Source organism: Scyliorhinus torazame, chromosome 14 (assembly GCF_047496885.1).
Source record: "Scyliorhinus torazame isolate Kashiwa2021f chromosome 14, sScyTor2.1, whole genome shotgun sequence".
NCBI lineage: Eukaryota > Metazoa > Chordata > Chondrichthyes > Carcharhiniformes > Scyliorhinidae > Scyliorhinus > Scyliorhinus torazame.
In genome coordinates this window covers 208,443,880-208,515,402 of record NC_092720.1, presented here as the reverse complement: position 1 = coordinate 208,515,402, position 71,523 = coordinate 208,443,880, and the positions used below count along the sequence as shown (strand labels likewise).

At 51.5% G+C, this 71,523-nt stretch overlaps 1 protein-coding gene across 1 annotated transcript; it reads right to left on the bottom strand.

Moving 5' to 3' along the window:
- Positions 1 to 30,304: 30,304 nt before the first annotated feature.
- LOC140390424 (zinc-binding protein A33-like) lies at positions 30,305 to 69,939 on the bottom strand. Its single transcript, XM_072475567.1, has 6 exons — positions 69,292 to 69,939; positions 69,106 to 69,201; positions 68,779 to 69,012; positions 67,367 to 67,389; positions 61,592 to 61,707; positions 30,305 to 32,289 (listed from the first exon to the last, which is right to left on the bottom strand). Exons 1-6 carry the CDS (start codon positions 69,766 to 69,768, stop codon positions 31,739 to 31,741), a joined length of 1,497 nt encoding a protein of 498 aa, XP_072331668.1. The 5' UTR covers positions 69,769 to 69,939; the 3' UTR covers positions 30,305 to 31,738.
- Positions 69,940 to 71,523: the final 1,584 nt, after the last annotated feature.

Below are 71,523 nucleotides of genomic sequence, written 5' to 3'. Positions count from 1 at the left end.
CCCTTGTCCACACCCCCAATCCACCTTGCCCTATCCCCAGAACCACATTACCTGACCTGCACATCTGGGCGGCAGGGAGAGCATGCTGAGTGGCAGGGGATGGATTGCTGGATTGCCATTGCATAGAGAATCCTACTTTCCTGACTTTCCACTCCCAACACCAGTTCAGTCGAGGCCAACTGCAGCCACTCGAATGTCGCCTCATAAAATAGATCAGGAACCCAAAATTTGGGGCCCTCCTATGGCTTTGTTTAACCAGCAAATTATCAAGGAAGCCTAATTTAAATCTAAAGAATCATTGTGCAATATTTGGATCAGTAGGTGTAACATACAACAGTTGCCATGCATATGTTCAAGCTCATCCAAGAAAAAACAACCTCAAAGGCAACCTGCACTACCTCCTGTTTTTGCTGTTCTACTTCTCAAATATATTCTGCATCCTGTTTAATATATTCATGTTTCTCCATAGGTGGAGCTGGTGGGACATCACCATGTTTAAAATGAATCAGTTCAGTGATTCTCAAACTGGAATTCGGGAAGTCTTTCCAGGGGATCCAGAAATAATTTCTCCAGAGGGCAGGAGAGAGAGAGAGAGAAGCACAAGAGAGAGAGGAAATGAAGTGACACGAAGAGTTTCCACGGATATGTGAAGAGAAAGAGATTGGGAAAGAGAAACGTAGGCCCATTGTAGACAGAAACAGGGAAATGCATAATAAGGGACAAAGAAATGGCTGAGCAATTAAATACATACTTTGGTTCTGTCTTCACAAATGAGGACACAAATCAGATCCCAGAAATGTTGGAGAATGAAAGGTTTAGTGAGAGGGAAGAACTGAGGGAGATCAACATTAGTAGAGAAATGGTGCTGGGAAAACTAATGGATTGAAGGTGGATAAATCCCCAAGAGAATCTGCATCCCAGAGTGCTTAGGAGGTGGCTGTGGAAATAGTGGATGCATTGGTGGTCATCTTCCGGGATTCTATAGACTCTGGAACTGTCCCTGCAGATTGGAGGGTAGCTCACGTCACTCCGATATTCAAAAAGGGAGGTAGAGAGAAAGCAGGGAATTATAGACCAGTAAGCCTCACATCGGCAGTGGGGAAAATGCTTGAATCCATTATCAAGGACTTTATAGCGGAACATTTAGAAAGCAGTGGCAAGATCAGTCAGAGACAGCATGGATTTATGACGGGAAAATCATGCTTGACAAATCTGTTGGAATTCTTTGAAGAGGTAACCAGTACAGTCGACAAGGGGGAGCCAGTCGATGTGGTATATTTGGACTTTCAGAAGGCGTTTGACAAAGTCCCACATAAGAGATTATTGTGCAAAGTTAAAGCGCATAGGATTGGTTGGCAGAGAGGAAACAAAGAGTAGGGGTTAATGAGTCCTTTTCAAATTGCGCAGCCAGTAACCAGTGGGGTACCACGCGATCACAGCTATTCACAATATATATCAATGATTTGTATGAGGGAACAAAATGTAACAGCTCAAAGTTTGCAGATGAAACCAAATTAAGTGGGAGGCTGAATTGTGACGAGGATGCAGGGATCCTACAGCAAGATCTGGACAGGTTGGGCGAGTGGACAAACCAATGGCAGATGCAGTATAATTTGGATAAGTGTGAAGTTATTCATTTTGGAAGCAAAAACAGGAAGGCAGATTACTACCTGAATGGTTGTAAATTGGGAGAGGCGAGTGTGCAGAGGGACCTGGGTGTCCTCGTGCACCATTCGCTGAATGTGAATGCAGGTGCAGCAGGCGGTAAAGAAGGCTAATGGTATGTTGACTTCATTGCAAGAGGTTTCGAGTATAGAAGCAAGGATGTGTTGCTGCAATTTGACAGTGCCTTGGTGAGGCCACACTTGGAGTATTGTGTGCAGTTTTGGTCTCCTTCTCTGAGGAAGGATGTTCTTGCTCTGGAGGGAGTGCAGCGAAGGTTTACCAGACTGATTCCATGGACGGGGGGATTGTCATATGAGGAGAGGTTTACTAGGTTAGGATTGTTCTCGCTGGAGTTCAGAAGAATGAGGGGGAAATGTCATAGAGACTTATAAAATTCGAACAGGACTTGACAATGTAGATGCAGGGAAGAAGTTACCAATGATAGGTGTGTCCAGAACCAGGGGTTACAGCCTGAGGATTTAGGGTAAACCATTTTGGACAGAGATAAGGAGATACTTCTTCACACAAAGAGTGGTGAGCCTGTGGAATTCATTACCACCAGGAAGTAGTTGATGCTGAATCTTTATATTCAAGAGGCGGCTGGACATAGCACTTGGGGAGAATGGGATCAAAGGCTATGGGGAGAAAGCAGGATTAGGCTATTGAGTTGGATGATCAACCATGATCGTGATGAATCGCGGAGCAGGCTCGAAGGGCCAAAAGGCTTCCTCCTGCTCCTCTCTTCCATGTAACTATGTATAAAATATCTCAACTCTTCCGCTTTGTATGAATTCCCAGGACTTTGTGTTGGTTCTGCATTGAGCAGCTGTCAATGTTTCCACCCCAAACCTCCCAAATCCTCTCCATTCTTCACGGTGATGAACACTCTAGCCATGTTCCTTCCCCGTCCACCTCGCTCTATTCCCATAACCTAACCTGCACATATCTAAACACTAACGGGCAATTGATCATGACCAATCCGCCCAACCTGTACATCTTTGGACTGTGGGAGGAAGCTGGAGCACCGGGAAGAAACCCATGGAGACAAGAGAAGAATGTACAGACTCAACACAGACAGTCACCCATAGCCGGAATTGAACCCATGTCCCTGGTGCCCTGAGGCAACAGTGCTAACTGTAGAAGTCAATATTTTCCTGCTTCTTTGACTCTAAAGACTCAACAACAGTTTGTTGTGGTAAAATAACAAGCATTCATGTCAAGAGGGCTAGAATACAAGAGCAGGGATGTACTTCTGAGGCTGTAAAAGGCTCTGGTCAGATCCCATTTGGAGTATTGTGGCAGTTTTGGGCCCTGTATCTAACAAAGGATGTGCTGGCCTTGGTAAGGGTCCAGAGAATGGTATCTGGAATGAAGAACTTGTCATACGAGGAATGGTTGAGGACTCTGTGTCATTGTGTTTAGAAGGATGAGCAGGGATCCTTTTGAAACTCACAAGATACTGAGAGGCCTGGATAGAGTGGACATGGAGAGGAAGTTTCCACTTGTGGGAAAAACAAGAACTCGAGGGCTCAGACTGAAGGGACGATCCTTTTAACCTGAGAGGAGGAACCGTGCTTAGCATTGCTGCCTATGGCGCTGAGGACCTGGGTTCGAATCCTGGCCCTGGGTCAATGACAGGTGGAGAGAGCAGTTCATAAAACATAAAGGATTCTGGGCTTTACTAATAGGGCTATCGGGGGCAAGTACATGGATGTTATGCTAAACTTATACAAGACACTGGTTAAACTCAGCTGGAATATTGTGTTCAGTTCTGGGCGTCACACTATAGGAAATATGTGAACACATTGGACAGGGTGAGGATGAGGTTTACAAGAATATTTCCAGGGATGAGAAACTTCAGCCATGAGGATAGATCGGGACTGGTCTCCTTGGAGAGAAGGTTAAGCGGAGATTTGATCGAAATTTTCAAAATCAAGAGGGGGCTGGACACAGCAGGTGAGGAGAAACTGTTCCCGTTCGTAGAAGGATCGAGAGCGAGAGGGCACAGATTTAAAGTGAATTGCAAAAGACCTTAAAGTTCTGCGAGAAAAAAAAATGTTTCGAAATGTGGGTAGTACCTGGAATGTTTTGTCTGGAAGTGTGGTGGAGGCAGGTTCAGTTGACATATTCGAGCGAATTAGATGATTACTTGAATATAAAAAATATACCGGGGTACAGAGAAAAGGTAGGGGAATGACCCTCAGGTTAAACCAGCACCAATCAGCTCTCATTTTCAAAGAGGAGAGCAGCCCAGGGTCCTCATGTCCTCTGGGAAATTTCATTCCAGTGGAAAAGATTAGCTGGAGAATGTGACATTCACATCTACAATTGTGCAAGAATAATGTTTACGTATTAAAGCTCTGCATTAGTTTATACATGTTGCATTAATGAGCTGGTTTTGAAATCTATTCGCGTGGACGGACTCAAAGCCCCCGAAGTCGGAGACCTGGCTATCGGACATGGCTAGCTTTCTCTGTTTGGAGCAAGTCAAGTTCGCCTTGAGAGGGTCACTGTTAGGTTCCACCCGGAGGTGGCTACTGTTCATCGACTTCTTTGCAGGAAATTAATCGTCAGCAGACTGGGGGGAGGGGTGGGGGGTGGGGGGAGAGTACTTTAGAATAGAGTGGGGGGGGGTTAATAAGAGTGGGACCTGAATGAGAGGTAAATGGCTTTTTCACTGTGTTTATGGTTTCATGTATATTGTTTATTTTATTCTCGTTACCATACCAAAAATACCTCAATAAAATGTTTATTAAAAAAAAACAATCACTATTGGGCAACAAAATATTGGTGGCACCTATCACTTCCCCTACCTAGAAAGCATAATTTCCTGTGAGGCAAATGTTAAGGTCAACGCCCACACAGGAATTGACAAAGAAACATCAGGGGTGGGATTCTCCACTGCCCAACGGCGAAATTGCAAAATGCGATTGGGCGGAGAATCAGTTCAGACGCCAAACTCGCGGCGGGTGCCAATTTAATGGAAAATCACAATTCTCCATCACCTTGACATGGCGGGGACACAGGATAAAAGAGCGCGAGGAGAGCGGCGGAGACTCAGTGAAAAAGCGTGAGGAGAGCGGCGGCGACTCAGTGAAAGAGCGCGAGGAGAGCGGCGGGGACACAGGATAAAAGAACGCGAGGAGTGCGGCGGGGACACCGGACAAAAGAGCGCGAGGAGAGCGGCGGGGACACAGGATAAAAGAGCATGAGGAGAGCGGCGGAGACACAGGATAAAAGAGCGCGAGGAGAGCAGCGGGGACACAGGATAAAAAAGCGTGAGGAGAGCGACGGGACACAGGATAAAAGAACGCGAGGAGTGCGGCGGGGACACAGCTGCCGGAGAAGCGGCCTTCAGATTTTCGGCGGGAACAGTGGTCAGGGGTCTGTCGGGAAGGTAAGTTTTCCTCTTTGCAAACTTTAAAAACTTACCTTGAAGAGTGACATCACAGCAAAGTAGTGACCTGATTGGCTGGCAAGGAAAGTGCTCCAATTAGCAAGAGACATTTAACTCTTCGTGTGTTGGTAAGTATTGTGATTGGTAAGTTAAAAAAAATCTTTATTCCTTTCACTTATTCATTATTTGATATTGTATTTGTAATCAGTTAAGTTAAAGTGTAAAAATGGCAGGAGATCCCAGACCCGTGTTATGCTCCTCGTGCTCAATGTGGGAGTTCAGGGATGCGGCCGATGCCCCTGACTCCTTCATGTGCGGGAAGTGTGTCCAGCTGCAGCTCCTGTTAGACCGCATGACGGCTATGGAGCTGCGGATGGACTCACTTTGGAGCATCCGTGATGCTGAGGAGGTCATGGATAGCACGTTCAGTGAGTTGGTCACACTGCAGATTAGGATTGGTGAGGGAGACAGGGAATGGGTGACCAAAAGGCAGAGAAAGAGCAGGAAGGCAGTGCAGATGTCCCCTGCGGTCATCTCCTTCCTAAACAGGTATACCGTTTTGGATACTGTTGGGGGAGATGACTCACCAGAGGAAGGCAGTAGTAGCCAGGCTCATGGCACTGTGGCTGGCCCTGCTGCACAGAAGGGAGGGAAAAAGACTGACAGGGCTATAGTTATATAGGCACCAACGATATAGGTAAAAAACGGGATGAGGTCCTGCAATCAGAATTTAGGGAGTTAGGAGATAAGTTAAAAGGTAGGACCTCAAAGGTAGTAATGTCAGGATTGCTACCAGTGCCACGAGACAGAGTAGAAATTCAAGAATTGTCAGAATGAATACGTGATTTGAGAGATGGTGCAGGAGGGAGGGATTCAGATTTTTGGGACATTGGAACCGGTCCTAGAAGCGGTGGGACCATTACAAATTGGATGGTCTACACCTGGGCAGCACTGGAACCAATGTCCGAGGGGGTGCTTTTGCTAACGCTGTTGGAGAGGTTTTAAACTAATGTGGCAGGGGAATGGGAACCAGATTAGGAAGTTAGAGGTCAGTAAAGAGGCAGCAACTAAAGCCAGTAAGGTACTAGACAATAAACTCAATGTGACTAAGGGGAAGAGTAGACAGGGAAGAGATGATGAACGCAAAGGGACAGGTGGTCTGAGGTGCATTTGTTTCAATGTGAGAAGTGTAGCAGGTAAGGCAGATTAATTTAGAGCTTGGATTAGTTCCTGGGAATATGATGTTATTGGTATTACTGAGATTTGGATGAGGGAAGGGCAAGACTGACAACGAAATATCCCAGGGTATAGATGCTTCAGGAGGGATAGAGAGGGCGGTAAAAGGGGTGGAGGAGTTGCATTACTGGTCAGAGGTGATATCACAGCTGTGATTAAGGAGGGCACGATGGAGGATTCGAGCACTGAGGCAATAAGGGTAGAGCTAAGAAATAGGAAGGGTGCAGTAACATTGTTGGGATTTTACTACAGGCCTTCCAAAAGCGAGCGTGAAGGAGAGGTACAAATATGTAGACAGATTATAGAAAAATGTAGGAGCCATAGGGTGGTCGTGATGGGAGATTTTAACTTCCCCAACATTGAATAGGACTCATGTAATGTTGGAGGCGTAAATGGAGCAGAATTTGTAAGGAGCATCCAGGAGAGTTTTTTAGAACAGTATGTAAATAGTCCAACTCGGGAAGGGGCCATACTGGACCTGGTATTGGGGAATGATCCTGGCCAGGTGGTTGAAGTTTCAGTCGGTGATTACTTTGGGAATAGCGATCACAATTCCGTAAGTTAGAATACTCATGGACAAAGACGAGAGTGGTCCTAAAGGAAGAGTGCTAAATTGGGGAAGGCCAAGTATAACAAAATTCGGCTAGAGCTCGGGAATGTGGATTGGGAGAAGCTGTTTAAGGTTAAATCCACATTTGAAATGTGGAAGTCTTTTAAGGAAAGGTTAATTAGAGTGCAGGACAGACATGTCCCTGTGAAAATGAGGGATAGAAATGCCAAGATTAGGGAACCATAGATGACGGGTGGAATTGTGAGACTAGCTAAGATGAAAAAGGAAGCATACGTAAGATCTAGGTGACTTAAAACTGATGAAGCTTTGGAGGAATATCGGGAAAGTAGGACAAATCTGAAACGTGCAATAAAGAGGGGTAAAAGGGGTCATGAAATATCTTTGACTAACAGGGTTAGGAAAAATCCCAAAGCCTTTTATTCGTATATAAGGAGCAAGAGGGTAACTAGAGATGGATTGGCCCACTCAAAGACAAAAGAGGAAATTTATGCGTGGAGTCAGAGGAAATGGGTGAGATTCTTAATGAGTACTTTGCATCGGTATTCACCAAGGAGAAGGACATGATGGATGTTGAGGCTAGGGATGGATGTTTAAATACTCTAGGTCAAGTCGGCATAAGGAAGGGGGAAGTTTTGGGTATTCTAAAAGGCATTAAGGTGGACAAGTCCCCAGGTCCAGATGGGATCTATCCCAGGTTACTGAGTGAAGCGATGGACGAAATAGCTGGGGCCTTAACAGATATCTTTGCAGCGTCCTTGAGCACAGGTGAGGTCCCGTAGGACTGGAGAATTGCTAATGTTGTCCCTTTGTTTAAGAAGGGTAGCAGGGATAATCCAGGGAATTATAGACCTGTGATCTTGACGTTTGTGGTAGGCAAACTATTGGAGAGGATACTGAGGGATAGGATCTATTCACATTTGGAAGAAAATAGACTGATCAGTGATAGGCAGCATGGTTTTGTGCAGGGAAGGTCATGTCTAACAAACCTAATAGAATTCTTTGAGGAAGTGACAACGTTAATTGATGAGGGAAGGGCTGTAGATGTCATAGACATGGACTTCAGTGAGGAGTTTGATAGTTTCCCATGGCAGGTTGATGGAAAAAGTGAAGTCGTATGGGGTTCAGGGTGTACTAGCTGGATGGATAAAGAACTGGCTGGGCAACAGGAGACAGTGAGTGGTGGTGGAAGGGAGTGTCTCAAAATGGGGCAGCACGGTAGCATTGTGGATAGCACAATTGCTTCACAGCTCCAGGGTCCCAGGTTCGATTCCGGCTTGGGTCACTGTCTGTGCGGAGTCTGCACATCCTCCCTGTGTGTGCGTGGGTTTCCTCCGCGTGCTCCGGTTTCCTTCCACAGTCCAAAGATGTGCAGGTTAGGTGGATTGGCCGTGATAAATTGCCCTTAGTGTCCAAAATTGCCCTTAGTGTTGGGTGGGGGTACTGGGTTATGGGGATAGGGGGGAGGTGTTGACCTTGGGTCGGGTGCTCTTTCTAAGAGCTGGTGCAGACTCGATGGGCCGAATGGCCTCCTTCTGCACTGTAAATTCTATGAAAACGGAGAAAGGTAACTAGTGGTGTTCCACAGGGATCTGTGCTCGGACCACTGTTGTTTGTGATATACATAAATGATCTGGACGAAGGTATAGGTGGTCTGATTAGCAAGTTTGCAGATGATACTAAGATTGGTGGAGTTGCAGATAGCGAGAGGGACTGTCAGAGAATACAGCAAAATATAGATAGATTGGAGAGTTGGACAGAGAAATGGCAGATGGAGTTCAATCCAGGCAAATGCGAGGTGATGCATTTTGGAAGATCTAATTCAAGAGCGGACTGTACAGTCAATGGAAGAGTCCTGGGGAAAATTGATGTACAGAGAGATCTGGGAGTTCAGGTCCATTGTACCCTGAAGGTGGCAACGCAGGTCGATAGAGTGGTCAAGAAGGCATACAGCATGCTTGCCTTCATCAGACGGGGTATTGAGTACAAGAGTCGCAGGTCATGTTACAGTTGTATAGGACTTTGGTTAGGCCACATTTGGAATACTGCGTGCAGTTCTGGTCGCCACATTACCAGAAGGATGTGGATGCTTTAGAGAGGGTGCAGAGGAGGTTCACCAGGATGTTGCCTGGTATGGATGGTGCTAGCTATGAAGAAAGGTTGGGTAGATTAGGATTGTTTTCGTCGGAAAGACGGAGGTTGAGGGGGGAACTGATTGAGGTCTACAAAATTATGAGAGGTATGGACAGGGTGGATAGCAACAAGCTTTTTTCAAGAATGGGGGTTTCAATTTCAAGGGGTCACGATTTCAAGGTGAGAGGGGGAAAGTTTAAGTGAGATGTGCGTGGAATGTTTTTTACGCAGAGGGTGGTGGGTGCCTGGAATGCTTTGCCAGCGGAGGTGGTAGAGGCGGGCACGATAGCATCATTTAAGATGTATCTAGACAGATATATGAACGGGCGGGGAACAGAGGGAAGTAGATCCTTGGAAAATAGGTGACAGGTTTAGACAAAGGATCTGGATCGGCGCAGGCTGGGAGGGCTGAAGGGCCTGTTCCTGTGCTGTCATTTTCTTTGTTCTTTGTTCTTTGACAGCGGCGTCAATGCATTCTGGAAGGCACGAACAGTAAACACCATTTGCATATCATTAGCGGGCCTGACCCGGTATTCTCCAGGGCCTCCGCGATTCTCCTCCTCCCGTGGGCTGAGTTCCCGAATGCGCGGTTCACTCGTGCTTTTACAGATCGTGAAACTGACGCCGTGGCTGATGAGGGAGAGAGTGGAAGTAGGACACAGAGAGGATCGACTGTGGGCTGCCGGGCTGGACACTGGCCAGGCTGGCTGGGGAAGCTGGGGTCCTGCCAGGGCTAGGGTAGGGAGAGGTGATGGAGGAACAGGTCAAGCGGCTGGGGTAACCCCCCACAGGATTGGGGCAGTGTCCGGCCCCAGACCGCCATTGCCGCAGCCAACTTGCTGCACACCCCACTGATCGCCCATCTTTGCCCCTGGTTCTGCAGAGTGACACTGGCCGTATGGGTGCCCCCACCCCGAATCCCCACATCTGCGCTACACCACCCCCTCCGCCCGGCCACCACACTCCGGCAGCCCACCCAGGGCAGCCCCTAAGGGGGCCACGGTGTATACCTCTGGCAAGAGCAGTGTCAGCCGACAAGACCCCTGGCATCAGGGATGGGTGGCAGGGCTAGAGGTCCCCACACCCGGTGCCGGACACCGACAAGGCCAGGGATGTGGGGGGAGAGACATGCAGCGGCAGAATCCGCAGTGTCAACCGGGGCCACCGTGCAGCCCGGTGGACCAGGTTGGGCACAGGGGTACGCACCATTCTAAAATGTCGGCCATTCACCGCCTGCAGACAATGGATATTGGAATTCAACCAGCAATGGTGGCCTTCCTGCTGGTCGCCTCAGCCCTGGGGGATGCCCTGCGGCTGTACGAGCGGGAGCTCCTCGAGGAGGAGGAGGATGTTGCAGCAGCGGAGCAGGCATCAGTGGAGCAGTTTAGCACAGGGCTAAATCGCTGGCTTTGAAAGCAGACCCAAGGCAGGCCAGCAGCACGGTTCGATTCCCATATCAGCCTCCCCGAACAGGCGCCGGAATGTGGCGACTAGGGGCTTTTCACAGTAACTTAATTTGAAGCCTACTTGTGACAAGAAGCGATTTTCATTTTTATTTCATTTCAAAGGGGCAGCTGGAAGCTGTCCAGGATGGAGAACCAGATGTGTAACAGGCCGAAGAGGAGGTTCCTAGAAGGTGCCACATGAGGCCTTGTGTGTACCAGCACCACCGGGCATGCTGTCGAAGACTCCGGCTGAGCAGAGAGGCAGTGCTACATATTGCCAGATGATGTCACACCTGGCACCGCAGGGGGTATGGGGGAAGACACCCGCTCCCAAGGTGATGGTGATGGTGAAGGGCGCCCTGAAACTTTACGCCACAAGGTCTTTCCAGGCACCGAGTGGGGACCTGTTTGGAATCCCACAGGCCTCAGTGCACAGGTGCATCCGTGGCGTCAGAGAGGCCTATATACCCACGGCTCAATACATCTATTTCAATGTGGACCGAGCCCACCAGGCTGTCCGGGCAAGGCCACCATCGTCGACATGCCCCGGTCCACAGGGTGATAGACGGGATGCATGTCCCCCTACGAGCACGTGCAGATCACAGGCCACCCTACACAAACCGAAAGGGGCTCCACTCAAACGTGCAGTGATATGTGACCATCAGCTGCACATCATACACGTCTGTGCCCAATAACCGGACAATGTGCACAACAGCTTCATCGACTGTTCCTGAGATGTTTGAGAGGCTCCCCTTCCCCCACCCTCTTCCCTCCTCCCCGCCCTTCTCTCCCTCCCCACCCTCCCTTCCCTCCTCCCCCACCCTCCTCTCCTCACCCCCCCCCACCCTCCCTCCTCTCCCCCCACCCTCCCTTCCCACCTCCCCCCTTCCTCCTCTCCTCACCCCCCCCCCCCCCACCCTCCCTCCCCTCTCCCCTTTCCTCAAATAAGAGGACCAAAACTGTGCACAATACTCCCGGCCTTGTACAGTTGCTACACTATTTCCTGACCTTTATCCTCTGTTCCTTTATCAATAAATGCCAACTTTGCTTTATTGTTACCGGCTGTACCAGGCTAGTGTTCTGCGACTCAGACAGGAGGACGCCCAGATCCCTCTGCATCCGAGCACCCTGAAGTCTGACACCATTTAGATAAAAGTTGCTATTCCATTTTTCCGACCAAAATGGATGACTTCACACTTATCCACATTAAACTCCATCCGCCACATTTTGGCCCACTCTCCTGACCTATCTATACCTATCTGTAAGGTTCTTATCTCTTCATTGCAACTTGGTGTCCCATCTATTGTAGTTTCATCTACAAATTTGTTTTAGGACCTTCTATCATTGAATCCAAGTCATTAATATGGACAGGTACATAGATAAAGATCTTCAATAATCCTTTAATAAAACTGATCATCACAAATTGGTGATTTAAGAACTGTTTTGCAGATGTGAACAGTGATGATATGAAGCGCAGACAAACCCCATCAGTTCACACATCATGTTCAATACAGACAGACTGACAAATCAGCATTCACAGCAGTGTCACATCATTTACATCTTTAAACTGTCTCAAGGCAGCTTCCTGTTTTAATGTAAAATAAAATACAATAAAGAAATACAGATTTCTTTCCCTCCAATTTTATTACAGATTACCCATTGGAACAATGACATTCTGGACAATATTTACAGACCTGTACAAACCCAGCCCAGTTTGTCAGTGTTATTTAATCACACAAGGAAGTTACATTATTGAAACTCGGTGAGAGTTTGAAGTGAGTCAAACTGACAGATTTATCACAATGTCAAGACAGAAACTAACTGGAGATTAATATAAACAGAGAATGATGGAAATACTCAGCAGGCCGGGCAGCTCGATAACGGCACTTACTCACTGCCTGAGCCCAAACTGAAGACAGCGAGTATCACAGCAGCAGCTGGTCTCCCACCTCACCTCCCCTCCCCTCCTACTGAAAGTCAATGTGAGACTCACCGCTGAAAACCATGACAGTGATAAATGTCCATCACCGTGAAGAAGGGAGAGGATTCGGGAGGTTTGGGTGGGAATATTGACAGCTGCTCAATGCACAACTAACACTAACTCCTGGGAATTTATACAGAGTGCAATAGTTAAGACTGTTTCATTTCATTTCCCCTCTTGTGTTTCTCTCTCTCTCGCTCTCTGGAGAAATTATTTTTAAGCCCGCTGGAAAGATGCCCGAACCCAGTTTGAGAATCACTGAACTGATTAATCTCAAACACGGTGATCTATCGCCACCTTCCGCCCGTGGAGCAACATTACAGGTCGGAAGGTGACCGGCTTCCTGCAGTTCGCAGCTCATTCTGCCCAGTAAGTTCCTCTCGGCAATTGAGCTTCTATTTGTTTCTTCTCCCTCCTCCTTCCTCCAGCCCTACAGAGGTCCTTGCTGATCTTCAGTTCCCAGTTCCCATACAGGGTTTATACCCGGAATGTTAACCTGGTTTCTCTCCCCACACCTTTAAACACTCCAGGCTGTTTTGTTCATTTCCAACCCCTGGTTTGTGAGTGTTTCTGATTCTCCTGCCTGTTCCCTATTGGTTTTGCTTCTATGTACTTGTGAATTTTCCTTTGTACTTCCCTGGGTATTATTTAATTTTCCTGCTCTTGGATTTTCTCCTTTGTCATTTCCTTGCCATTGGTGATCAATCTCACCCTAGTTCCTCTTCCCTGCCCCTCTTAACGTTCAATTTCCCACCCGGAGTCTCGGAGACCCTTAGTTTATTTCTGTCTGGGTTTTAATTCTCCATCGCCTCTGCGCTTTGATTATTCTCCATTATCTTGGGGATTTTAATCTATTTTTCAGGAGTCACTGGAAAAGTTACCGCGGGTTTGTTGCTCCTCACCGAGTAAGGAAACAAAAAACAAAATCTCCAAAACATTATTGTCACTCAGCTGGAATCACCCTGAGCTCAGGAACCATCCGCACCCCCTGTGACTCAGACCCACACCCAGCAGCTGACAGCTGGCAGGAGGCAGGGAGATGGTGTCAAATTATGGGATGGATCTGTTAGTGACCTTTAATCCCGCAGATTGTCAGCGGGGCCCAGTTTTTCCCGTCAATATTCCGTCCCGGGCTGAAGAAGGGAAAGATTCTCTCAGTGAAAGTGTGGGTGAAAGTGTGGAGATGGGACATGTTGTCCGCATTGTAAAATGACACCTGTCCCCCCTCATAGTCCAGGAAAACCCCGATCTTCCCGGGATTCACACTCGGGGTGAGGCGGGTCTCAGAGGGGGAGGTGGCGGCAAAATAACCAAATCCGGGCCCGAGCCTCAAAACCCAGAATCCAGACTCAGGGGCGAAATTCTCCATTATCGGCGGAAAGTCCGCCGATCGGCGCAAAAAACGGCGCAAATCCCACTTGCGTCACGTCATAAAAATGGGCCGATAGTCTGCGGCCCGAAATGGGCTAGCAGCGACGTAACGGGATCCGCGCTTGCGCAGTGGTTCACGCCGTGCAGCGTCATACGCGCTGCACGGCGTGACGGCTCATAAGGCCGCGCAGCTCCCCCCCACCCGACCGGAACAGCCGACCGCAACACCCGACTTGATGGCTGGCCGTCGCTCAGCCCCGAGGTTCGAGTCACGCGATGTGGAGGCGCTCCTGGACGCGGTGGAGCAGAGGAGGGACGCCCTGTATCCCGGGCACGGCCGCAGAGTTGCCCCACGCCACAGCCGGCATCTGTGGAGGGAGGTGGCAGAGGCCGTCACCGCTGTGGCCCTAACAACACGGACAGGCACCCAGTGCCACAAGAAGGTGAACGACCTCGTCAGAGCAGGCAGGGTGAGCCTCCCCCATATCCCCCCTCCCCCAAATCCCCCCTCCCACATATCCCCCCTACCCCATATCCCCCCTCCCCCATATCCCCCATATCCCCCCTCCCCCATATCCCCCCCTCCCCCATATCCCCCATATCCCCCCTCCCCCATATCCCCCATATTCCACCCTCCCCCATATCCCCCCTCCCCCATATCCCCCCTCCCCCATATCCCCCATATCCCCCCTCCCCATATCCCCCATATTCCCCCCATATTCCCCCCTCCCCCATATCCCCCTCCCCATATCCCCCCTCCCCATATCCCCCCTCCCCCATATCCCCCCTCCCCATATCCCCCCTCCCCCATAACCCCCCTCCCCCATATCCCCCCTCCCCCATATCCACCCTCCCCCATATCCCCCATATCCCCCCTCCCCCATATCCCCCCTCCCCATATTCCCCCTCCCCCATATCCCCCATATCCCCCCTCCCCATATCCCCCCTCCCCCATATCCCCCCTCCCCATATCCCCCATATCCCCCCCTCCCCCATATCCCCCCCTCCCCCATATCCCCCCTCCCCCATATCCCCCATATCCCCCCTCCCCCATATCCCCCCTCCCCCATATCCCCCCATCCCCCATATCCCCTCTCCCCCATATCCCCCCTCCCCCATATCCCCCATATCCCCCCTCCCCCATATCCCCCCTCCCCATATCCCCCATATCCCCCCTCCCCCATATCCCCCCTCCCCATATCCCCCCTCCCCCATATCCCCCATATCCCCCCCTCCCCCATATCCCCCCTCCCCCATATCCCCCCTCCCCCCTCCCCCATATCCCCCCCTCCCCCATATCCCCCCTCCCCCATATCCCCCATATCCCCCCTCCCCCATATCCCCCATATCCCCAAGTGAATCCAGCCCTAACCTTAACCTCTGCAAAGCACGCGCAACCGATGGCGTGCATTCATATACCTGTCTAACACTGTTGCCTTTTACCCCTGCCACCACCCCCCCCCCCCCACAGGAGAAGCGCGCACACAACAATAGTGAGCATGTGAGGACTGGAGGAGGGCCCGCTGATGAGAGGCCACTGACCGTACACGAGGAAAGGGCCCTGGAACTGGCTGGCGGACCTGAGGACCGGGAGGTTGCTGATACAGAGGTCGGGGCCCCACGAGCAAGTGAGCCACCAACAGCCCGTCCCCATATCCCCCCTCCCCTATATCCCCCTCCCCCGTATCACCTGATCACTGCCTGATGTCTAACCATGCATGCTTCATTGTGTATCGCAGGACCAAACGTCCAGGCACCCATCCCCGCAGATGCAGACCGCCCGCCGGATGCCCCTCGGAGACCACAGGAGACGGAGAGACCCGCACCCTCCAGCATGCGACGCCCGCAGGATGCCCCTCGGAGACCACAGGAGACGGAGAGACCCGCACCCTCCAGCATGCGACGCCCGCAGGATGCCCCTCGGAGACCACGGGAGACGGAGAGACCCGCACCCTCCAGCATGCGACGCCCGCAGGATGCCCCTCGGAGACCACAGGAGACGGAGAGACCCGCACCCTCCAGCATGCGACGCCCGCAGGATGCCCCTCGGAGACCACGGGAGACGGAGAGACCCGAACCCTCCAGCATGCGACGCCCGCAGGATGCCCCTCGGAGACCACGGGAGACGGAGAGACCCGAACCCTCCAGCATGCGACGCCCGCAGGATGCCCCTCGCACACCACGGGAGACGGAGAGACCTGGAGCAACAGGGAGACGACACCCCCGTCACGTGCGGGAGCGACCACCCAGCGATGAGGGGGGCAGCCACAGGCCCCCGTCACATCCGAGCCAGGACACCACTACCCAGGACACCACTATCCAGGACACCCCTACCCGGGACACCACTACCCAGGACACCCCTACCCGGGACAGCACTACCCGGGACAGCACTACCCGGGACAGCACTACCCAGGACACCCCTACCCGGGAAGACGAAATACCGGACAGTGACTCAGAGTGGATGGGTGGAGATGAACCCCCACCCCAAAGTGCCATGGACTCAGAGTGGGACGAAGAGCACGACACAACGCCACTGCTGTCACCAACACCCTCCACCATCGCAGAAACACTCACCACGGTTGGGCACTTTAGTGATGTGGCGTCTGGTACACTCACTGGTGCGCACAACACAGCCGTCCCGGTACAGCAGGTGGAGGTAGGAGCAGCAGAGGGACCGGGCGGTCGGAGGGCAGCCCAGGCCAAGCGAACATCTGCCGCCCAGATGGATCCCGGGTTCCTGCAGTTACCACACCCACACATAGATCCGATGCAACCACCGACACGGAGACGAGCGAATAGGGTGACGGGTGGCTTGCGGCGGCTGCGGTCGCAGGTGGAGGAGTCCACCCGCGTCCAGGAGCTGGGAGTGGTCCCGGTCATGCGTGCCACCCAGGCTGACACCGCACGGGTGGCGTCCGCGGTGGAGGCAATGGGTGCGACGGTGTCAGACATGGGGAACGGTTTGCGAGGCCTGGGGCCTTCCGTGCAGGCGGCGTCTGTGGCCCAGGAAATGGCTGCCCTCTCACAGGAGGCCATGAGCCAGTGCCAGCGCCAGATGGCAGAGGCGCTCAACGCCATAGCCCAGTCTCAGCAGGCCATGGCCCAGTCTCAGCAGGCCATGGCCCAGTCTCAGCAGGCCATAGCCCAGTCTCTGCAGGCCATGGCCCAGTCTCTGCAGGCCATGGCCCAGTCTCAGCAGGCCATCGCTGAGGGCATCGGCGCCAGTGGCCATGTGCGAGCTGGCGTCGCACTGTCGCAGACAGGGTTCGACAACCCCCTGGGCTCCATGGCTGCAAACCTGCAGACCCCTGTCGATACCAGCACGGGCCTCCAGGACTGGCAGCGCCAGATGTCGGGGGCGCGTCGGATGGCCAGTCCGTTCGCATCCCCCACCCATGTAGAGGCCTGGGGGCCATCGGGCACCCCGAGGGAGGAGGAGGTGGTGTGGTCCGTCCCGGCTCCCTCTGTAGGGGAGGTCCCGGTACACCGCGACACCTCGGACTCCCCCCTTCCGTCCCAGGTGCATCGGGTGGGCAACGGGCAGGACAGGCTGGCAGCTCGCCATCCCAGTCGCCCGGGCCGCAGCCTGGCCCATCTAGGCCAGGACGCCCCAGGAAACGGCCGCCAAAGGGATCCAGTGTCAGAGGGCAGGAATCACAGGAGTCCACCTCCAGTTCTGCTGTACCGTCTGGGGAACCACGTAGATGTAGTCAAAGGGCCCGTAAGGCCAAACAATTAGACACTGAGTAAGTTGGCACGGGTGCAGGGCACAGATGAGTTTTAGGGGCTAGGGCACGTGCATGAACTCCTTTGGTTATTAAAGTCAATGTTACACCTACCGAAGCTGCCTTTGTGCTCTGTCCAAAGTGTGCGGGCGTGCCATGTACGTTGAGCGCAAGTGTGTGTGTGACGGGTGGTCTTACCTCAGCCCCAGGTGAGTCTGCCCCCTTCCCCCTGGGCCGCCATCAACATCCCCCGGGCAGAGGACGGGACCGTGCGCTGCAGTGTCACAGCCGCATGCAGGGATGGTCCGGGTAGATGGTGGTACTGTGGCCATGGGTCAGACATAGTCCAACGATGTAGAGCCAGGAGCTCATCGGAGGCGGGTTGTCATCATCCTCCATGGCCTGCGATAGACACGCGTCCACCCGCAACTGGGTGAGCCCGGCCCGTTGTGCCGCCGGTGGATCGGCAATTGGGGGTGGGAGGGTGGTGTGCATGCGGGTGGGGTGTGTGGGGTTGGGGAGGGGGGTGAGGGTGCTGGGTGGGTGGATGGGTGGGGGGTGTGGGTGGTCGGCTGTTGTCATGGTGTGCGGTCTGTGGCCATACTACCCGATTCCCACGCCCATCTAGTCAGTGAAGCGGGCGTCTATCAGTCTGTCCCGTGCCCGCTGGGCCAGCCGGTAACGGTGGACAGCCACCCGCCTGTGTCTACCCCGTCTGCCCTGACCATTGCCCCCATCCCCCTCATCTGGGGAGGACTGGGCCTCTTCCTGCTGCTCCTCCACTCCGCCCTCCTCTGCCTGCGGCACATCGCCCCTCTGCTGGGCTATGTTGTGCAGGACGCAGCACACCACAATGATGCGGCCGACCCTATCTGACCGATACTGGAGGGCGCCCCCAGAGAGGTCCAGGCACCTGAAACGCATCTTCAGCACGCCAAAGCACCTCTCGATCACTCCTCTTGTCGCTACATGGGCATCATTGTAGCGGTTCTCCGCCTCATTGCGTGGCCTCCGTATAGGCGTCATCAGCCACGATCGCAATGGGTAGCCCCTGTCGCCCAGCAACCAGCCCCTCAGCCGGGGATGGCGTCCCTCGTACATGCCGGGGATGGATGACCGCGACAACACGAATGAGTCGTGTACACTGCCTGGGTGACGGGCGCAGACGTGCAGGATCATTATGCGGTGGTCGCAGACCACCTGTACGTTCATTGAATAGGTCCCCTTCCTATTAGTGAACACGGCCCTGTTCTCTGCAGGTGGCCGCACGGCGACGTGCATCCCATCGATCGCGCCCTGGACCATGGGGAACCCGGCAACGGCAGAGAAGCCCACGGCCCGGGCATCTTGGCTGGCCCGGTCCACGGGGAAGCGGATGTAGCGGTGCGCCATGGCATAAAGGGCATCTGTCACTGCCCGGATGCACCGATGCACCGATGTCTGCGATATGCCGGACAGGTCCCCACTCGGTGCCTGGAATGACCCCGTTGCATAAAAGTTCAGGGCCACCGTAACCTTGACGGACACGGGGAGAGGGTGTCCCCCGCCAGTGCCACGCGGTGACAGGAGTGCCAGCAGGTGGCAGATGTGTGCCACGGTTTCCCGGCTCATCCGGAGTCTCCTCCTGCATTCCCGGTCCGTGAGGTCCTGGTATGACTGCCGGGGCCGGTACACACGGGGTGCCCTCGGGTGCCTCCGTTGCCGTGGGGCCGCGACGTCCTCCTCCCCCTCCTCGTCCTGTCGGTCAGGTGTCCCTCCAGCCTGGGCGGCTGCCGCCTGCCCCTCTGCGGCAGCCTGCGCCGCCTCTCTGGCACGCTCCTCCTCCTCCTCATCCTCCTCATCCAGGGCAACATAGACATGAGCGGCTGCCACCACGGCGGCCAACATCGCTGGATGGTCTGAAAACATGACGGCCTGGTGGGGGGGAGGGGAACGACCACATGTCATCATTGCCCATATCCCCTCCTCCCCCCAGCCAGGTGGCATGGACCGCATGGGTCCAACTGTTGGAGGCTGGCACCTGGCCAGGTGGACCAACTCATTTGCCCTCCCATCACCCACCCCGGCACGGACCCCCTCCCCAACCTCCACCACGGCACGGACCCCCTCCCCAACCTCCACCCCGGCACGGACCCCCTCCCCAACCTCCACCCCAGCACGGACCCCCCCAACCCCCAACCTCCACCCCGGCACGGACCCCCTCCCCAACCTCCACCCCAGCACGGACCCCCCCCCAACCCCCAACCACCACCCCGGCACGGACCCCCCCCCCAACCTCCACCCCGCCACGGACCCCCTCCCCAACCTCCACCCCGGCACGGACCCCCTCCCCAACCTCCACCCCAGCACGGACCCCCCCCAACCCCCAACCTCCACCCCGGCACGGACCCCCTCCCCAACCTCCACCCCGGCACGGACCCCCTCCCCAACCTCCACCCCAGCACGGACCCCCCCCCAACCCCCAACCTCCACCCCGGCACGGACCCCCCCCCAACCTCCACCCCGGCACGGACCCCCTCCCCAACCTCCACCCCAGCACGGACACCCCCCCCAACCCCCAACCTCCACCCCGGCACGGACCCCCTCCCGGTACTCCCCCGGAGCCCAGCCTACTCTAACCACCCCCCACCCCCCCGCCGCACACACACACACACACAAGCCGAGACACACCTCTCCTCACGCAATCAGTCTGCGGCCACGCCATTTCCTGCCCAGAGCCAACCCCCCAGGCCGTCACTCACCTCCTCGCTGGTCGGCGTGAGCCTGGAGCACCGGGTCACGCCGATGAAAAGGAGGTTTGATTCACGTCGACGTGAACGGTCATCACGTCGACGGGACTTCGGCCCATCCGGAAGGGAGAATATCGGCAGGCCGAAAATCGGCTGCCTTGCGCAGACCCGTGACAGTCTCCGCGGCAGCGGCGCCATTAACGCCCCGCCGACTTTTCTCCCTTCGGAGACTTCGGCGGGGGCGGGGGCGGGATTCACGGCGGCCAACGGCCATTCTCCGACCCGGCGGGGGGTCGGAGAATGACGCCCCAGATCTCGGGTTGATTCTCGCTTTTCTGTCCACAAACTCTCGAACCACTCCCAGCCACCACTCAGTCTTCTCCCCAACCCCCACCTCCCAGTAATGTCTCCCTGATGTGAATCCCTCTGATCCCAGGACACAGAGCCAGGAATCAAACCTCTCCGGGGTGTCCGGGAGCGGCTGTTGTTTTTCTCCGAATCTCACACTGGTCCGGTCCTCAGACAGGATGAGCCGGGGATTCGCTGTGTTCAGATCTAGAGTCAGAGAGGCTGGAGCTGGGGGAAAGTTAAAATAACACAGTCAGTGATTTAGAGAGGGAGGGGGGAGGGAAGAGAGAGAGAGGGGGAGGGAAGAGAGAGGGAGGAGTAGAGAGGGGCCAACGGGGTAGGTGAGGGAGAGGATATTGAGGGAGGGGGAGAGAAATCAGAGCAGCCAGGGAGTGGGTGAAGGGAGAGAACAGGAAAGGAGAGAGGGAGTGTGAGAATGGAGTGAAAGTGAAGCAGAAGTGGGTGACGGAAAGCTGGAGGGTTTGAGTGTGGGAGCCGGATTACAGAGAGATTGGGAGAGGGTTGAGAAATAGAGGGTGTGGCAGGGAGAACAGGAAGTGACAGGGAGTGTAGGAGGGTGTGAGAGACTGAGGTGGAGGAGTAGAGGCAGCAGGTTAGCAGGGAGAGTGTGAGGGTGAGAGAAGAGAGAGTGCCGAGGAATGAGTGCAAAAGTTGGAGAGTGTGAAAAAGAGAGGTGGTGTTCGCAACAGTAGGAAGGTGGGAGGGTAAGACAGAGAGTGGGGGAGAGAATGTACAAGATGGGATGAGGAAGAAAGTGAAGGGACGGGGGGGATTGCGAGGGGGGAGGGAGAGAGTGGGAGGAGAGGAGAGAGGCAGAGAGCGGGAGGAGGGGAGGGTGGAGGGAGAGGTATAGCGGAATGATGAAGGAAGAGGGAAGGAGAGAAATGGAAGAGAGAGTGTGGTAAGGTGGAAGAGAGAATGGAAGGGGCTGAGAGAGAGGGTGGGAGGGGGACATGAGATAGAGAGTGGGAGGGAAAAATGTTAGATTGAGCAGAGGGGACAGTGTGAGTGCATGGCAGGGAGAGAGAGATTGTGGGAAGGGCTGAGGTAAGGAGAGCGGATATGAAACAGAGAGAGAGAGCGTGTGTGGGAGTAATAGGCTGGGAGGAACAGGGGAGAGGGAAAGTGCAGATGGAGGGAAGGAAGGGGGAGAAGAGGGAGCGACACCCGGCCAGCGGATTGCCCCCCCAACTGTGGCGGCGCTGGACACGGACCGCGGCCACCACGCGAGGTCCCTGAACACGGAGGAAATGCGCCCCACGCCTTTGGGAAGTCAGCCCATCGGGGCGGAGAACGTCCCAACGGCGTGCGGCGCAGTCAGCGGGTCCGCCATTATTAAGGGCCGGAACATCGGAATAACTGCACCACCCCCGGTTTCGGGATAAACACGGATTCTCCAGCCAATCGCTGAACGCGATCTCGGCGTCGGCAATCGGAGAATCCCGCCCTGAGTGTTGACACCAAAGGAGAATCCGTGGACTTTCACGTCAGTAAAATTGGCGCCACACCTGCACCGATTCTGCTACTATTAAGGGGCTCGCACCGGCACCACGTGGAACACAATCGATTCGAATGAAAAACGGTGTGGGATTCGCCGGGTCTGTGATTGACACTCGGGAGGCTGACAAGCTGCAGGTTGAGGACTCTGTGTCATTGTGTTTAGAAGGATGAGCAGGGATCCTTTTGAAACTCACAAGATACTGAGAGGCCTGGATAGAGTGGACATGGAGAGGAAGTTTCCACTTGTGGGAAAAACAAGAACTCGAGGGCTCAGACTGAAGGGACAATCCTTTTAACCTGAGAGGAGGAACAGTGCTTAGCATTGCTGCCTACGGCGCTGAGGACCTGGGTTCGAATCCTGGCCCTGGGTCAATGACAGGTGGAGAGAGCAGTTCATAAAACATAAAGGATTCTGGGCTTTACTAATAGGGCTATCGGGGGCAAGTACATGGATGTTATGCTAAACCTATACAAGACACTGGTTAAACTCAGCTGGAATATTGTGTTCAGTTCTGGGCGTCACACTATAGGAAATATGTGAACACATTGGACAGAGTGAGGATGAGGTTTACAAGAATATTTCCAGGGATGAGAAACTTCAGCCATGAGGATAGACAGGGACTGGTCTCCTTGGAGAGAAGGTTAAGCGGAGATTTGATCGAAATTTTCAAAATCAAGAGGGACACAGCAGGTGAGGAGAAACTGTTCCCGTTCGTAGAAGGATCAAGAGCGAGAGGGCACAGATTTAAAGTGAATTGCAAAAGACCTTAAAGTTCTGCGAGAAAAAAAAATGTTTCAAAATGTGGGTAGTATCGGGAATGTTTTGTCTGGAAGTGTGGTGGAGGCAGGTTCAGTTGACATATTCGAGCGAATTAGATGATTACTTGAATATAAAAAATATACCGGGGTACAGAGAAAAGCTAGGGGAATGACCCTCAGGTTAAACCAGCACCAATCAGCTCTCATTTTCAAAGAGGAGAGCAGCCCAGGGTCCTCATGTCCTCTGGGAAATTTCATTCCAGTGGAAAGATTAGCTGGAGAATGTGACATTCACATCTACAATTGTGCAAGAATAATGTTTACGTATTAAAGCTCTGCATTAGTTTATACATGTTGCATTAATGAGCTGGTTTTGAAATCTATTTGCGTGGACGGACTCAAAGCCCCCAAAGTCGGAGACCTGGCTATCGGACATGGCTAGCTTTCTCTGTTTGGAGCAAGTCAAGTTCGCCTTGAGAGGGTCACTGTTAGGTTCCACCCGGAGGTGGCTACTGTTCGTCGACTTCTTTGCAGGAAATTAATCGTCAGCAGCCTGGGGGGAGGGGGGGTGGGGGGAGTACTTTAGATTAGAGGAGGGGGTTAATAAGAGTGGGACCTGTATGAGAGGTAAATGGCTTTTTCACTATGTTTATGGTTTCATGTATATTGTTTATTTTATTCTTGTTACTATACCAAAAATACCTCAATAAAATGTTAATTAAAAAAAAACAATCACTATTGGGCAAGAAAATATTGGTGGCACCTATCACTTCCCCTACCTAGAAAGCATAATTTCCTGTGAGGCAAATGTTAAGGTCAACGCCCACACAGGAATTGACAAAGAAACATCAGGGGTGGGATTCTCCACTGCCCAACGCCGAAATTGCAAAATGCGATTGGGCGGAGAATCAGTTCAGACGCCAAACTCGCGGCGGGTGCCAATTTAATGGAAAATCACAAATCTCCGTCACCTTGACACAGCGGAGACACAGGATAAAAGAGCGCGAGGAGAGCGGCGGGGACACAGGATAAAAGAGCACGAGGAGAGCGGCGGGGACACAGGATAAAAGAGCACGAGGAGAGCAGCGGAGACTCAGTGAAAAAGCGCGAGGAGAGCGGCGGGGACACAGGATAAAAGAGCGCGAGGAGAGTGTCGGAGACTCAGTGAAAAAGCGCGAGGAGAGCGGCGGCGACTCAGTGAAAGAGCGCGAGGAGAGCGGCGGGGACACAGGATAAAAGAGCGCGAGGAGAGTGTCGGAGACTCAGTGAAAAAGCGCGAGGAGAGCGGCGGGGACACAGGATAAAAGAGCGCGAGGAGAGTGTCAGAGACTCAGTGAAAAAGCGCGAGGAGAGCGGCGGGGACACAGGATAAAAGAGCGCGAGCAGTGCGGCTGGGACACAGGATAAAAGAGCGCGAGGAGAGCGACGGGACACAGGATATAAGAATGAGAGGAGTGCGGCGGAGACACAGGATAAAAGAGCGCGAGGAGAGCGGCGGGGACACAGGATAAAAGAGCGCGAGGAGAGCGACGGGACACAGGATATAAGAATGAGAGGAGTGCGGCGGGGACACAGCTGCAGGAGAAGCGGCCTTCAGATTTTCTGCTTGAACAGTGGACAGGGGTCTGTCGGGAAGGTAAGTTTTCCTCTTTAAAAACTTTAAAAACTTACCTTGAAGAATGACATCACAGCAAAGCAGTGACCTGATTGGCTGGTCAGGAAAGTGCTCCAATTAGCAAGAGAAATGTAACTCTTCGTGTGTTGGTAAGTATTGTGATTGGTAAGTTAAAAAAAATCTTTATTCCTTTCACTTATTCATTATTTGATATTATATGTGTAATCAGTTACGGTAAAGTGTAAAAATGGCAGGAGATCCCAGACCCGTGTTATGCTCCTCGTGCTCAATGTGGGAGTTCAGGGACTGACTCCTTCATGTGTGGCAAGTGTGTCCAGCTGCAGCTCCTGTTAGACCGCATGACGGCTATGGAGCTGCGGATGGACTCACTTTGGAGCATCTGCGATGCTGAGGCGGTCGTGGATAGCACGTTCAGTGAGTTGGTCACACCACAGATTAGGATTGGTGAGGGAGACAGGGAATGGGTGACCAAAAGGCAGAGAAAGAGCAGGAAGGAAGTGCAGATGTCCCCTGCGGTCATCTCCCTCCAAAACAGGTATACCATTTTGGATACTGTTGGGGGAGATGACTCACCAGGGGAAGGCAGTCGTAGCCAGGCTCATGGCACTGTGGCTGGCCCTGCTGTACAGACGGGCGAGAAAAAGACTGGCAGGGCTATAGTCATATAGGCACCAATGATATAGGTAACAAAGGGGATGAGGTCCTATAATCAGAATTTAGGGAGTTAGGAGACAAGTTAAAAGGTAGGACCTCAAAGGTAGTAATCTCAGGATTGCTACCAGTGCCACGAGACAGTCAGTTTAGAAATTCAAGAATTGTCAGAATGAATACGTGGTTTGAGAGATGGTGCAGGAGGGAGGGGTTCAGATTTTTGGGACATTGGAACCGGTTCTAGAGGCGGTGGGACCATTACAAATCGGATGGTCTACACCTGGGCAGTACTGGAACCAATGTCCTAGGGGGTGCTTTTGCTCACACTGTTGGAGAGGTTTTAAACTAATGTGGCAGGGGGATGGGAACCAGATTAGGAAGTTAGAGGTCAGTAAAGAGGCAGCAACTAAAGCCAGTAAGGTACTAGACAATAAACTCAATGTGACTAAGGGGAAGAGTAGACAGGGAAGAGATGATGAACGCAAAGGGACAGGTGGTCTGAGATGCATTTGTTTCAATGCGAGAAGTGTAGCAGGTAAGGCAGATTAATTTAGAGCTTGGATTAGTTCCTGGGAATATGATGTTATTCGTATTACTGAGACTTGGCTGAGGGAAGGGCAAGACTGGCAACTAAATATCCCAGGGTATAGATGCTTCAGGAGGGATAGAGAGGGAGGTAAAAGGGGTGGAGGAGTTGCATTACTGGTCAGAGATGATATCACAGCTGTGATTAAGGAGGGCACGATGGAGGATTCGAGCACTGAGGCAATATGGGTAGAGCTATGAAATAGGAAGGGTGCAGTAACATTGTTGGGACTTTACTACAGGCCTTCCAAAAGCGAGCGTGAAGGAGAGATACAAATATGTAGACAGATTATACAAAAATGTAGGAGCAATAGGGTCGTCGTGATCGGGGATTTTAACTTCCCCAACATTGAATGTGACTCATGTAATGTTGGAGGCGTAGATTGTGCAGAATTTGTAAGGAGCATCCAGGAGAGTTTTTTGGACAGTATGTAAATAGTCCAACTCGGGAAGGGGCCATACTGGACCTGGTATTGGGGAATGATCCTGGCCAGGTGGTTGAAGTTTCAGTCGGTGATTACTTTGGGAATAGCGATCACAATTCCGTAAGTTAGAATACTCATGGACAAAGACGAGAGTGGTCCTAAAGGAAGAGTGCTAAATTGGGGAAAGGCCAAGTATAACAAAATTCGGCAGGAGCTAGGGAATGTGGTTTGGGAGCAGCTGTTTAAGGGTAAATCCACATTTGAAATGTGGAAGTCTTTTAAGGAAAGGTTGATTAGAGTGCAGGACAGACATGTCCCTGTGAAAATGAGGGATAGAAATGGCAAGATTAGGGAACCATAGATGACGGGTAGAATTGTGAGACTAGCTAAGATGAAAAAGGAAGCATACATAAGATCTAGGCGACTTAAAACTGATGAAGCTTTGGAGGAATATCGGGAAAGTAGGACAAATCTCAAACGCGCAATAAAGAGGGCTAAAAGGGGTCATGAAATATCTTTGACTAACAGGGTTAAGAAAAATCCCAAAGCCTTTTATTCGTATATAAGGAACAAGAGGGTAACTAGAGAAAGTATTGGCCCACTCAAAGACAAAAGAGGAAATTTATGCGTGGAGTCAGAGGAAATGGGTGAGATTCTTAATGAGTACTTTGCATCGGTATTCACCAAGGAGAGGGACATGATGGGTGTTGAGGCTAGGGATGGATGTTTAAATACTCTAGGTCAAGTCGGCATAAGGAAGAGGGAAGTTTTGGGTATTCTAAAAGGCATTAAAGTGGACAAGTCCCAAGGTCCGGATGGGATCTATCCCAGGTTACTGAGGGAAGCAAGGGACGAAATAGCTGTGGCCTTAACAGATATCTTTGCAGTGTCCTTGAGCACAGGTGAGGTCCCGTAGGACTGGAGAATTGCTAATGTTGTCCCTTTGTTTAAGAAGGGTAGCAGGGATAATCAGGGGAATTATAGACCTGTGAGCTTGACGTCAGTGGTAGGCAAACTGTTGGAGAAGATACTGAGGGATATGATCTATTCACATTTGGAAGAAAATAGACTTATTAGTGATAGGCAGCATGGTTTTGTGCAGGGAAGGTCATGTCTTACAAACCTAATAGAATTCTTTGAGGAAGTGACAACGTTAATTGATGAGGGAAGGGCTGTAGATGTCATATGCATGGACTTCAGTAAGGCATTTGATAGTTTCCCTTGGCAGATTGATGGAAAAAGTGAAGTCGCATGTGGTTCAGGGTATACTAGCTAGATGGATGAAGAACTGGCTGGGCAACAGGAGACAGAGAGTAGTGGTGGAAGGGAGTGTCTCAAAATGGAGAAAGGTGACTAGTGGTCTTCCACAGGGATCTGTGCTCGGACCACTGTTGTTTGTGATATACATAAATGATCTGGACGAAGGTATAGGTGGTTTGATTAGCAAGTTTGCAGATGATACTAAGATTGGTGGAGTTGCAGATAGCGAGGGGGACTGTCAGAGAATACAGCAAAATATAGATAGATTGGAGAGTTGGTCAGAGAAATGGCAGATGGAGTTCAATCCAGGCAAATGCGTGATGATGCATTTTGGAAGATCTAATTCAAGAGCGGACTATACAGTCAATGGAAGAGTACTGGGGAAAATTGATGTACAGAGAGATCTGCGAGTTCAGGTCCATTGTACCCTGAAGGTGGCAATGCAGGTCGATAGAGTGGTCAAGAAGGCATACAGCATGCTTGCTGTATGAGTATTGAGTACAAGAGTCGCAGGTCATGTTACAGTTGTATAGGACTTTGGTTAGGCCACATTTGGAATACTGCGTGCAGTTCTGGTCGCCACATTACCAGAAGGATGTGGATCCTTTAGAGAGGGTGCAGAGGAGGTTCACCAGGATGTTGCCTGGTATGGAGGGTGCTAGCTATGAAGAAAGGTTGAGTAGATTAGGATTGTTTTCGTCTGAAAGACGGAGGTTGAGGGGGGACCTGATTGAGGTCTACAAAATTATGAGAGGTATGGACAGGGTGGATAGCAACAAGCTTTTTCCAAGAGTGGGGGTTTCAATTTCAAGGGGTCACGATTTCAAGGTGAGAGGGGGAAAGTTTAAGGGAGATGTGCGTGGAAAGTTTTTTACGCAGAGGGTGGTAGGTGCCTGGAATGCTTTGCCAGCGGAGGTGGTAGAGGTGGGGACGATAGCATCATTTAAGATGCATCTAGACAGATATATGAACGGGCGGGGAACAGAGGGAAGTAGATCCTTGGAAAATAGAAGACAGGTTTGGACAAAGGATCTGGATCGGCGCAGGCTGGGATGCTGAAGGGCCTGTTCCTGTGCTGTCATTTTCTTTGTTCTTTGACAGCGGCGTTAATGCATTCTGGAAGGCACGAACAGTAAACACCATTTGCATATCATTAGCGGGCCTGACCCGGTATTCTCCAGGGCCTCCGCGATTCTCCTCCTCCCGTGGGCTGAGTTCCCGAACGCGCGGTTCACTCGTGCTTTTACAGATCGTGAAACTGACGCCGTGGCTGATGAGGGAGAGAGTGGAAGTCGGACACAGAGAGGAGCGACTGTGGGCTGCCGGGCTGGACACTGGCCAGGCTGGCTGGGGAAGCTGGGGTCCTGCCAGGGCTAGGGTAGGGAGAGGTGATGGAGGAACAGGTCAAGCGGCCGGGGTAACCCCCCACAGGATTGGGGCAGTGTCCGGCCCCAGACCGCCATTACCGCAGCCAACTTGCTGCACACCCCACTGATCGCCCATCTTTGCCCCTAGTTCTGCAGAGCGACACTGGCCGTATGGGTGCCCCCACCCCGAATCCCCACATCTGCGCTACACCACCCCCTCCACCCGGCCACCACACTCTGGCAGCCCACCCAGGGCAGCCCCTAAGGGGGCCACGGTGTATACCTCTGGCAAGAGCCAGATGTGTAACAGGCCGAAGAGGAGGTTCCTAGAAGGTGCCACATGAGGCCTTGTGTGCACCAGCACCACCGGGCATGCTGTCGAAGACTCCGGCTGAGCAGAGAGACAAGGTGACATATCTGCCAGATGATGGCACACCTGGCACCGCAGGGGGTTTGGGGGAGGACACCCGCTCCCAAGGTGACGGTCAAGGTGAAGGGCGCCCTGAAACTTTACGCCACAAGGTCTTTCCAGGCACCGAGTGGGGACCTGTTTGGAATCCCACAGGCCTCAGTGCACAGGTGCATCCGTGGCATCAGAGAGGCCTATATACCCACGGCTCAATACATCTTTTGCAATGTGGACCGAGCCCACCAGGCTGTCCGGGCAAGGCCACCATCGCCGACATGCCCCGGTCCACAGGGTGATAGACTGGATGCATGTCCCCCTACGAGCACGTGCAGATCACAGGCCACCCTACACAAACCGAAAGGGGCTCCACTCAAACGTGCAGTGATATGTGACCATCAGCTGCACATCATACACGTCTGTGCCCGATACCTGGACAATGTGCACAACACCTTCATCCTGGCACATCGACTGTTCCTGAGATGTTTGAGAGGCTCCCCTTCCCCCACCCTCTTCCCTCCTCCCCGCCCTTCTCTCCCTCCCCACCCTCCTTTCCCTCCTCCCCCATCCTCCTCTCCTCACCCCCCCACCCTCCCTCCTCTCCCCTCACCCTCCCTTCCCACCTCCCCACTTCCTCCTCTCCTCACCCCCCACCCTCCCTCCCCTCTCCCCTTTCCTCAAATAAGAGGACCAAAACCTCGCACAATACCCCCGGCCTTGTACAGTTGCTACACTATTTCCTGACCTTTATCCTATATTCCTTTATCAATAAATGCCAACTTTGCTTTATTGTTCCCGGCTGTACCAGGCTAGTGTTCTGCGACTCAGACAGGAGGACACCCAGATCCCTCTGCATCCGAGCACATAGATAAAGATCTTCAATAATCCTTTAATAAAACTGATCATCAAAAATTGGTGATTTAAGAACTGTTTTGCAGATGTAAACAGTGATGATATGAAGCGCATACAAACCACACCACTTCACACATCATGTCAAATACAGACAGACTGTCAAATCAGCATTCACAGCAGTGTCACATCATTTACATCTTTAAACTGTTTTAATGTTAAATAAAATAAAATAAAGAAACACAAATTTATTTCCCTCCAATTTTATTACAGATTACCCACTGGGCCAATGACATTCTGGACACTATTTACAGACCTGTACAAACCCAGCCCAGTTTGTCAGTGTTATTTAATTACACAAGGAAGTTACATTATTGAAAGTCGGTGAGAGTTTGAAGTGAGATAAACTGACAGATTTATCACAATGTCAAGACAGAAATTAACTGGAGATTAATATAAACAGAAAATGATGGAAATACTCAGCAGGCCGGGCAGCTCGATAACGGCACTTACTCACTGCCTGAGCCCAAGCTGAAGACAGCGAGTATCACAGCAGCAGCTGGTCTCCCACCTCCCCTCCCACTGAAAGCCAATGTGAGACTCACCGCTGAAAACCATGACAGTGAAATGTCCATCACCGTGAAGAAGGGAGAGGATTCGGGAGGTTTGGGGTGGGAATATTGACAGCTGCTCAATGCAGAACTAACACTAACTCCTGGGAATTTCGACAAAGTGCAATAGTTAAGATTGTTTCATTTCACTTCCTCTCTTGTGTTTCTCTCTCTCTCGCTCTCTGGAGAAATTATTTTTAAACCCCCTGGAAAGACTCCCCGACCCCAGTTTGAGAATCACTGAACTGATTCATCTCAAACACGGTGATCTATCGCCACCTTCCGCCTGTGGAGCAACATTACAGGCAGGAAGGTCACCGGCTTCCTGCAGTTCACAGCTCATTCTACCCAGTAAGTTCCTCTCGACAATTGAGTTTCTATTTGTTTCTTCTCTCTCCCTCCTCCTTCCCCCCAGCCCTACAGAGGTCCTTGCTGATCTTTCAGTTCCCAGTTCCCATACAGGGTTTATACCCGGAATGTTAACCTGGTTTCTCTCCCCACACCTTTAAACACTCCAGACTGTCGAATGTTTTGTTCATTTCCAACCCCTGGTTTGTGAGTGTTTCTGATTCTCCTGCCTGTTCCCTATTGGTTTTGCTTCTATGTACTTGTGAATTTTCCTTTGTGCTTCCCTGGGTATTATTTAATTTTCCCGCTCTTGGATTTTCTCCTTTGTCATTTCCTTGCCATTGGTGATCAATCTCACCCTAGTTCCTCTTCCCTGCCCCTCTTAACGTTCAATTTCCCACCCGGAGTCTCGGAGACCCTGAGTTTATTTCTGTCTGGGTTTTAATTCTCCATCGCCTCTGCGCTTTGATTATTCTCCATTATCTTGGGGATTTTAATCTATTTTCCAGGAGTCACTGGAAAAGTTGCCGCGGGTTTGTTGCTCCTCACCGAGTAAGGAAACAAAAAACAAAATCTCCAAAACATTATTGTCACTCAGCTGGAATCACCCTGAGCTCAGGAACCATTGGAACCATCCGCACCCCCTGTGACTCAGACCCACACCCAGCAGTTTACAGCTGGCAGGAGGCAGGGGGATGGTGTGAAATTATGGGATGGATCTGTTAGTGACCTTTAATCCCGCAGATTGTCAGCGGGGGAGAGTTTTTCCCGTCACTATTCCATCCCGGACAGAAGATGGGAAAGATTCTCTCAGTGAAAGTGTGGGTGAAAGTGTGGAGATGGGACATGTTGTCCGCATTGTAAAATGACACCTGTCCCCCCTCATAGTCCAGGAAAACCCCGATCTTCCCGGGATTCACACTCGGGGTGAGGGGGGTCGGTGAGGGGGAGGTGGCGGTAAAATAACCAAATCTGGGATCCAGCCACAAAACCCAGAATCCAGACTCAGGGCTCAGGGAGATTCCCCCTTTCCTGGTCACAGACTCTCGGGCCACTCCCAGCCACCACCGAGTCTTCTCCCCCACCCCCACCTCCCAGTAATGTCTCCCTGATGTGAATCCCTCTGATCCCAGGACACATTCCCAGGGATTAAACCTCTCCGGGGTGTCAGGCAGCGGCTGCTGTTTGTCTCCGAGTCTCACACTGGTCCGGTCCTCAGACAGGATGAGCCGGGGATTCGCTGTGTTCAGATCCAGAGTCAGAGAGGCTGGAGCTGGGGGAAAGTTAAAATAACACAGTCAGTGATTTAGAGAGGGAGGGGGAGGGAAGAGAGAGGGAGGGGGAGGGAAGAGAGAGGGAGGGGGGAGGGAAGAGAGAGTGAGGGGTAGAGAGGGGCCAACGGGGTAGGTGAGGGAGAGGAGAGTGAGGGAGGGGGAGGGGTCAGGGGAAAGAAATCAGAGCAGCAGAGCCAGGGAGTGGGTGAAGGGAGAGAGCAGGAAAGGAGAGAGGGAGTGTGAGAATGGAGTGAAAGTGAGGCAGAAGTGGGTGACGGAAAGCTGGAGGGTTTGAGAGTGTGGGAGCCGGATTACAGAGAGATTGGGAGAGGGTTGTGAAATAGAGGGTGTGCCAGGGAGAACAGGAAGTGACAGGGAGTGTAGGAGGGTGTGAGAGACTGAGGTGGAGGAGTAGAGACAGCAGGTTAGCAGGGAGAGTGTGAGGGTGAGAGAGGGTGCCGAGGAATGAGTGCAAAAGTGGGAGAGTGTTAAAAAGAGAGGGGGGGGGGGGGGATATTCGTAACCGAAAGAAGGTGGGAGGGGAAATGGGAGGGGAAGAGAGAGAGTGGGGGAGAGAATGTACAAGATGGGATGAGGAAGAAAGTGAAGGGATGGGGGATTGTGAGGGGGAGGGAGAGAGCAGGAGGAGGGGAGGGTGGAGGGAGAGAGTGGGAGGAGGGGCGGGTGGAGGGAGAGAGCAGGAGGAGGGGAGGGTGGAGGGAGAGGTATAGCGGAATGATGAGGGAAGAGGGAAGGAGAGAAATGGAAGAGAGAGTGTGGTTAGGTGGAAGAGAGAATGGAAGGGGCTGAGAGAGAGGGTGGGAGGGGGACAGGAGATAGAGAGTGGGAGGGAAAGATGTTAGATTGAGCAGAGGGGACAGTGTGAGTGCATGGCAGGGAGAGAGAGATTGTGGGAAGGGCAGAGGTAAGGAATGCGGATATGAAACAGAGAGAGCGTGTGTGGGAGTAATAGGCCGGGAGGAACAGGGGAGAGGGAAAGTGCAGATGGAGGGAAGGAAGGGGGAGAAGAGGGAGCGACACCCGGCCAGCGGATTGCCCCCCCAACTGTGGCGGCGCTGGACACGGACCGCAGCCACCACGCGAGGTCCCTGAACACGGAGGAACTGCGCCCCACGCCTTTGGGAAGTCAGCCCATCGAGGGCGGAGACTGTCCCAACGGCGTGCGGCGCAGTCAGCGGGTCCGCCATTATTAAGGGCCGGAACATCGGAATAACTGCACCACCCCCGGTTTCGGGATAAACACGGATTCTCCAGCCAATCGCTGAACGTGATCTCGGCGTCGGCAATCGGAGAATCCCGCCCTGAGTGTTGACACCAACGGAGAATCCGTGGACTTTCACGTCAGTAAAATTGGCGCCACACCTGCACCGATTCTGCTACTATTAAGGGGCTCGCACCAGCACCACGTGGAACACAATCGATTCGAATGAAAAACGGTGCGGGATTCGCCGGGTCTGTGACTGACAGTCGGGAGGCTGACAAGCTGCAGCCGCACAGAAACAATTCTCCCCCCACACACACCATCCCAGCCAACACGGTGGCTGTAAGGGGAGCGGCACCAAGGTTCACGGACACAGAGCTCGAGACTCTCTTGGACGCCGTGGAGGAGACTAGGGCGACCCTGTACCCCGGCCCGGGAAGAAGGCTGCCCCACCCTGCCCCACATAACGGCCGCCATGGCTGGGTGCCCGAACCAGCGACCCACCCACTGGGCTGCATTAGTCAGATTGTTTAACACTGTTTTGTTTCTGAGCGTCTGTCCTCCACTCCCCCCCCCAGGAGAAGGCCGCACACAACCTCCGGACATGGCCAGCGGTCCGGAGGAAAGGGAGGTCGCCGAGGTGGAGTCCGGCCACGACTGAAGGACTGACACTCCGCTGAGCTGCGTTTCCCCAGGAAACATGTGTGAACCCCCCCCAAACTCACCCCCACACCACCCTCACCCGCACACCACCCTCACCCCCACACCACCCTCACCCCGCACCACCCTCACCCCCACACCACCCTCACCCGCACACCACCCTCACCCCCACACCACCCTCACCCCCACACCACCCTCACCCCGCACCACCCTCACCCCCACATCACCCTCACCCCCAACACCACCCTCACCCACACACCAACCTCACCCCCACACCACCCTCACCCCCGCACCACCCTCACCCCGCACCACCCTCACCCCTAACACCACCCTCACCCGCACACCACCCTCACCCCCACACCACCCTCACCCCCACACCACCCTCACCCCACACTCACCCCCAACACCACCCTAACCCCCGTACCAACCTCACCCCCACACCACCCTCACCCCCACACCACCCTCACCCCCAACACCACCCTCATCCCCACACCACCCTCACCCCCACACCACCCTCACCCCATACCACCCTCACCCCCACACCACACTCACCCCCAACACAACCCTCGCCCCCACACCACCCTCACCACCAACACCACCCTCACCCCCACACCACCCTCACCCCACACCACCCTCACCCCCACACCACCCTCACCCCCAACACCACCCTCATCCCCACACCACCCTTGCCCCCAACACCACCCTCACCCCCACACTACCCTCACCCCCATAACTCCCTCACCCCCACACCGCCCTCACCCCCACACTAACACCGCCCACCCCCACTCCCCCCACCCCACCAGCGTTTATTTTATCTTGTGAGTTGCAGGACCTGCTGGAGATAGGGTGGGTCTACCTGGCGTCCCCCGTCCCAGCCAGTGCCACAGCCGGAGCCCCCTCCCCCCGTGACCGAGCAGTGATGGGAGCAGCTCGGACACCAGCCCTCAGCTCGAGGCCCAGGACAACACAGAGCTCAGGTCGGAGGATGACACTGACTTCCCGTCACAGCGTCTCCAACATCCTCCCCCATCCCGGAGACACACACATCGGTTGGCCATGTTAGTGAAGAGGCTCCTGGGACACTCTCTGGTGCTCAGCACACAGCTGACCCGGTACAGCAGGTGGAGGTAGGAGCACCCGAGGGGGAGGACGGTCGGAGGGCCGATCCCAGGGTCTAGCTGCCGTCCAGATGGGTCTCGGGAGTCTGGAACAGACAGTCCCATCGATAGTGGAGATGCAGTCGCAGAGCCAGGGACTACATGAGGGGATGTCGGCGAGCATCCGACACCTGCAGGCGCAGGTGGAGGAGTCCAACCGCGTGCCGGAGCAGGAGGTGGTGCCGACCATGCCTGTCGCCAAGGGCAACACCGCATGGGTGGGGTCCAGAGTGGAGGGATTGGGGCGATGGTTTTGACTAAGGATCGGCATGCCCAAGGCCTGGGCATTCTGTGCAGGCGCTGGCCGAGGCCCAGGACAGGGTTGAGGCCCCACAGGCGACCATGTCCCAGAGCCACCTGGAAATTGCAGCGGTGCTCCGGTGCATGGCCCAGTCACAGCGGGCCATGGCTGGGAACGTCAGCAGCATTGCCCAGGCCCTGGCCAACGTGGCGCAGACACAGAGGGAGGTGGCCCAGTCCCAGAGGGAGGTGGCCCAGTCCCAGAAGGAGGTGGCCCAGTCCCAGAGGGAGGTGGCCCAGTCCCAGAGGGAGGTGGCCCAGTCCCAGAAGGAGGTGGCCCAGTCCCAGAAGGAGGTGGCCCAGTCCCAGAGGGAGGTGGCCCAGTCACAGAGGGAGGTGGCACAGCAGCAGTCTGTTCTGGCGCAGTCCCAGGTGGAGATGGTCCACTCCCTGTGCTCCTTGGATCTACCCCCAAATCTCCTTCACCCCATCCCCTCACCCCTGGCCCTGTCGGTCCCACAGTCCCAGCTCCTCAGCTGAGCTGCTGCCAACAACTGCTGCTCCCAGCTCCTTAAACTAAAAACAACTGAACACAAACTGTTGTTCACTGACCCTTGAGCTGACCTCTGACCTGTGACCCCACATCAGGGTTCAGCCTCCTGCCCTGAGACAGGATCTGAATGTGTCAACCCTCGGGACATTCTGAACCTGAAATGTTACAATCTCCAGTCAACTCAAAGGTCACTCCCACAGGTGTTCCACACTGAAAACCAACACAAGACAATCTCCAGAATATATATTTCCTCACCCTCTCCATGTAATTAATATATTCTCTTTATATTCTTCCTGCCTTTTCCCACTTATACTCCATCTACTAACTGAACTATCAACACATGGCATGGTGACACAGTGGTTAGCACTGCTGCCTCACAGCTCCAGGGTCCCAGGTTCAATTCCGGCCTCGGGTGACTGTCTGTGTGGAGTTTGCACTTTCTCCCTGTGCGTGGGTTTCCTCCGGGTGCTCCGGTTTCCTCCCACAGTCCAAAGATGTACAGGTTAGGTGGATTGGCCATGCTAAATTGCCCCTTAGTGTCCAAAAGGTTAGGTTGGGTTACTGGGTTACAGGGATAGGGTGGGAGCCTGGGCTTAAGTAGGGTGCTCTTTCCAAGGGCCAGTACAGACTCAATGGGCCAATGGCCTCTTCTGCACTGTAAATTCTGTGATGAACATCACTTTGGAGTCGGGGAGAGTGTGAATGGACTGAGGGAGGATCGAGTGAGCTAGAGGGGACAGGGCATATGCTGGAGGAGAGGGAGAGACGGTTAGGGAAGCTGGAAGTGAAGGAATGGAGATTGTGGGGAACAGTGTGTGGGAGTAGGAGAGAGTGTGTGATTGAGGGGTGTGGAACAGCAGAATGGTGAGAGTGATGGGATGGGAGACGAGGGAAGGATAGATAGTGGGAGAGAGGATGTACAGGGAGCAGAGCATGTGTGAGATGGCGAGGAGAGAGCTGTGGGTCGTGGGCAGAAGGGGTGTAGATAGAGGGTAGAGAGGGCAGAGGAATGGGAGGCGAGAGAGAAAACTGCAGCGAAAGGGGAGGTGGCTGGCAGCAACTTCTGGATGAGTGGGAGGGCAGAGAGAATTAGGGAGCAGAAGGGGAGAGGAATGGAGGAATGGAGAGGGGAAGGGTCTAAATCGGCTGGGGGTGGGGAGAAAGCAGGGGAGGGAGACAGTGTTGGTGCGTTACTTTCTTAACTACTGCAGTCTATGTGGTGTAGGTACACCCACAGTGCTGTTAGGAAGGGAATTCCAGGATCTTGACCCAGTGACAATGAAGGAATGGGGATATATTTCCAAGTCAGCATAGTGTGTGGCTGAGAGGGGAACTTCCAGGTGGTGGTGTGTCCAGGCATCTGCTGCTCTTGTCCTCCGAGATGGGAGCGGTTGTGGGTTTGGAAAGTGCTGCCTAAGAAGCCTTGGCAAGTTTCTGCAGTGCATCTTGTAGACGGTACACACGGCTGACATTGTTCATTCTGGTTAAAGGGATTGCATGTTTGTGGAAGGGGGAGCGATAAAACGGGCGACTTTGTCCTGGATGGTGTTGAACTTCTTTAGTGTTGATGGAGCTGCAGATAAGCTGACAAGACACTGGCAGTGGGGGGGTCAAGAGAGGTAATGGAGAGTTCGAACTGGGTGTCACCTGAAAACTGTCCCTCTTTCTGTGGGTGAGCTTACTTAGTGGCAGCAAGTAGATCAGAAAAAGGAGACGATCATGGATAAAATGCTTGAGAGTCTCCGATAATAATCTTTATTGTCACAAGTAGGCTTACATTTACACTGCAATGAAGTTACTGTCACCACATTCTGGTGCCTGTTCGGGTACACAGAGGGAGAATTAAGAATGTCCAAATTACCAAACCGCACATCTTTCAAAACTTGTGGGTGGAAACCGGAGCACCCGGAGGAAACCCACCCAGACACGGGTAAAACGTGCAGACTCCGTAAAGAGAGACCCAAGCCGGGAATCGAACCTGGGACCGTGGAACTGTGAAGCAACAGTGCTAACCACTGTGCTACCGTGCTGCACCCCTAGGGTGCAGTATGGAGGTGGGAAATGAAACTCTTGCTGGAGATACTCAGGCTGTGATACAATCAGCAAGTGTGGAACCAAATAAAGACAGTGCCACAGAGTCGAGCAATAGAGGAGATAGTTTGGATGAGAATAGTGGTGTTGACCATGTCAATGTTTGCAGAGAGGTTCAGAGGGATGAGGAGGGATAATGTATTATACCCGTTATGTGTGTCATTTATTAGGACCATTCTGCGCTGTGATCGGGATGAAAATCTGGTTGCTGTGGTTCAAATATCCATGTGCAGAAAAATTGTACATTTATTTCAGGAGTGATCATTTCTGGAAGACTTTGTAGAAGAATGTAAGGTCAGAGAACAATTATAAATACAGAGGGATCGAGTTTGGGGATTTTGAAGTGGGGCTTTGTAGCCACCTACGTTGGCCAAGTCCCGATTTAAAATGGTGAACGGCAAAGGCTGAAGGGAAATTCAGCCAACACAGGCAGAAACCAGCAGGTGCAGGTTTGCTGTGTATTTAACTCTGCAAAAGCCCAGACAGCATCGATACCAGTGACCATCAGCATAATAATGTAGCAGCCATCTACATTCCAATCCCCAGGAACAATAGCAACATTTGGGACACACAAAACTAAGCCAGACTCCCCGGCGCCAGCAGGGTTAACGAAAAGAGGTTAACGAACACCTCAAGACCGCCCATCGATCAGGGAACCGCTCCAGTATTGGAGAAATCGAACCAAGCGATTGGAACGAAGTCCAATCACCTGGAACCAGGTACAGGGTCTGCCCCGAAATGCAGGAAGCCCCTGGGGATTATAAAAGTTAAGCCCCAAGTTCAAATCGTTCTCCTTGACCGGGTCACTCAGCAACACGAAGCAACCCCTGAGAGTGAACGGTCCAAGCTGCCACATCCCTGAAGTAAGTCTCAAGTCGACGCTCGCTACGAGATAGGCGCTCCTAGCTCCCAGTCCGTACCGGCTTTGAATCCCGCAGTTTCAGATTCCGAACGAAAGGCCATTTGTTCCCCTGACCTGGTGGGCCAGTCCGAAGTTAAGTATAGGCCTGTTAGTTGCAGAAGTAGCTTAGACGTAGAATTTGTGCATGAGTAGCAATTACTGTGTATAATAAATGTGCTTTGATGTGGATCTTACTAATTGGTGTGTTGAGTTATTGATCATTACTTGGACTTGAACCTCGTGGCGGTATCATAAAGATACCTGGTGGCTCGAGAGCAAAGGTTATAAAACAGAGCCAATTGAACCAACCAAAAGTTAGCAACATATTACTGGCAACATTCTGTTGGAATCCCGAACTAGAAGTGGCTTAAACTCTCCGGGAGAACCCAAAAATTTGAATTAGAGATCCAATTGGGAACAGAAAACCACGAGTGTTCAAGCAGTTCTGATCAATCCTCATAATTCGGAAGTGTGTGTATGCATGCGTAACTAACAGGGCTATAAGGTAATACTGATAGATTATTTGTTGCAACAAAACTGTCGGGAGTTTGTATTTCGGAAATTAGTGAAAGCCATACCCGTAATTACAGCACCACCTTAGTCCCCCTGTTCCAAATTTAAAAGAACCATTCGAATAGGAAAGATGGCAATGCAGGCAATGCAGCGCCTCATGAACCCAGAGGAATTTGCGGTCGCAGTGACCAGCAGAAGTAGAGTAGGACAATGTCCCGTATGGGAGGAAGAAATCAGGAAGTACCTCAAAGGGAAAGGATGGCCCCTTTGGAGCGAATTCTGTAACAATGAGGAATCAGGTCCCGGGAGTATAGGACATACTTGGTGGGAGAACCTGAGCAAGATTCACAAGAAGAGCTTAGGGAAAGCTCGCAAGCCGATGGCAATCGTGTCCTGCTTGGCACAGTTGCAAGGCACAGAGGAGGTCGTTAGGACGCTCTGGAAAGAGGTAGAAGGCATACATCGAATGAGTAAGGTCGATGTCAGTGAGGTAGAAAGAGAGAACTTAGAGTTGAGGAGGATGTTGGCAGCAAAAGACGGAGAGGTGGAGGATGCCAAGTGGGCAGACCAGTCTTGCCTGGCGCACTTAAGCAGCTTCCAGTCCATATGAAAAGGCCTATCAGGACACGCAGTCCTGGTACGTGAAGAAACCGAGAAGCAGGTAGAAGCATTGCAGAGGCAGTGTAGTGACCTGAAGGCAGCGTTAAGAGCACTCCATGCTGCCACCACAGAGCAAAGACAAAGCTCACTAGACCACGCAAAGTGCCAGAAGCAGATTGCAGAGCTGCAATCTCTGCTTTCAGTCCAAAAAGGATTCCAGGAAACCTTTGGAGCAAAGTTAGAAGAGGAAGACGGCCCTGATTGGGAAGAGTTAAACGAGACAGCGCAGAGATATGTTCAGGGAACATGTGCGCAGGGAAAGCCACAAAAGAGAAAAGCGCCCCAACCCCCCACAGAGCAGATAGTTCAGGCTCCAATGAACCCAGTAACCACCCACCGCACAGCCACATCGGACAATACGGAATATTTGTATACCACCCCCTTAACAGTGACCCAATTATGGGACACGTGCGAGAAAATCACACCGTTCCTCCCCACCTCAGACCCCCACCATTTCTTTGCCAGAGTAAAGCATCAGGCGACCATGTACGGCCTGGATGAGTGAGAGCATGTAAAGCTCACAGTTTTGAGTTTAGACCCTTCGGTCGTAGCAGCCCTTCCCGACCCACAGAATGTAGGAGGAGGCACCCTTGCAGAAATGCATACCGCGGTCCTAGACCCGATCGGGTATAACGGGGGTGACCCCGTAGATGGCCTCAACAAATGCAGGCAAAAGAAAACCGAGCACCCCACAGCGTTTGCTGGACGCCTGTGGATCCACTTTGCAGCTCTTTTTGGAGACTTAGACAGCACCCATTTGTCCCGAGACAACATGGCCAAATGGACCCGCACCCTTATCTCCCATGCCACAGAAACAGGACAAAAAGCTTGTGCGAATTATGATCCCTCAGAGGAGGCTCATAACGAGAAATGGGTTGTATAAACATTGTCCCGCACCTGGGAGCAGTCTGTACAAAACAAACCCGCAGTTAAAAATCCAGAAGAAAAGCAGGCAGAAATAGACATACAAGCCGTTAAAACACACCAGAACCCCGCATGGGTAAATGAAGGAACGAACAGCCCCCACAAAAGTCACAGGAGTGTTACAACTGTGGCCATTTAGGACACTTTGCAAGAGAGTGCAATGCCCCACGAAAGCCACAGAGAGCCCAGCAGACAGGCACTCTCTGTAAGAATAAGACAGAGCCCATTCATAGTGTTAGCACCCGTTCGGCTCAGATGGACCTGAATGGAACGGACTGACGGTGTTCGGGCTCCCCCAGTTGGATCTGCGACACCCTTTGGGATAGGTCCGGACGACCGGTAGTTGCAGCGAAAATTCGGGGACAGCCCATCGAATTTCTATGGGACACAGGAGGGTCCCGCACCACAATAAATTCCTCCACCATGTTCCAGAAGGACACGTGGCCCACTACAGCCATTATCACCCTCAGCGGCTTTACAGGCCACTCACAGCAGGGACACATCACAGCCCCTGTACCCATTCAAATCCGCAACGTCACCACCAAGCACCCCGTAGTTTTAGTCAATCTACCCCACACAGCAGAACACATTCTGGGAATCGATTTTATGAATTCCCACAACCTATCATTTGATCCAGTCAACCAATGTGTCTGGAAAGTGGCAATATCCGCAAGAGCCCCGCAACGTTCAACTTAGGTGAATACACGAACAAAATTAGCGCAGTAGGCGAATTTTGGTTCAACCCGTCCACGCTTAGCACGGACAAGCAGGTTAGGGCAGTTTTACAGAAAAACAGGACAGCATTCGCGACCCGCAAACATGACTGTGGCCTAATGACTGGCTCCGTACAAATCACAGGACCTGACCCAAGACCCCAAAAACAGTATGGATTTCCCCAGGAGGCAGAGGGAGAAATCTCAAAGGTAATAGACAGATTATTAGAGCAGGGCATACTTAGATCAGTAGCCAGCACTAATAATGCCCCGATTTGGCCAGTGAGTAAGCCCGATGGATCATGGCGACTGATCATCAATTACCAGGAACTCAACAAAATCACCCCCGCAGCAGCCCCCACAGTAGCCACAAGTCCCGAGACCATGCTCAAGCAGGGACTCAATTCCCGATACTTCACGGTTTTGGATGTCAGTAATGGATTCTGGTCCACTCCATTGGCAAAGGCGTGCCAGTACAAATTTGCCTTCACCTTTAAAAACCAACAGTCCACGTGGACGTGCCTTCCACAAGGATTCCACAACTCCACCTCCATTTTCCACCGACAGCTGGCAAATGGTTTTGCCAAATTTTCTCGCCCCGAATGTCTGGTCCAGTACGTAGACGGCCTACTACTGCAGACAGACACCAAGGAAGAGCACATTGAGCTTCTGTCCGAACTGCTGGAACTCTTACACTCAATTGGTTGTAAAGTTAACCCCAAAAAGGCCCAGATTTTGGAAGATAAGGTGATATATTTGGGTACAATTATCACACACGGTAAACGTGAGATCGAGCATAAAAGGATTGACTCGATTGCTAAATTGCCCCTTCCCCAGAGCGTTTCAGCCCTCCGGTCGTTTTTTGGACAAGTTGGCTACTGCCGAAACCACATTGACATTTTCGCCATCAAGGCAGCGCCCCTCTCAGACCTCCTAAAGAAAGGAGTCACCTGGGAATGGCTTCCGCAGCATACGGATGCTGTGGATGCGTTGAAGGAAGCACTCATAGCAGCCCCCACACTACAAGTTCCAGATCCGCTTTCCCCCTACGCTATAGAGGTAGCAAGCACAGACCACACCCTTCGGCCATGCTCCTTCAGGAACGGCACGAACAGTTAAGGCCCGTGGCTTACGCCTCCAGAGTTTTAGATGCTGTGGAGCAGGGATTTTCAGCCTGTGAGAGGCACTTGCTCGCAGTATTCTGTGCAGTACAGTATTTTTCGTACATTACCGGATTGAACCCCATCACAATCCTCACAGAATACACCCCCCCACCCAACTTTTACTGGACGGATGACTCAAGGATGGTACAGTCAGTCAGATTAGAGCAGCTAGATGGACCCTTCTTTTGCAGGGACGGGACATCACTGTTAAAAGGACAAAGACCCACACTTTTTTAGCCGACAACCTACAGTACCCCAGAACCCCCCATGAATGTGAAATTATCTCTCCACACCACAACACAGGCCCCTTTATTGCTAAAACACCCCCCAGAAAGATAGGTAGTTCAACCCAGAGCCCCAAGCACACACACACGTGCAAACCCATAAAGATATATGTGGATGGATCTTCCACAATATTAGAAGGGAAGCGCACAACAGGATGCAGTATTTATGTCGAGGACGCGCAGGGACGCGCCGTAGAAGAAATAGCAATAAAACATCCAGGACACTTCGGCGCGCAGGCAGCAGAACTTGCGGCCATCACATACATAGTGGAACACCCAGATTCCTTCCCCAGCCCAGCAGACATATACTCGGACAGCCTCTATGTCTGCAACAGCCTTACGGAATTCCTGCCCCTGTGGAAAGCAAGAGGATTTGTTTCCGCAGATGGAAAACCCCTCCCCTCAGCCCCATTCCTCCGTCACATTTTAGAGAGAGCACAAAACCGGACGTTCGGGATAGTCAAAGTTCGAAGTCACCATCGTTCCTCCCCCCCATGGAAATGTAAAAGACAATGCACTGGCTAAAGCAGGTTGCAGGCATGGATATTTTTGGACACCCCCCGAAAGCGCACCAGTGAATGCAGTTCAGGTCTCGCAGACTAAGATCGAGGATTTAGTGCAGGCCCAGAAGCAGGACAGCAATCTCAGGGAGATTTTAAAAGGAAACTATCCAGCACCCTAGGAGAGGTTTAAGAATACGCTGACCACACAGGATGGTGTGGTGTTAAAAGACACCCTTTATGTGGTTCCTGCACAGGACAGGAATCAACTGATTTGTTTGTTCTATGACAGTCATGGACATCAGGGAATTGATCCCACTACAGCCCACCTCAGGCAGCTCTGCTGGTGGCTGAGTTTAAAAGAAGATGTTACTCACTACGTTGAGAATTGTCTTATCTGTGCACAGAATAATCCGGACAGATATGCCAAGAAGGCTCAACTCAGTCACACCCGACCCGTTAATGGCCCCTGGACTAACCTCCAGATTGATTTTATAGGACCATTGCCCCCTTGTAGGAATGCTTATACATATGTACTCGTGGTGATAGACGCGTTTACAAAATGGGTGGATGCATTCCCAGCCAGAACTAACACGGCAAAGACCACAGCCAAGATTTTAACCCACCACATCTTTGCGAGATGGGGAGTCCCTCGCAGCATTGAATCCGACCAAGATTCCTATTTTAAGGGACGTGTCATGAAGAACGTCCTCACGATATTTGGCATTACCCAAAAATTCCACATTGCATACCACCCCCAGTCGAGTGGTATCGTGGAGCGCATGAATCGGACCCTAAAATCCATCCTCAGAAAAATGGTCCAGCAAAACAACACCACTTGGGACTCAGTCCTCCCTTTAGCGCTGATGTTTTTGCGAAATACAGTTTCCACATCCACAGGTTACACCCTACACACCCTCATGACCGGACGCCCCATGAAAGGCACAGAATTTTTATTAGGTTTAGACTTGACCAGCCCCGAAGTAACGGCCCTCACCCACGAGAACGTAGTCAAACAATTAGTGGAAAATGTTAAAACGGCTCAGCTAGCAGCCGCAGTGAAATTGGGCACAAGAAAGAAACAGAGCAAGGCCTGTTTCGATAAGACAGTGCATGCGACTGAGTTCAGTGTAGGACAGCAAGTCATGCTCTCCGTATACAACCCCAGCACATTCCTGTCACCAAAGTACTCGGGTCCGTACTCCATTGCGTACTCCATCTCTGAGGAGCACAGGGCTATCAGAGATCTTCCTTCCGGATGCAGCCGAGGTCTGATTAAAGTAGATCACCAACTCTAGAGCAGACTTGACTCGATTGATGACCTTGGGCAGAATTCTGTTGTCCATGTTAAGCAGTGAAATGTCACCAATTTCTAAATCCGCTCTCTTCTCTTCCACTTGTAGGTGAAGGTGAGGAAGCCTTTCCTCATGGATTCTAAAAGCTTATCAGTCAGAATCAAACTCTCACACACTGATCCAGTCTCACAGAGTCAAACACAAATGACCTGATGAACTGTCACTTCCTCTCAAGGAGCTGGCAGTTTGTGTCAACTCGACCAAATTTAGTGTATTTTCTCGTGTCATCTAAGATTTCTGTGATAGAGGACAGTAAGGCTGGGGGGTGGGGGTGGGGGTGGGGGGTGGGGGGGTGGTGCTGTGGGCTTCATGTCACACAATCTGGCACAAAAGGATTTGCTGATCCTATGTCAGACTGCGATGATGTCACTGAACCAACTTTATCCTTCAGGCTGTTGATCACAGAGCTCTCTCTCGCTCTCTCTGTCTCTCTCTCTGTCTGTCACTCTCTCTGTCTCTCTCTCTGTCTCTCTCTCTGTCTCTCTCTCTCTCTTTCTGTCTCTCTCTGCCTCTCTCTCTCACTCTCTGTCTCTCACTCTCTGTTTCTCTCTGTCTCTCTCTCTCGCTCTCTGTCCCTCTCTCACTCTCTCTCTCTGTCTCTGTCTCTCTCTCTTTCTGTCTCTTTCTCTCACTCTCTCTCTTGCTCTCTCTCTCTCTCTGTCTCTCTCTATCTCTGTCTCTCTCTCTCTCTCTCACACTCACTCTCTCTCTCTCGCTCTCTCTTTCTGTCTCTCTATCTATCTATCTCTCTGTCTCTCTGACTCTGTCTCTCTCTCTCTCTATCTCTGTCTCTCTCTCTCTCTCTCTATCTCTCTGTTTCTCTATCTCTCTCCCTGACTCTCTCTCTCTCTTGATATTGACCCCGATCATCATCAGCAGGAGCAGATTCTATTTGCTTTTCTCGAGTCAGGACATTTCCTTTTGTCTCTCTCACCCTCTGAACACCTCTAAGGATAAACAACATCTCAATGTTCCACTTGACTGCTTCCCCAGACACCATGACCTCAAAGCGGAGTTTCACTTTTTTGTAATCCTGTTTGAGTTCCGCCATGTCCTCTGGGGTCACCAATTTCACGTTGTGTGTCCCTGCTCCCCCCCCCCCCCCCTCCCCGGCCCCCACCCCCGGGCTGTGGTGTGTTATACATCCCCACCCCCCCCGGGATGTGGTGTGTTATACATCCCCCCCTATTAATTTGGCCAAAACCCGATTTAAAATGGCTAACCGGAAAGGCTGATGGGAAAAGCAGCCAACAGGACACAAACGGACAGCTGCAGACAGAATAGCGTATTCGGCTCTGGGGAAGTCGGCCCAGATCGATACTCAAGACTATTAGCAGCACATCAACACAGACATCTGCAGTTTAATCGGCTATCCCCGGGAACAATTGCAACATATTAGCGATTGAATGCTGGGCCAGACCTGTCGGCGCCTGCAGTGGCCGAAACAAAGACAGGTGAACGACCAACCCCCGATCGAGAAATCGCCCCGTTATTGGACGTATCGAACCCAGTGATTGGGAACAAGTCCAATCACTTGGGACTCAGGGTCAAGGGCCGCCCTGAGAGAAGGGAAGCCCCTGAGCCCTATAAAGTGAGGGGCCAAGGTCAGATCTCGCTCTCTCTCCCTTCTTCTCCTGCTCGAGACATTCGCAAGAACATCGACCAGAAACTGTAAGTTTGACTCCAGCGATCGCTACCCGATAAAGACTCCTAGCCATCGACCCGTATCAGCCTTTTGAATCCCTCGGGCCAGATCCGATTCGATAAGCCATTCATTTCCCTGACCTGGTGGGCCCTTCCTAAAGTTAAGTATTGGCCAGTAGTGGTAGGTTTCGATATAGATAGTAGGATTATTGTGTAAGCATTAATTGTTGTATATAATAAATGACCGTTGGTTTCAATCTTACTAAGCGGTGTGCTGACTTATTAATCAAAACTCGAGCTTGAAACACGTGGCGGTATCAGAAAGATACCTGGCGACTCGTGAGCAAAGGTGACATTATCAGAGCTAATAAAGCTAAGGCTAAAAAGAGCAACACCCCCCCCCTCCACGTGCCAACCCCTCTCCAACCCGCCCTTAGCATTCCCCATGGCCCTGTTCCCCCCCCCCCCCCTCCCCCCGACAGGTGCTACGTCCCTACCGGGAGGTGAGCTAATAAACTAAGGCTAAAAAGAGCAACAGTGTTTTCCATCCCCCTTCCCCCCCCCGCCCTAGATGTGGTGTGTTATCCATCCCCCCGGGATGTGGTGTGTTATACATGCTCCCCACCCCCCGCCCTTGAGGATGTGGTGTGTTGTAAATCCTCCTCCCCCTCCCCCGGGATTTGGTGTGTTATACATCCTCTTCCCCCCTCCCCCCCCCCGCTCCCACCCCCCACCCCCCCGGGATGTGGTGTGTTATACATCCCCCCTACCCCCAGCCCCACCCCCCCTCCCGGGATGTGGTGTGTTATACATCCCCCCCCCCCCGCACCGGGGTGTGGTGTGTTATACATCCCCCCCCCTCCCCGGTATGTGGTGTGTTATACATCCCCTCCCCCCTCCCCGGGATGTGGTGTGTGATACATCTTCTCCCCCCCGCTCCCCCCCTCCCGGGGATGTGGCGTGTTATACATCCCCCACCCCACCGGGATATATTGTGTTATACATCACCCCCCCCTCCGGGATGTGGTGTGTTATACATCGCCCCCCCCCCCCCGGGATGTGGTGTGTTATACATGCTCTCCCCCCGCCCCCACCCGGGATTGGGGTGTTATACATCCTCTCCCCCCCGCACCCCCCCAGGATGTGGTGTGTTATACATCCTCCCCCCTCCCCGGGATGTGGTGTGTTCTACATCCTCCCCGGGATGTGGTGTGTTATACATCACCCCCCCCTACCCCAAACCCCCCCCACGGTATGTGGTGTGTTATACATCCCCCCCCCCTCCCCGGGATGTGATGTGTTATACATCCTCTCCCCCCCACCCCCCCGAGATGTGGTGTGGTATACATCCCCCCCCCCCCACCTGGATGTATTGTGTTTTACATCACCCCCCCCCTCCGGGATGTGGTGCGTTATACATCCCCCCCCCCCCCCCCCGGGATCTGGTGTGTTATACATTCCTCCCCCCTGGCCCTCCCCGGGATGTGATGTGTTATACATCACCCCCCGCCACCACCCCCCCCCCCACCCCTACCCCCACGGGATGTGGTGTGTTATACATCCCCCCCCCTCCACAGGATGTGGTGTGTTATACATCCCACCCCCCTCCCCGGTATGTGGTGTGTTATACATTCCCCCCCCCCTCCCCCCCCAGGGATGTGGTGTGTTATACATCCCCCCCCCCCAGGGATTTGGTGTGTTATACATCCTCCCCCCCCCTCCCCGGGATGTGGTGCGTTATAAATCTCCCCACCCACCCCCCCTCCCCGGGATGTGGTGTGTTATACATCCTCCCCCCCTCCCCCGGGTGTGGTGTGTTATACATCCTCCCCTCCGCCCCCCTCCCCGGGATGTGGTGTGTTATACATCACCCCCCCCGCCGCCCCCAGGATGTGGTGTGTTGTACATCCCCCCCCCCCCACCAGGATGTGGTGTGTTATACATCCACCCCGCCCCCCTCTCCCGGGATGTGGTGTGGAAGACATCCTCCCCCCCCCTCCTCCCCCGTGATGTGGTGTGTTATACATCCTCTCCCCCACCCTCCCGGGATGTGGTGAGTTATACATCCCCCCCCTCCACCGGGATGTATTGTTTTATACATCACCCCCCCCCCCCCCCCCGCCGGGATGTGGTGTGATATACATCCCCCCCCCCCAGGATGTGGTGTGTTATACATTCACATCCCCCCCCCGGGATGTGGTGTGTTCTACATCCCCCCTCCTCCCCCACGAGATGTGGTGTGTTATACATCACCACCCCCCCGGGATGTGGTGTGTTATACATCACCCCCCCACCCCCCGGGATGTGGTGTGTTATACATCACCCCCCCCCCTACCCCCCCGGATGTGGTGTGTTAAACATCCTCCCCCACCCCCCCGCGGGATGTGGTGCGTTATACATCCTCCCCCGACCCACCCCCGGGATGTGGTGTGTTATACATCACCCCCCCACCCCCAGGATGTGGTGTGTTATACATCACCCCCCCACCCCCCGGGATGTGGTGTGTTATACATCACCCCCCCCCCCCCCTCGGATGTGGTGTGTTATACATCCCCCCCCCAGGATGTGGTGTGTTATACATCCTCCCCACCACCCCTGGATGTGGTGTGTTATACATCCCACCCCCCTCCCCGGTATGTGGTGTGTTATACATTCCCCCCCCTCCCCCCCCCCAGGGATGTGGTGTGTTATACATCCCCCCCCCCCCCCCCCCAGGGATTTGGTGTGTTATACATCCTCCCCTGCCCCTCCCCGGGATGTGATGTGTTATACATCACCCCCCGCCACCACCCCCCCCCCCCTACCCCCACGGGATGTGGCGTGTTATACATCCCCCCCCTCCCCAGGATGTGGTGTGTTATACATCCCACCCCCCTCCCCGGTATGTGGTGTGTTATACATTCCCCCCCCCCCCCCCCAGGGATGTGGTGTGTTATACATCCCCCCCCCCCAGGGATTTGGTGAGTTATACATCCTCCCCCCCCCTCCCCGGGATGTGGTGCGTTATAAATCTCCCCCTCCCCGGGATGTGGTGTGTTATACATCCTCCCCCCCTCCCCCGGATGTGGTGTGTTATACATCCTCCCCTCCGCCCCCCTCCCCGGGATGTGGTGTGTTATACATCACCCCCCCCCCCGCCGCCCCCAGGATGTGGTGTGTTGTACATCCCCCCCCCCACCCCACCAGGATGTGGTGTGTTATACATCCACCCCGCCCCCCTCCCCCGGGATGTGGTGTGGAAGACATCCCCCCCCCCCTCCCCCGTGATGTGTTATACATCCTCTCCTCCACCCTCCCGGGATGTGGTGAGTTATACATCCCCCCCCCCCCCCCCCACCGGGATGTATTGTGTTATACATCACCCCCCCCCCCCAGGATGTGGTGTGTTATACATTCACACCCCCCCCCCCCGGGATGTGGTGTGTTCTACATCCCCCCTCCTCCCCCACGGGATGTGGTGTGTTATACATCACCACCCCCCCCGGGATGTGGTGTGTTATACATCACCCCCCCCACCCCCCGGGATGTGGTGTGTTATACATCACCCCCCCCCCTACCCCCCCGGATGTGGTGTGTTAAACATCCTCCCCCCCCCCCCCCCCCCCGTGATGTGGTGCGTTATACATCCTCCCCCCACCCACCCCCGGGATGTGGTGTGTTATACATCACCGCCCCCCACCCCCAGGATGTGGTGTGTTATACATCCCCCCACCGGGATGTGGTGTGTTATACATTCCCCCCCCCAGGATGTGGTGTGTTATACATCCTCCCCACCCCCCCTGGATGTGGTGTGTTATACATACTCCCCCCTGGACTTCCGGTTGCGGCGATGACCAGCTAAGCCGCACGTTTCGGCACCTCCCGTTTTAACGGACTTTTGGGCTCTTATCGGGAGCCCCACCGGAAATTTTTTACGGCCAGACCCAGTGTGAGGCGACAAAGGAGGAGTCCCCCCGGGTGTGGATGGAAAGAAGCGATAGTAGTGGCCAGATTGCGGAGGATCCTCTGGAGCAGCGGTAGAGGAGAGAAGGGAGAAGCAAGATGGCGGCTGAGGGAGCCCAGATGGTCTGGGGCCCGGAACAACAGGAGTTCCTCCGACGATGTGTGGAGGAGCTCAAGAAGGAGGTGCTGGCACCGATGTTGCTGGCGATTGAGGGATTGAAGGAGACGCAAAAGACCCAGGCGATGGAACTCCGTGGAGTGAAGGCAAAGGCGGCCGAGAATGAAGACGAGATACAGGGCTTGGTGGTGAAGACGGAGACGCACGAGGCACTACACAAGAGGTGCATAGAAAGGCTGGAAGCCCTGGAAAATAGCTCGAGGAGGAAGAATGTAAGGATTTTGGGTCTTCCCGAAGGGACAGAGGGAGCTGATGTTGGGGCGTATGTGAGTACGATGCTCCAGACTTTAATGGGAGCTGAGGCCCCGACGGGCCCCCTGGAAGTGGAGGGAGCACACCGGGTCTTCGTGAGAAGACCAAAGGCAGGGGAAATACCGCGAGCAATAGTGGTGAGGTTCCACCGCTACAAGGGCAGGGAGATGGTCCTGAGATGGGCTAAGAAGACACGGAGTAGCAGGTGGGAGAACACGGTGATCCGTGTGTATCAGGATTGGAGTGCGGAGGTGGCGAGAAGGAGGGCGAGTTTGAATCGGGCCAAGGCGGTGCTCCACAGGAAGAAAGTAAAATTTGGAATGCTGCAGCCGGCAAGACTGTGGGTTACACACCAGGGCAAACACCACTACTTCGAGACGGCAGAGGAGGCGTGGACATTTATTCAAGAAGAAAAGTTGGACTAGATTTGAGGAATTGATGTTTGGAAAGAAGTAGCGAGGTGGTGGCAAAGAAATGCAAAGGGGGGAGAGGGGGAGGGTTTATCTGTAAAAATGTTAGACGGGAGAATTTTTCTCCCTCCTCCCCCCCCCCCTGAGGGGGGGGACACGAAGAAATGTGGGCTCCGGCGGGGAAGGGGACAGGGAAGGGGAGAGGGAACTGCGCCACTTGGGGCGGGGCTGAGAGGGAAGCGCGGGTTTTTTTCCCGCGCTATGGAAATTACAGCGGGAAAAGTGGGCGCAGGAAGGAAGGGAGCCTCACACGCAGGGAGGCCAAGGGTAAACGGGAGAAGCCGAGGTCAAACAGAGTTTGCTGACTCCCGGAAGCAATATGGGGGGAGCAATCAAGCTAGAAGGGAATCTAGCGGGGGGCGGATTAACTGGGTTGCTGCTGCTGAGGGTAAGGGGGAGCTGATACGGGATGGGATGGTCGGGACGGGAGGGCGCCGTCTGGGGGACAAACGGGTGCGTGGGACCCGGGTGAGGAGCTGGTTTAAAAAAGGGGATGTGTAGTCGACGATGGGGTGGGGGTGGGGGGGGGGGGGTTATGGGGCCCCCCAACCCGGTTGATCACGTGGAACGTGAGAGGGCTGAATGTGCCGATTAAGAGAGCAAGGGTATTTGCGCACCTAAAGAGACTGAAGGTGGATGTGGTTGTGCTTCAGGAGACGCACCTGAAATTGGCGGATCAGGTCAGATTAAGGAAAGGATGGGTGGGACAGGTATTCCACTCAGGCTTAGATACGAAAAATAGAGGGGTGGCAATACTGGTGGGGAAACGGGTATCATTTGAGGCTATGACCATAGTGGTGGACAGTGGGGGCAGGTACGTGATGGTGAGTGGCAGATTGCAAGGTAAGGCGGTGGTGCTGGTGAACGTATATGCCCCGAACTGGGATGACGCGGGTGTTATGAAGCGTATGTTGGGGCGCATCCCGGACCTAGAGATGGGAAATTTGGTAATGGGGGGGGGACTTTAACACGGTGCTGGACTCAGGGCTGGAACGGTCCAGATCTAGGACCTGGAGGAGGCCGGCAGCGGCCAAGGTGCTTAAGGGGTTTATGGAGCAGATGGGAGGAGTAGATCCCTGGAGATTTGCTAGACCGAGGAGTAAAGAGTTTTCCTTCTTCTCCCACGTCCATAAAGTGTACTCCCGGATAGACTTCTTTATCCTAGGAAGGGCGCTGATCCCGAAAGTGGTAGGAACGGAATATTCGGCTATAGCCGTTTCAGATCACGCCCCACATTGCGTGGATCTGGATCTAGGAGAGGAGAAGGAGCAGCGCCCACTTTGGAGATTAGACATGGGACTGTTGGCGGACGAGGGGGTATGTGGAAGGGTGAGGGGATGTATTGAAAGATACCTAGAGGTCAATGATGATGGAGCGGTCCAGGTGGGAGTAGTATGGGAGGCGCTGAAGGCGGTGGTTAGGGGGGAGCTGATTTCCATAAGAGCCCACAGGGGGAAACAAGAGGGTAAAGAAGGGAGAGACTGATTGGGGAGACTCTGAGGGTGGATAGGCAATATGCGGAGGCCCCGGAGGAAGGGCTATACAGGGAAAGACGGAGACTACAGACGGTGTTTGACCTGCTGACCACGGGTAAGGTGGAGACGCAGTGGAGGAAGGCACAGGGAATACAATACGAATATGGGGAAAAGGCGAGCCGATTGCTGGCACAACAACTTAGGAAGAGGGGGGCGGCGAGAGAGATCGGAGGAGTTAGGGACGGGGAGGGAAGGATGGAGCAGAGAGCGGGGAGGGTGAACGGGGTGTTTAAGTCATTTTATGAGAGGCTGTATAAGTCCCAACCCCCGGAGGGGAAAGAGGGAATGATACACTTCCTGGACCAGCTGGAGTTCCCGAGGGTTGAGGAGCAGGAGGTGGCAGGTTTGGGAGCGCAGATTGAGGTGGAGGAGGTGATTAAAGGAATTGGGAACATGCAGGCAGGAAAGGCCCCGGGACCAGATGGGTTCCCGGTGGAATTTTACACAAAATATGTGGACCTACTGGCCCCACTCCTGACGAGAACATTCAATGAGGCTAAGGAAAGGGGGACACTACCCCCGACAGTGTCGGAGGCGACGATATCATTGATCCTGAAACAAGACAAAGACCTGCTGCAGTGCGGGTCATACAGGCCCATCTCCCTCCTAAATGTAGATGCCAAGTTACTGGCCAAAGTGATGGCGACAAGGATAGAGGCCTGTGTCCCAGGGGTGGTACATGACGACCAGACAGGGTTTGTTTAAGGGAGGCAAATGAATGCCAATATACAAAAGTTGCTGGGGGTGATGATGATGCCCCCACCGGAGGGGGAGGCGGAGATAGTGGTGGCGATGGATGCAGAGAAGGCATTTGATAGAGTGGAGTGGGACTACCTGTGGGAGGTACTGAGATTTGGATTTGGAGAGAGGGGTTCATCAGATGGGTTCAGCTCCTGTACGGGGCCCCGTTGGCAAGCGTGGTTACAAACAGGCAATGATCCGACTATTTCCGATTACATAGGGGCACAAGACAGGGGTGCCCCCTGAAGGGGCGGCGTGGAAAAGGCTGGAGATGGCGTCCTGTAAGGGAACAAGTTTAAAAGCACTGGCAACGGCGCCGTTACCGTTCCCCCCGAAAAAATACACCACAAACCCAGACTTTGAAGATTTGGGGGCAGTGGAGACGACATAGGGAGTGACGGGTGCCTCGGTGTGGTCCCCGATAAGGAACAATCACAGGTTCGTCCCGGGGAGGATAGATGGGGGTTCCAATCTTGGCAGCGAGCAGGAATTGGGAAGTTGAAGGACTTGTTCTTGGACGGGACGTTCGCGAGTTTGGGAGCATTGGTAGAAAAATACGGGTTGCCACCTGGGAATGACTTCTGCTTTATGCAAGTGAGGGCATTTGCGAGACAACAGGTGAGGGAATTTCCGCAGCTCCCGGCGCAAGGGATCCAGGACAGAGTGATTTCGGGGCATGGGTCGGTGAAGGTAAAGTGTCCGATATATACAGGGAAATGAGAGACGAGGAGGAGACGATGGTAGAGGAGCTGAAGGGTAAATGGGAGGAGGAGCTGGGGGAAGAGAGTGAGGAGGGGCTGTGGGCAGATGCCCTAAGTAGGGTAAATTCCTCCTCCTTGTGTACCAGGCATAGCCTGATCCAATTCAAGGTTCTACACAGGGCGCATATGACGGGAGCAAGGCTGAGTAGATTTTTTGGAGTGGAGGATAGGTGCGGGAGGTACGCGGGAAGCCCGGCGAACCACACCCACATGTTTTGGTCATGTCCGGTATTGCATGGGTTCTGGGTGGGTGTGGCAAGGGTGATCTCAAAGGTGGTGGGGGTCCGGGTCGAACCGAGCTGGGGGTTAGCTATATTTGGGGTTGCAGAAGAGCCGGGAGTGCAGGAGGCGAGAGAGGCCTATATTTCGGCCTTTGCGTCCCTAGTAGCCCGGCGAAGGATTCTACTTATGTGGAAAGTAGCTAAACCCCCGGGTGTGGAGGCCTGGATAAACGATATGGCAGGGTTTATAAAACTGGAGCGGATAAAGTCTGCACTAAGAGGTTCGGCTCAGGGGTTCACCAGGCGGTGGCAACCGTTCCTTGACTATCTCGCAGAGCGATAAGGGAAAACAGGAAAGACAGCAGCAGCAACCCAGGGGGGAGGGGTGGGGGGGGGGGATGGAGGGTGTATTCGGTGTTTGGTTTTTTTTTTCTTCTTTTCTTTCTTTCCATGCTAGTTGTTTATATTTATTTTTTCAGTATTATTATTTCTCTTTTCTTGTTCTTTTTCTGCACTTGTTGTTAATTGAATATATTGTTTAAATAACGGTCAATGTATATTTTGTTACAAAGTTGTAAAAATGGAAAATTCTTTTTGATCGAAAATCTTGAAGAAAATATATATTTTTAAAAACATACTCCCCCTCCCCCCCCCCTTCCCGGGATGTGGTGTGTTATACATCCTTCCCCCCCCCCCCCTCCCCCGGGATGTGGTGTGTTATACATCCTCCCCCCTCCCGGGATGTGTTGTCTTATACATCCCCCCCGGGATGTGGTGTGTTATACATCCTCCTCGCCCCGGGATGTGGTGTGTTATACATCCTCTCCCCCCCGGGATGTGGTGTGTTATACATCCCCCCCCGGGATGTGGTGTGTTATACTTCCCCCCCCCTCCCCCGGGATGTGGTGTGTTATACATGGGAATGATGCTAAGTTAATGGATTGAGTAAATTAAGCTAAATAACATAAATAACAATGCCCAAATAGGCCTGATTTTCCACAGATTCAACAACGACTGGGCTGTCCAGTGAAGACAAGGTAACCCTGGCTTCCCCTGATAACAAAGCTGGAGGGAGGGTGGGGATTGCTCCCTTACCATCCACCTCAAGGTCATTCTGACCTGCCGTTTGCTGGTCCAAATCCAATCCTGCCTCACAGACAAAGATGCAGATTCTTCAGGCAAAATTCATTTCAGAATCCTCCAGATTTACACAGTAAACGGAGCCGTTAGGAGACCAAAATCACTCTCAGTACTTACTACCCAACTCCCACTAATGTCACCAAACCCTCTGCAGTTATGTAGCAGCTGCAGGTATCCAGTGTTCCCACACTGAACACAAGAAGAAGCCTCATTGTCTCCACAAACTGGAGACATTTTATTCAGATGGGGAGTCAATACAATCTTGATCCTCCAGTAGATCGTGGTGCCCCACCCAGAGGAACAGTCTGTAGAATAGTTGAATCACTAGTCTGAAAGTGACCTCCGGAAACTCCATCGAAATGATGTGAGGAGATCATTTTCTCTGTGTCCTGCCCAATGAACTTTATCAATAATCTTTATTATTGTCACAAGTCGGCTTCCATTAACAATGCAATGAAGTTATTGTGTAAATCCCCTCCCCACACTCCGGCACCTGTTCCGGTACACAGAGAGAGAATTCGGAATATCGCATTCACCTAACAGTACGTCTTTTGGGATTTGTGGGAGGTAATCTGAGGATCCGAAGGAAACCCACGCAGACACAGGGAGAACGTGCAGACTCGGCACAGACAGTGACCTAAGCCGGGAATCAAACCTGGGACCCGGGCTCTGTGAAGCAACAGTGTTAACCACTGTGGAACAGTGCCGCCCCAAACAACATCATCAAAACAGAAACCTTCATCATTTTCACAATGCTGTTTCTGGGATCTTGTTGTTCACAAATTCGTTTTCTCATTTCCTACATTACAACAGTGACTGTTCCTCAACAATATTCCACTGGTTCGGAAGCATTTTGGGTCACACTGCGGGAATGAGGGCAGTTTTTAAGTTCAAGGTCCATTATTTCCCAATTTTGTAATGATTTCTCTGTGACCAGGAGGTGAGATTTTTCTTGCCGCTATTCGCCGCTCTTTTCCCTCTCTCACCCCTGCTGTATATTCATGTCACCCCCACTCCCCTCACAGGAGTCAGAGGAGGATTTTCTGTCTCCTGTCCCCTCCTCAGGAACCACAGAACATCTTCCCACACTGCAAACCCATGGGAAGCTTAAGGGGGAGGAGGAGCAGCCCCAAGTAGTGGTCCACATCGGTACAAATGACATAGGTAGGAAAAGGGATAGGGATGTAAGGCAGGAATTCAGGGAGCTAGGGTGGAAACTTAGATCTAGGACAAACAGAGTTATTATCTCTGGGTTGTGACCCGTGCCACGTGATAGCGAGCCGAGGAATAGGGAGAGTGAGGAGTTGAACACGTGGCTACAGGGATGGTGTAGGAGGGATGGTTTCAGATTTGTGGGTAATTGGGGATATTCTGGGGTCGGTGGGACCTCTACAAACAGGATGGTCTACACCGGGACCAGAGGGGTACCAATATCCTGGAGGGGAAATTTGCGAATGCCCTTCGGGAGGGTTTAAACTAGTTCAGCAGGGGCTTGGGAACCTGAATTGTAGCTCCAGTATACAGGCGGTTGAGAGTACTGAGGTCATGAGTAAGGTTTCAAAGTTGCAAGAGTGTACCAGCAGGCAGGAAGGTGGTTTAAAGTGTGTCTTCTTCAATGCCAGGAGCATCCGGAATAAGGTGGGTGAACTTGCGGCATGGGTTGGTACCTGGGACTTCGATGTTGTGGCCATTTCAGAGACATGGATAGAGCAGGGACAGGAATGGTTGTTGCAGGTGCCGTGCCTTAGATATTTCAGTAAACGCAGGGAAGGTGGTAAAAGAGGGGGAGGGGTGGCATTGTTAGTCAAGGACAGTATTACGGTGGCAGAAAGGACGATTGATGAGGACTCATCTACTGAGGTACTATGGGCTGAGGTTAGAAACAGGAAAGGAGAGGTCACCCTGTTAGGGGTTTTTTATAGGCCTCAAAAAGTTCCAGAGATGTAGAGGAAAGTTTTTCAAAGATGAATCTGGAATAGGAGCGAAAGCAACAGGGTAGTTGTTATGGGGGACTTTAACTTTCCAAATATTGACTGGAAACGCTATAGTTTGAGTACTTTAGATGGGTCCGTCTTTGTCCAATGTGTGCAAGAGGGTTTCCTGACACAGTATGTAGATAGGCCAACGAGAGGTGAGGCCATATTGGATTTGGTACTGGGTAATGAACCAGGACAGGTGTTAGATTTGGAGGTAGGTGAGCACTTCGGTGATAGTGACCACAATTTGATTACCTTTACTTTAGTGATGGAAAGGGATAGGTATATACCGCAGGGCAAGAGTTATATCTGGGGGAAAGGCAATTATGATGCGATGAGGCAAGACTTAGGCTGCATCGGATGGAGAGGAAAACTGCAGGGGATAGGCACAATGGAAATGTGAAGCTTGTTCAAGGAACAGCTACTGTGTGTCCTTGATAAGTATGTACCTGTCAGGCAGGGAGGAAGTGGTCGAGCAAGGGAACCGTGGTTCCCTTGTCAAGAGGAAGAAGGAGGCTTATGTAAAGATGAGACATGAAGGTTCAGTTAGGGCGCTCGAGAGTTACAAGTTAGCTAGGAAGGACCTAAAGAGAGAGCTAAGAAGAGCCAGGAGGGGACATGAGAAGTCTTTGGAAGGTAGGATCAAGGATAACCCTAAAGCTTTCTATAGATATGTCAGGAATAAACGAATGACTAGGGTAAGAGTAGGGCCAGTCAAGGACAGTAGTGGGAAGTTGTGCTTGGAGTCCGAGGAGATAGGAGAGGTGCTAAATGAATATTTTTCATCAATATTCACACAGGAAAAAGACAATTTTGTCGAGGAGAATACTGAGATTCACGCTACTAGACTAGAAGGGCTTGAGGTTCATAAGGAGGAGGTGTTAGCAATTCTGGAAATTGTGAAAATAGATAAGTCCCCTGGGCCGGATGGGATTTATCCTAGGATTCTCTTGGAAGCTAGGGAGGAGATTGCTGAGCCTTTGGCTTTGATCTTTAAGTCATCTTTGTCTACAGGAATAGTGCAAGAAGACTGGAGTATAGCAAATGTTGTCCCCTTGTTCAAGAAGGGGAGTAGAGACAATGCCGGTAACTATAGACCAGTGAGCCTCACCTCTGTTGTGGGCAAAAAAATCTTGGAAAGGTTTATAAGAGATAGGGTGTATAATCATCTGGAAAGGAATAAATTGATTAGAGATAGTCAACACGGTTTTATGAAGGATAGGTCATGCCTCACAAACCTTATTGAGTTCTTTGAGAAGGTGACCAAACAGGTGGATGAGGGTAAAGCAGTTGATGTGGTGTATTTGGATTTCAGTAAAGCGTTTGATAAGGTTCCCCACGGTAGGCTACTGCAGAAAATACGGAGGCATGGGATTCAGAGTGATTTAGCAGTTTGGATCAGAAATTGGCTAGCTGGAAGAAGACAAAGGGTGGTGGTTGATGGGAAATATTCAGACTGGAGTCCAGTTACTAGTGGTGTACCACAAGGATCTGTCTTGGGGCCACTGCTGTTTGTCATTTTTTTAAATGACCTGGAGGAGGGCGTAGAAGGATGGGTGAGTAAATTTGCAGATGACACGAAAGCCGGTGGAGTTGTGGACAGTGCGGACGGATGTTACAAGTTACAGAGGGACATAGATAAGCTGCAGCGCTGGGCTGAGAGGTGGCAAATGGAGTTTAATGCAGAAAAGTGTGAGGTGATTCATTTTGGAAGGAATAACAGGAAGACAGAGTACTGGGCTAATGGTAAGATTCTTGGCAGTGTGGATGAGCAGAGAGATCTCGGTGTCCATGTACATAGATCCCTGAAAGTTGCCACCCAGGTTGAGAGGGTTGTTAAGAAAGCGTACTGTGTGTTAGCTTTTATTGGTAGAGGGATTGAGTTTAGGAGCCATGAGGTTATGTTGCAGCTGTACAAAACTCTGGTGCGGCCGCATTTGGAGTATTGCGTGCAATTCTGGTCGCCGAATTATAGGAAGGATGGAAAGGGTGCAGAGGAGATTTACCAGAATGTTGCCTGGTATAGAGGGAAGATCTTATGAGGAAAGGCTGAGGGACTCGAGGCTGTTTTCATTAGAGAGAATAAGGTTAAGAGGTGACTTAATTGAGGCATACAAGATGATCAGAGGATTGGATAGGGTGGACAGTGAGAGCCTTCTTCCTCGTATGGTGATGTCTAGCATGAGGGGACATAGCTTTAAATTGAGGGGAGATAGATATAGGACAGATGTCAGAGGTAGGTTCTTTACTCAGAGAGTAGTAAGGGCGTGGAATGCCCTGCCTGCAACAGTAGTGGACTCGCCAACACTAAGGGCATTCAAATGGTCATTGGATAGACATATGGATGACAAGGGAATAGTGTAGATGGGCTTTAGAGTGGTTTCACAGGTCGGCGCGACATCGCGGGCCGAAGGGCCTGTACTGCGCTGTAATGTTCTATGTTCTAAACTGGACAGTGATATTGTTCTGAAGATCAGCCCTCAGAATGGACTGGGCCTCTGAGCAAATTCACAGAGTGAGCAGTGGCTTCACTGGTTCACTATCTGCTCCATCAATGGAGTCACTCAAAAAATCAATCTCACTCAATCCAAAATCCCTATTCTAGATTGAATCGTATACTGACTTTGGTCTGGACTCTGTGACTGTGTTAAACCTGTGTACTTTTACATTCTCCCTTCTGTTTTGAACCTTGAACATTTCAATAATGCAGCACGGTAGCATTGTGGATAGCACAATTGCTTCACAGCTCCATGGTCCCAGGTTTGATTCCCGGCTTGGGTCACTGTCTGTGCGGAGTCTGCACAACCTCCCCGTGTGTGCGTGGGTTTCCTCCGGGTGCTCCGGTTTCCTCCCACAGTCCAAAGATGTGTGGGTTAGGTGGATTGGCCATGCTAAATCTCCCATAGTGTCCAAAATTGTGCTTAGTGTTGGGTGGGGTTACTGGGTTATGGGGATAGGGTGGAGGTATGGACCTTGGGTAGGGTGCTCTTTCCAAGAGCCGGTGCAGACCCGATGTGCCGAATGGCCTCATTCTGCACTGTAAATTCTATGAAATAAGATCACCACACTCCCTCCCTTATCCAGTGCAGACTCACAGTTTCTGCAGCCCCTCCTCTTGATGAAGGTGTCCAATTCCAACAACCAGATTATCTGCTGTTTAACACTTGTTCTCTAATGTCTCAATGTCTTCCCGATAAACAATGATAAAAAATGTTTCCCAGAATGACAGACGGGACCAGTCCAGTCTCCTCTACAAATTGGGTTTCCCATCCTGAGATTGGTGCTCTATTCCTCTGGTTATACAGATCCCTTCACTGCTTTGACACACGGTGCTGATGGCTACAGACACTCACCCAGAGGAACCCACAGAGAGTCAAATATGAGAATGGAGAGGCTCCCGAGGATTAACAACCGGCAAAGTGAATATTTAATCTGGGACCTTGGAGACCCTTTAGTCCCTTCACAACTGGATTTAAAATCAGGAAAATGAATAGAAGAGTTTTACCGGGGTTAATGGAGTTTATCATTTCTCTCCACGCTGTGTACTGTAAAGGGCCTTTGAACTTTCCGATAGACAGGGCGGCAGCAGATACGGAGAGTGTGCGATCCTCATCACTAATCCTGGATGTTAAAAAAATGCAATCAATTTATTTTTGTCAGAAGATTTTAGAACGTATGTAAATGGTCACGTTTTCAGCATTTTTGATGATAGAGAAAATATACTGAGTGAAATATTAATCACGTTTCTATAACTGGGAAAGGGATAACTTGGAGATTCAAAGGCAGAGAATGGAGACCCCCATGTCCTGAAAAAGGTTCACAGTCTGATAACAGATTCGTTACCGGGATATCACAAATCACAGGGGAAGAGAAACATTTAGCCTGTCCACTTGCTGTTTTACAAACAAAGTTTGGAGAACAAAGACAGTCTGAAAACATCTACAACTTAATGTTCATCCTTAATAACTGATCCCACAACCCACCGAGAATCCTGCTCTCCTCTACTGGCATCTTGAATATCTCTGATTTTAGTCACTCCCCCATTGGGAGCTGGACCTTCAGCTGCCCAGGTCCTGAGCTCTGGAATTCCCTCCCTGATCCTCTCCGTCTCTCTTTCTTCCTCAATCACAATCTCTAAAATCCACCTCCGTCGTCCGGATTAATATTTCCTGATGTGTGTATGTGTCGATTTGTGCCTTTTGACACTCCTGGGAAACTCCTTCAGACTTTATATTACATTAAAGGTGCTATATAAATACAAGTAGTTGCTGTTGTTTTTGTGAAGGACACGGAGCCAGTTTATGCTATTGAATAAAATTAGCACCCGTTCCCCCTTTAACGTCTGACTTTCTCGGGTTGCTCAGGCTCCATGCAGGGACATGGATGACCCTCTCCTTGGATACATGGACCCTGCGGCTCTCTCAGGGTCAGTCGGAAGGTCACAGACACTAACAGCCAACATCAGGCAAGTGATCTCTTCCAGCCTGGGGACCAGGTTGTATTATTTACCTGACATCTTGTCATTTATACAATATTGTAGAACAGTTATATAAAAAAGTCTAATACTGTTTGCTGAATAATCACTGAGTGCTGAATTTGGTGCTTTTTGAGTGCGATAGTGAGAGTTTGGTGACCGAGGGAGTTAGGTGAGGAGGGAGTAAGGTGCTCCTTTCATTTTGTTTCCGACATTTCCACAAAGAGTGCAAAGAGAGCCAGGAGCTTACAGGAAGTGTAGCTGACTGGGAGCAGAGCCGGAGGGCGGTGATCTAGTTAGTCCACACAGCAGCTATATTCTTTAAGATAAGAGGGGATGGAGGCTACGCCAGTTACATGCTCCTCCTGTAGGATGTGGGTGGTGAGGGATACCACCAGTGTCCCCACTGACTATACCTGCGGGAAGTGCACCCAACTTCAGCTCCTCAAAGACCGTGTTAGGGAACTGGAGCTGAAGCTGGATGAACTTCGGATCATCCGGGAGGCAGAGGGGGAGATTGAGAAGAGTTACAGGGAGGTAACCACACCCAAGGTACAGGACAAGAATAGCTGGGTTACAGTCAGGGGGAAAAAAACAAACAGGCAGACAGTGCAGGGATCCCTCGTGGCCGTTCCCCTTCAAAACAAGTATACCGTTTTGGATGCTGTTGGGGGGGATGACCTACCGGGGGAAGGCCCTAGCGGTCAGGTCTCTGGCACGGAGTCTGGCTCTGGGGCTCAGAAGGGAAGGGGGGAGAATAGAAAAGCAATAGTTGTAGGAGATTCAATGGTTAGGGGAATAGATAGGAGATTCTGTAGTCGCGAGCGAGACTCCCGGAAGGTATGTTGCCTCCCGGGTGCCAGGGCCAGGGATGTCTCGGATCGTGTCTTCAGGATCCTTAAGGGGGAGGGTGAGCAGCCAGAAGTCGTGGTACACATTGGTACCAACGACATAGGTAGGAAAAGGGGTGTGGAGGTAATAAACAAGTTTAGGGAGTTAGGCTGGAAGTTGAAAGCCAGGACAGACAGAGTTGTCATCTCTGGTTTGTTGCCGGTGCCACGTGATAGCGAGGCTAGGAATAGGGAGAGAGTGCAGTTGAACACGTGGCTGCAGGAATGGTGTAGGAGGGAGGGCTTCAGGTATTTGAATAATTGGAGCGCATTCTGGGGAAGGTGGGACCGGTACAAGCAGGACGGGTTGCATCTGAACCAGAGGGGCACCAATATCCTGGGAGGGAGGTTTGCTAGTACTCTTCGGGAGGGTTTAAACTAATTTGGCAGGGGAATGGGAACCGGATTTGTAGTCCAGCAACTAAGGTAGCCGATATTCAGGACGCCAAAGCATGTAATGAGGCAGTGGGGAAGGGAACACTGACAAAGGAGAGTATTTGCAGGCACGGAGATGGGTTGAAGTGTGTATACTTCAACGCAAGAAGCATCAGGAATAAGGTGGGTGAACTTAAGGCATGGATCAGTACTTGGGACTACGATGTGGTGGCCATCACGGAAACTTGGATAGAAGAGGGGCAGAAATGGTTGTTGGAGGTCCCTGGTTATAGATGTTTCAATAAGATTAGGGAGGGTGGTAAAAGAGGTGGGCGGGGGGTGGCATTATTAATTAGAGATAGTATAACAGCTGCAGAAAGGCAGTTCGAGGAGTATCACCCTATTGAGGTAGTATGGGTTGAAGTCAGAAATAGGAAAGGAGCAGTCACCTTGTTAGGAGTTTTCTATAGGCCCCCCAATAGTAACAGAGATGTGGAGGAACAGATTCGGAAACAGATTTTGGAAAGGTGCAGAAGTCATAGGGTAGTAGTCATGGGCGACTTTAACTTCCCAAATATTGAGTGGAAACTCTTTAGATCAAATAGTTTGGATGGGGTGGTGTTTGTGCAGTGTGTCCAGGAAGCTTTTCTAACACAGTATGTAGATTGTCTGACCAGAGGAGGGGCAATATTGGATTTAGTACTGGGTAATGAACCAGGGCAAGTGATAGATTTGTTAGTGGGGGAGCATTTTGGAGATAGTGACCACAATTCTGTGACTTTCACTTTAGTAATGGAGAGGGATAGGTACGTGCAACAGGGCAAGGTTTACAATTGGGGGAAGGGTAAATACGATGTTGTCAGGCAAGAATTGAAGTGCATAAGTTGGGAACATAGGCTGGCAGGGAAGGACACAAGTGAAATGTGGAACTTGTTCAAGGAACAGGTGCTACGTGTCCTTGATATGTATGTCCCTGTCAGGCAGGGAAGAGATGGTCGAGTGAGGGAACCATGGTTGACAAGAGAGGTTAGATGTCTTGTTAAGAGGAAAAAGGTGACTTATGTAAGGCTGAGGAAACAAGGTTTAGACAGGGCATTGGAGGGATACAAGATAGCCAGGAGTGAACTGAAGAAAGGGATTAGGAGAGCTAAGAGAGGGCATGAACAATCTTTGGCGGGTAGGATCAAGGAAAACCCCAAGGCCTTTTACACATATGTGAGAAATATGAGAATGACTAGAGCGAGGGTAGGTCCGATCAAGGACAGTAGCGGGAGATTGTGTATTGAGTCTGAAGAGATAGGAGAGGTCTTGAATGAGTATTTTTCTTCTGTATTTACAAATGAGAGGGGCGATATTGTTGGAGAGGACAGTGTGAAACAGATTGGTAAGCTCGAGGAAATACTTGTCAGGAAGGAAGATGTGTTGGGCATTTTGAAAAACTTGAGGATAGACAAGTCCCCCGGGCCTGACGGGATATATCCAAGGATTCTATGGGAAGCAAGAGATGAAATTGCAGAGCCGTTGGCAATGATCTTTTTGTCCTCACTGTCAACAGGGGTGGTACCAGGGGATTGGAGAGTGGCGAATGTCGTGCCCCTGTTCAAAAAAGGAACTAGGGATAACCCTGGGAATTACAGGCCAGTTAGTCTTACTTCGGTGGTAGGCAAAGTAATGGAAAGGGTACTGAAGGATAGGATTTCTGAGCATCTGGAAAGACACTGCTTGATTAGGGATAGTCAGCACGGATTTGTGAGGGGTAGGTCTTGCCTTACAAATCTTATTGAATTCTTTGAGGAGGTGACCAAGCATGTGGATGAAGGTAAAGCAGTGGATGTAGTGTACATGGATTTTAGTAAGGCATTTGATAAAGTTCCCCATGGTAGGCTTATGCAGAAAGTAAGGAGGCATGGGATAGTGGGAAATTTGGCCAGTTGGATAACGAACTGGCTAACCGATAGAAGTCAGAGAGTGGTGGTGGATGGCAAATATTCAGCCTGGATCCCAGTTATCAGTGGCGTACCGCAGGGATCAGTTCTGGGTCCTCTGCTGTTTGTGATTTTCATTAATGACTTGGATGAGGGAGTTGAAGGGTGGGTCAGTAAATTTGCAGACGATACGAAGATTGGTGGAGTTGTGGATAGTAAGGAGGGCTGTTGTCGGCTGCAAAGAGACATAGATAGGATGCAGAGCTGGGCTGAGAAGTGGCAGATGGAGTTTAACCCTGTGAGGTTGTCCATTTTGGAAGGACAAATATGAATGCGGAATACAGGGTTAACGGTAGAGTTCTTGGCAATGTGGAGGAGCAGAGAGATCTTGGGGTCTATGTTCATACATCTTTGAAAGTTGCCACTCAAGTGGATAGAGCTGTGAAGAAGGCCTATGGTGTGCTCGCGTTCATTAACAGAGGGATTGAATTTAAGAGCCGTGAGGTGATGATGCAGCTGTACAAAACTTTGGTAAGACCACATTTGGAGTACTGTATACAGTTCTGGTCGCCTCATTTTAGGAAGGATGTGGAAGCTCTGGAAAAGGTGCAAAGAAGATTTACCAGGATGTTGCCTGGAATGGAGAGTAGGTCTTACGAGGAAAGGTTGAGGGTGCTAGGCCTTTTCTCATTAGAGCGGAGAAGGATGAGGGGCGACTTGATAGAGGTTTATAAGATGATCAGGGGAATAGATAGAGTAGACAGTCAGAGACTTTTTCCCCGGGTGGAACACACCATTACAAGGGGACATAAATTTAAGGTGAAAGGTGGAATATATAGGAGGGATATCAGAGGTAGGTTCTTTACCCAGAGAGTAGTGGGGGCATGGAATGCACTGCCTGTGGAAGTAGTTGAGTCGGAAACATTAGGGACCGTCAAGCAGCTATTGGATAGGTACATGGATGACGGTTAAATGATATAGTGTAGATTTATTTGTTCTTAAGGGCAGCACGGTAGCATTGTGGATAGCGCAATTGCTTCACAGCTCCATGGTCCCAGGTTCGATTCCGGCTTGGGTCATTGTCTGTGCGGAGTCTGCACGTCCTCCCCGTGTCTGCGTGGGTTTCCTCCGGGTGCTCCGGTTTCCTCCCACAGTCCAAAGATGTGCGGGTTAGGTGAATTGGCCAATGATAAATTGCCCTCAATGTCCAAATTGCCCTTGGTGTTGGGTGGAGGTGTTGAGTTTGGGTATGGTGCTCTTTCCAAGAGCCGGTGCAGACTCAAAGGGCCGAATGGCCTCCTTCTGCACTGTAAATTCAATGATAATCTATGATTAATCGAGGACAAAGGTTCGGCACAACATCGTGGGCCATAGGGCCTGTTCTGTGCTGTATTTTCTATGTTCTATGTTTAATCACAACCATAAAGATGGCTATTATAAAATACTCGTCCGTGAACTATACACCGAGTTTTCATGGCCTGATGGACAACAACAAAGAAATAAATCCCTAAGAACACTATACTGAGTTATTTCAGTAAATAATGAAAAATCAGAACATAATTCGAAGGCTTTTTGAAAGGAAACTCTGCAGAGTTTCAGGAAAGAACATGTCCTACCTTCTCTTCCGACAAGCTTCCTCCTGAAAGAAATGAATGGGGAACAGTGAGGATGACTGTAACAGATTCCAGGAGGAGTTAGACAGGCTGGTGAAATGAGCAGACTCAGAGCAGATGAGATTTCACACGTAGGTGTGAAGTGATGGATTTTGGAAGGAAGGTTGTGGAGAGTCAAATAAACTGGAACTGAGCATCACAGTTCAAAGTTTACAGACACAGTGACTCTCACACACCGTACCAGACACACCCACACACTCACAATATGGAACTGGAACTAGATTACAATGGGAGTTCCAGGAGAAAATTAAATTTGGGCAAAACAAAGATCTAGAAAATTCATCCTCAGGAGGTGACATGTATTCCCAGGAATCTGCAGACAGTGTGGAAACCGTTAGTTCCCAACAGCAGAACAGTTCAGGAAGGGAAACAATTTAAGTTGAATTCCGCTTCTCTTATGTCAGTAAATTCTATATTTATTTCACAATTATCATCAGTTATCTGAGGTGTGCCACATCTCAAACAATGATGAATCAGACTATTTAAGGGAGATAAATCACTTGGTGGCATGGTATTCTGAAAACAACCTCTCTCTAAATGTCAGAAATGCCAAGGAACTGCGACTTCAGGAAGCGTAGCACGACTCACACTCACACTCCTGTCTGCATCAATGGCTCTGAAGTGAGATGGCCGATAGGTTAAAGTTCCTGGCGATCACCATCACCAACAGTCTGTCCTGGTCTAGTCACGTTGATGCAACAGTCAAGAAAGCCCAATAATGTCTCTACTTTCTACGGAAGCTCAAGAAATTCGGCCTGTCTGTATCGACTCTAACAAACGTCTACAGATGTGCCATAGAGAGCATCCTATCTGGCTGCATTACAGATTGGTATGGGAACTGCTCGGTCCAAGATCACAAGAAACTGTAGAGTGTGGAGAACTCAGCCCAACGCATCACACAAACTTGCCACCCCCACATTGATTCTGCCTACACCTCCCGCTGCCTCAGGAAGGCAGACAGCATTATCAGAGACCCCTCCCACCCAGGCGTTGCCTTCTTCCAGGCCCTTACATCAGGCAAGTCTGAAGACATAGGAACAGTTCCTCACCACAGCTACTAGACTCTTTAACGACTCCCCTCGGACTGATCTGATACCTGTAAGAACACTATTTACGATACCCTATGCTACTCTTGCTCATGTATTTGCTTTGCTTGGCCCCTTATTCCACACTGTAACCAATCACTGTTCATGTACCATTTGTCAATACACTCTGTAGATTACTGTGTACGTTCCCTTGGCCGCAGAAAAATACTTTTCACTGTACTTTGGTACATGTGACAATAAAAATGTGACAATCAAGTTACTTTGTAATTGTGAAGTTTCACTGAACTGACCCGCAATATATTCCCTCACCTTCAAAAATATCAGCTCGTCTTTTTGCTCCATCTGTTTCTGAATCTTTGAGAGTTTCTCCTCAATAGAATTTAAATTCTCCTGAATCTCTCGAAGGTTTTTCTCCATTGGTTCTAGAATCCTCTTCTCTTCTTCCCTGAGATCTCTGAGTAAACGCTGCTCTTTCCCAATGAGAATCTGGTGCATTTTACTGAACTCGGATGTGATGTGGGTCCGCAGACTGCTCGATTGTTCCTACCAAATGAAATGTGAAACATAATTAATGTCCCGCGATAAAGGGAACAAAACTAACCGAGATCCCAGAAAATCAGCACAGGGAGACCTTACCCTAACTTCAGAAATCTTCCCTTTCTGTTTCAGTTCCGTTTCGAGAAACTCCGATTTCTTCACTGTGAGAGAATCTAAGGAAGATTTCAGCTGATCCTGAGATTGGGAGTAAAAATCACAGAATGAAAGTGTTAGACCATAAAAATGTGATAAAACTGATCGGTTTATAAAATATTTCCCCTTTACCTTGTAGATTTCAGCAGCTTCTCTAACCGGAAGGAAGCGGTGATCTCTGTGTTCCCGTGAACCAGCACAATTCACACAGATCAATTTCTTGTCAGTTTCACAAAACAGCTTCAGTTCTTCCTGATGTTCCTCACAGTGAAGTTTACTTTCCTTCTCTTTCCGATTCAGATTTAATTTTCGTGTTTTCTCGGCCAGATTCGCTAAGGCCCGATTTATCCTGAGGTTTCTTTCCGGAAACTCCTCTCTACATTCCGGGCAGGAGTTTATCTCCTTCTTTTCCCAACACTGGGAGATACAGGAGCGGCAGAAGTTGTGTCCACAATCCAGTATTACCGGATCAGTGAATAAATCAAGACAAATGGGACAAACTGCCTCCTCGGCCAAACTCTGGACCTGCTGTCGGAGAGCCATGTTCACACTCAGCACTTCCTGATTCAAACTGGTTTCGCTTTTGGGTGTTACTGCATTCCTACACATCTTCAGTTCCGCGATTTGCTGATGACCTTCGCTGCGATACTCAAGATAAATATCACAAACTGCTCTATGTGATCTCGACTTTCACACGAGTTGATTAATCCTCGCGCAGTGTGAAGAATAAACTGGGTCAAAGTCCAGAGGGGAAAAATGGAACCCTTTTGGGCTCCAGGAATGTTGACAGGGAGAGAGAGGGGGAGTGGTTGGGGGGGGCGGGGGGGAGTCGATGTTGCATTGCCCATTGCATTGCCCATGTCTCCAGCCTGAACTCGCTGCCGAATAAAAAGCCTCTGGTGAAACAAGGTGCAAGTTCCATGAACGGGATTGTGTTCAGAATTGTCGCGCTCGACCTGGGACAGGAAGTGTCACAAATGTCAAAGTGTAATTTTCATAACGGCGACAGAGAAGATCTTTAAAGGGTTTGAACCTGAGGTTTGATGTTATTTGCCAGCAAGTGAAGTCCTGCGGTTTTGCAGCGCATTCCACTAACCCCGTCCGTCTCAAAGCGCCTCCTGTCCGATTCAATATTTTAGAAGCGGAGACCTTATTGCAAAGTGCGGTAACGCATTAGCAATGTGACTACAAAGCAGGCTTATGTGTTGAGGACTGTTCTTCACAGAGAGTGGGGAGAATGGGGAACTCGCTGTCACAGGCATTGATTCAGGGAGAGAGAGTTGACACATTGACAGCGACACTCGAATTCCAAGATGACTTTGTATCGCACAGAATGAACACGAAGCTTGTTTTTTTTTTATCTGTTTGAGGAAATTAAGGTCATGTTTGAAAATAGAAAACAAAATCTTCAGATCCTCAAAGACTGGATCAGGAACCTTGTATCTGTGAATTCACATCTCAGACAGGGCTGCCCTCCCAGGCATTGAGAAAGTACATTCCAGCTGTGGGGGGAAGAATGTGGGGCAGACCAATGGAAAATGGGAGGGGCTGAAAACCACATCCCAAAGGGATAGATAATGAAAACACAAAGTGCTGGCAAAACCCATCTGTGGAGGGAGAAGCAGAGTTTTTTTTTTGTTATGAAGCCCAGTTGTATATTTGAGAGCATATTCTCACTGTAGAATTTGATAATTTTATGTACAGACAATAATAATGGCGAGGGACAGTAAAACAAGTCTTTAAAGTCTCTCCTGGAGTCTCCATGGTGCGCACACTTCCAGAGCATCACTCGCTGAGCTTTCGTGTTATCAGTTCAAATGATCGAGTCTGGCTGACTGCTGGCGGCTCTCCCCTCAGTGCAGGCTCGCTTTTAAAGAGACACAAGGCAGATTCCAGTCTGACAGCCCCGTCACTTCATTACAGTCCGCAGCCCCCTGTGCTCAAATCCCTCGTCAGTTTCTTTTAAAAAATATATATTTTATTAAAGTTTTTCGATCAACCAAGAATTTTCAATTTTTACAACTTGTAACAATATATACATTGATCGTTTTTAAAATAATATATTAACTAATGGCAAGTGCCATCAACAAATAATAAACAAAAAGAAATAATAACATTGAGAAAATAAATATGAGCATCTAATATATAACACCACACAAAAAAATCCCGAAGACCCAAATGCACCCCCCCCCCCCCCCCCCGCCCGGGTTGCTGCTGCTATCTTTCCTATTTTCCCTTATCGCTCTGCAAGATAGTCGAGGAATGGTTGCCACCGCCTGGTGAACCCCTGAGCCGAATCTCTTAGTGCAGACTTTATCCGCTCCAGTTTTATAAACCCTGCCATGTCGTTTATCCAGGCCTCCA

What these genes read in the sequence shown, in the direction of transcription:
- LOC140390424 (XM_072475567.1), bottom strand. Translation starts at nt 69,768, where the DNA reads ATGTGTAGGAATGCAGTAACACCCAAAAGCGAAACCAGTTTGAATCAG. An exon ending in AAGCTGCTGAAATCTACAAG is followed by an intron (nt 69,202 to 69,291) that starts GTAAAGGGGAAA and finishes TCCCAATCTCAG; the next exon opens with GATCAGCTGAAATCTTCCTT. An exon ending in GGAAGATTTCTGAAGTTAGG is followed by an intron (nt 69,013 to 69,105) that starts GTAAGGTCTCCC and finishes TTCATTTGGTAG; the next exon opens with GAACAATCGAGCAGTCTGCG.